Below are 65,946 nucleotides of genomic sequence, written 5' to 3'. Positions count from 1 at the left end.
TTTAAAGAATTTTTCATCCCAAAGTAACAAAATGCACATTCTTTCAAGTGCACATGGAACATTCTCAAGAATAGAAAATATGTTAGACACAAAGAAGTCTTAATAAGTTTAAGAAGATCGAGATCATATCAAGTATCTTCTGACCACAAAGGTGTGAAACTATAAATCAACTACAAGAAGAAAACTAAAAAAAAATTACAAATATGTGGAGATTAAACAACATATTACCCAGCAATTATTGGGTCAATGAAGAAACAAAATAAGTCAAGAGACCAATGAAAATGAAAATATAACATACCAAAGTCTTTGTAATGTAGCAAAAGTGATACTAAGAGGGAAGTTTACAGACCTATCTCAAGAAACAATAAAAAACTTAAATAAACAATCTATTATTACACATTAAGGAACTATAAAAAGAACAAAGGAAGCCCGACATCGTTATAAGGAAAGAACATATAAAAATCAGAGCGAAAATTAATAAAATACAGAATAAAAAGACAATCGATATAAATTATTAAAATTTTAGAAGAAAATATTGGAAAAAATCTTCATGACCTTGGACTAAGTAAAGAGTTCTTAAATACAACACCAAAAACCCCCACAATCCATAAAAAATGATAAATTGAACTTTATAAAAATTTAAAACCTTTGCCCTTTAAAAGATACTATTAAGAAAATTAAAAGACAAGCCATAGACTGGAAGAAAATATTTGTAAATCATATATCTGATAAAAGTCTAGTATCCAGAAGAACTCTTACAACTCAAAAGCAAAAAGACAATTCAAATTAAAAATGAGCAAATGGCATGAGTAGATATTTCTCCAAATCAGATATACAAATGACCAAACAGAACATAAAAATATGCTCATCTTCATTAGTTTTTAAGGAAATGAAAATCAAAACCACAATGAGTTTCCACTTCACACCCATTAGGATGGCTATAATTTTTAAAAAGAAAACCAAAAATAGAAAATAACAAGTATTGGTGAAGATGTGGAGAAATTTGAATTTTCACATATTGCTGGAAGGAATGTAAAATGGTGCAGCACTGTGAAAAATAATTTAGCAGTTACTCAACAAGTTCAACATAGAGTTACCACATGACCCAAAAATTCAATATCTAAGTACATACTCAAATGAACTGAAAATGAGTGTTCAAACAAAAGCTTGCATACACATGTTCATAGCAGTACTATTCGCAGTAGTAAAAAAGATGGTAACAATCAACTAATGAATGGATAAACAAAATGTGATATATACATATGACTGCACATTCTTCAGCCATCAAGAGTAATATACATACTACAATATGGCTGAACCTTAAAAATATCATGATGAGGCCCAGCTAGCATGGCTCAGTGGTTGAGCATCGACCTATGAACCAGTAGGTCATGGTTTTTGTTTGTTTGTTTGTTTTTCATAGATGGCTAAAATATTTTATTAAGGGCATTTAATTTTAAAAACACAAGAAAAGGGATCGTGATTTTTAGAAAGATTTACAACAAAAATAGTTACAATTCTTTCCCTTATTTTATGAGTTGCTTTTCACACTTTAAAGGTGTCCTTTGATGAATAATGTATTAATCTTTTTGTTCTTGGTTAGTGCTTTTCCATTCTGTTTAAAAAATAGTTCCATATTTTAAGGTTATGAAAATATTCTTATATTATCTTCTGAAAGCTCTACTCTTTTGATTTTGACACTTAGGTCAAGAATCCACTGGGAACTGATTTTTCCATTATGTACATTCATTTGTCCCAGAGCTTTTTATTGAGAAGACAGTCCTTTTTCCACAAACTCTTCAGGGTCACTTTTGCTATATAGTAAGTTTCTGGCTGTATCTGCTGTAGTTCCAGTTAGCCTTGATATCTGGTAGAATAAGTCTGCATTTCTCTTCCTCCCACTGTCCCCCCCACCCCCTTCTTCTTGTTCTACTTCTTCAAAAATATCTTGGCTATCTATGTTTTTTTTAAAAAAAATTTATTAAGTTATTACATATGTGTCCTTATCCCCACATTACCCCCTATCCCCCCCATTCATGCCCTCACCCCCCTGTTGTCTGATCCATTGGTTAGGCCTATATGCTAGCATATAAGTCCTTTGGTTGATCTCTCCCCCTTACCCCCGCCCTCACCTACCTTCCCTCTGAGGTTTCACGGTCTGATTGATGCTTCTCTGTCTCTGGATCTGTTTTTGTTCATCAGTTTATGTTGTTCATTATATTCCATAAATGAGTGAGATCGTGTGATATTTATCTTTCTCTGACTGGCTTATTTCACTTAGCATAATGCTCTCCAGTTCCATCCATGCTGTTAGAAATGGTAAGAACTCCTTCTTTTTTACTGCAGCGTAGTATTCCATTGTGTATATGTACCACAGTTTTTTAATCCACTCATCCATTGATGAGCACTTAGGCTGTTTCCAAATCTTAGCTATGGTGAATTGTGCTGCTATGAACATAGGGGTGCACATATCTTTTCTAATTGGTGTTTCTAGTTTCTTGGGATATATTCCTAGAAGTGGGATCACTGGGTCAAGTTCCATTTTTAGTTTTTTGACAAAACTCCACACTGTTCTCCACAGTGGCTGCACCAGTCTGCATTCCCACCAGCAGTGCACGAGGGTTCCTTTTTTTCCGCATCCTCGCCAGCACTTGACGTTTGTTGATTTGTTGATGATCACTATTCTGACAGGTGTGAGATGGTAGGAGGTCATGGTTTGATTCCCGGTCAGGGCACATGCCCAGGTTGTGGGTTGGATCCCCAGTGTGGGGGAGTGAAGGAGGCAGCCGATCAATGATTCTCTCTCATCATTGATATTTCTGTCTTTCTTTCCCTCTCCCTTCCTTTCTGAAATCAATAAAAAATATATATTTTAAAGAAAATATCATGATGACTAAAAGAAGAAAGTCACAAAAGACCACGTACTGTATGACTGCATGTATAACATGTTCAGAATAGGCAAATCCGTAGGCACAGAAAGCAGATTAATGGTTGCTAGGGGCTGGGGGTGGTAACAGGGATTAAGTGCGAATGGGTAAGAGAGAGATGTCACTGAGGTGATGAAAATGTCTAAAACTGGACTGTGGTCGTGGTTGCACCACTCAACAAATTTACTAAGAATCCTTAAAGGCCAAACCGGTTTGGCTCAATGGATAGAGCGTCGGCCTGCGGACTCAAGGGTCCCGGGTTCGATTCCGGTCAAGGGCATGTACATTGGTCTGGGGATGTGCAGGAGGCAGCTGATCAATCTCTCTCATCAATGTTTCTGACTTTCTATCCCTCTCCCTTCTTCTCTGTAAAAAATCAATAAAATATATTTTAAAAAAAGAATCCTTAAAGGTGTACACTTAAAATGAGTCAATTTTATGGTGTGTAAATTATATCTCCAAATGAGATTTTTTTAAATATCCTGAAAAGCAGAGGAAAAAGATTCAGAAGCAGCCAAGTGTCCATCAGTAGATGAATGAATAAAACAGCTGTGGTACATTTACACAATGGAATACTACTCGGCCTTAAAAAGGTTGAAAATTTTCCCCTTTGCAACAGCCTGGATGGATCTGGAAAATATTATGCTAAGTGAAATAAGCCAGTCAGAGAAAGACAAGTATCATATGATTTCACTCATATGTGGAATTTAATGAACAAACTGAACTAAGAAACAAAATAGAGACTGACTCATAGATAGAGAGCAGGCAGACAGCTCTAGCGGGAGGGAGTGTTGGGGGGTTAGAGGGATTGAGAAAAAGAAGAGAAAGAATTTATGGTATTGTGACTGTCAGGGGAGGGGTCTGGAAGTGGAAGAGGTATATGGGGGGATAAATGGTGATGGGAAAAACAAAATAAAATAAAATAAAGAAAAAATAGTTCATCACTTTGACAGTTTATTAGACATCATACAGAGCTCCTTGGGCTGTTGTATGTTGTTGGTGCTGCTGCTGCTGTGGTGATGGTGGGAGTGGTGCTTTTCCCATGAGGACTGAGGGCCTAGCAATGATTTGGATCTTCTAAAATAAATTTTTTTTTTAATCACCAAAAAAGAATGATTCTGGCTTGAAATCTGGAGTAGCAGTGGCAGGCAAACAGAAGTGGGTGGGATTTAAAAATACCCAGGAGGCAGCAGTGACAAGATTTTGCACTGATTGGATTCAGGGAATGGGGAAGAGTGAGGATGCCTCCCACTCAGCATGCTTCAAGTTGAATTCCTGTTGTCCTCCCGAACTTACTGTCCCCTGTGCTGCCAATCGCAGCGAGTGGATCAGCATCCTGGCACAAAGTAAGCATTTATTGATTGACTTTGGAATAAAAGAATGAATGAACAGAGTAAAAATATGACCAAAGCATCCCCCAGGTCCTGCCAAACAGCCAGTCCTAGACTCGCCCTCAAGGATGACTCAGCAGACGTCTACCACCACTTCCCTCTCATTTATCAGCCGTTTGGGAAACCATCAGGTCCCGTGCCCTGAAGGACACCCACCTCATCTCAGCCACTCCTGACATGGAACCTGCCGGTGTGCACAGATGGGTTTTGTCAAGAGCCCCTTCTGTAAAATCTTACATGAGGTCCATGGCAGGTGCATGTACAGCCTATATGAGCAGGGGAAATACTTCTTGTTGTAGAAAGAGGGTCACGAAGGTGTCCAACTGGTGGATCTATGTTCACTTTGGCTCTAATCAGAGATTCTTCCTACCAGAAAGGTGCATTAATCCAGCACCACCACCCCCGCCCCCCTTCCTGGCAGGCAGAAAACACAGCTTCTAGAAGCACTGCAGTTGCTGAGTGATGTTTGGATATTTTACTGCTGTTCCCAGGGTTGCCAAGCAGAGATACACAACTGCTTGTGGTTCCTAACACAGATGCCAAAGCAAGGAATGATCCGTCCCAGTCCACACTTCCCAGATAAAGAATGAGGTGGGACATTCAGAAGATGTCCCCCAGACTTAACCTCCCCAGCAAACATTCCCTGGGTAAGAAGAGAGAAGTGAAATTTGCAACCCAGAAGGGAAATCTCACAGTGGAAGCAGTAGAATCGGGGGTGGGGGACATTTGATGAAGTACATACACTTTTATAACCCCCTTTTAGTCAGTATTGTTAGATAAACATCCTTTTCAATGATAAAACCCAAGTCACTTCTGGTCCTTTTCCTGGAAGAGCATTCTGTTGCTGTCAGGTTACAGGAACAGTAATAAGAGGCCATATTCTGGGCATAGAGCCCAGGACTCAAAGGGAGGCTCGAGAGAACATCTGGTGTACTTGATATATAGAAGCCAGAACTGCATGTGTGTGTTTGTGTGTGTTTGTTTCTCCTCTGCTGACTCATGGCGTTGAAACATCGGTGGGAACACCCTCATCTTGCTAGCTAGCCAGTTTAAACACACCCCTTTGGCTCCTCCTTGATTCAAATGATAGGTCAAGAGGAAGAAGGAAAACAAATTCAAGAGGTGCTCTCAAGCATCTAGAATTCTCGGCCTCCCACCTCTTGAGAAGAAAATTTGGCCCCAGCTCTGACTCACTCCATTAAAAACTGGGCTCTTCTCTTAAAGCACCAACTGTATTTGAGCCTTTGGGTGAAACTGGAAGAAAGAAGTTCACAAGTGCTGTGGTCTGTGCAGGAGTCAGGGGCTGCCAACTAGCAGTGAAAACAGAAAGATGGCAGGCCTGAGGCCCAACATTCAAGCAGATCCTGAGATTGAGCTTTTCGTGAAGGTAAGTTTTCTAGCTATAACAACAGAATATTTTCTTTCTTGACCCTGGGCCTCAGCTTCATCTTAAAAGGGCATCATTTGAGCTAGAGATAGGAAAGAATTTTATAATTGTAGTTCTATTCTGAGTCCCAGAAGGATGCCTGGGTGTGTGGTTGTTCTTAGATAACAACAGGAAAACATCTCACCTGGAAAAGGCACGGAGACATAGTGGAAGGAACACTAGACTGCTTGGTAGTCAGAGCAACTAAATTGTATTCTTAGTAGTTTCCTATGTAACCTTGGCCAAACCCCTTCCTCCCTCTCCACTCTCTCCATCTATGCCATGCAGGAGGCTGACAAAATGATCTGTAAGAGTTTTCCAGCTCTCACACTGTGTTTTATGCGATAGGTTTTAGAAGGCCTGAATGGGGGGAGAAGAGGTGCAAGAATAGCCGGAGAGCCCCATTCCCACGCATGGCCCAGACAGAGCTTTCTAAAATGCTCCCACCATGGACAAACATCACAGCAGGCCCACATGGACACTATAGGAGGACAAAGCCAAGGGTCTGTGTGCCTGTTATGTGAGAAGGAGGCATTTCAGCATGCTACGTTACCTTTATGGTCTGCCTTGGTGGTGCTTTTTTTTTTTTTTTGGCCTTAACTTTTCAGAAAAGCCCTTTGGAAAACCCCTAAAGCAGGAGAAAGGAACATGTGTTTCTAAATTAACTCATCAAGAGAAAAAGAGAAATAATTGTGCGTGGGTTATTCCAAGTAGAAATTACATAATTTCCTAAATCCTTGCTTATATTAACTATTTGTTCTCTATACTTTCATTGACTATTGGAGGTATTCGGGATGCTAATGGTAACAAACTCTTATATCATGCTTGATGCTTTTTAACAACTTACATATATTGTCTCATTTAGTGCTACCAAAAACTTAGGAGCTATAGTATTAGTAGTGATAGTAGATCAGTAATAATAGTGGTAACAGTATTCATCATTGTAGCAATAGTGTCACCATTTCTAGATTAGTAAGCTCAGGTAATAAAGTATAAGTAACTTACCTCTAAAACTATATAGCCCCTCGATGGCATACAAAGACATAAAATAACGTATGCTTACCAAATGTTAGCTTAAACTTCAGTTAGCCAAAGTAATATTTTTCCAATCATTTAAAAATTTTTAACAACTGGTTGTATATATACACCAAAGAAATAATCAACCTTCCTTTTCAAAATTGTGGTAGAGAAACCCTTGAATTCTTGCATTGCAAAGCAATCCAAACAAATGATCGCTGGACCATGGAGCATAAGAACTACTTGTCCTATCTCTGGATTCTAGCAAAACATGTGACTGCTCAGAAATGATATAAATAAGCCTTAATTTTCTAACTGGCCTTTCACATATACCAATTCCAAACCAGAGGTAATGTCTTTTCATAGGATAACAAAAGTGCTTCTTTTATCTAAACAGTGTATTCAATCTAATCACACCATAACCAGTGGTTGCCATTGATCTGTGTGTTTATCTTCATAGTTTGCCCATATTTGGATGGTAGTCTGGACAGGAGAAGTTAGGAAAGCATATTTTGGATGAACAAATGCTGAGTTAAATAATAACTTTCAGGTTAAAATAACTAAGCACTTATTTACTATATGGCAGGCACTGTGCTAAGTGGTTTATTAGTAACCATATTTTATGGATACAGAAATTAAAGCAAAGAGAAACTAACTTCATGCAAAGTCACATGGCCAGTGTGACAGGATTCCAATTCCTTAGCATACATAGCTATGTCTGTGGACAGGATTCCAATTCCTTAGCATAGCTATGTCTGTGGACAACAGTGTGGTGATTACGGGATGAAGGAGGTTGAGGGGAGGTGGTAGAGGGCATAAAGGGGATAAAAGGTGATGGGTAAATTTAAATTTAATTTAAAAAATAAAATAGCTATGTCTAATCTTATTTGATTGTTTTCAATTTGGCAAGTTTTTCAAAAATTTTCCAGAATTTCATCAGATGGAATCCTTTAGGTATATGCTTATCTAATGACACTGATACAGACGAAAGGTTTCCTGGTAGAATCTTGAGTATCATCTGGTCCAGGTTTTTGTTTTGCTTTGCTTTAAGATGTGATCCTCAGACATCTAGAAGTTTAATAGAAGATGGTGGAAGGGGACACAGAAATTGAGAGGGATGAAAAATATTGATGAGTAACTTTTAAAAGCACTGCTCTTCACCAGTGGTATCTCATTTATAGATAATGAGGTATCGTTCTAAAGATTAAGTGAGTCTGTGATTTCCCCAGATACCTTTGGTTGTAGCTTAAAAACCCTACCACAACTTCTTCCCCAGGCCCTGATGAGATTCCTGTAAGAGATTAAGCACTTCCCTATCATAATTAAGAATTTATATCACATCACCTATGTGTTCCATATAGTCAATGAAACATTGCCTTGCAGCTCTGTATGATTTGGGCAAGATTTATATCCAGATACTAAAAACAAAAGGTTTTCTAACACATTTTATTTTATCTAACTGCAGCATTTATCTTACTGGTTTGTTGTTCATTGTTAAATGAAGTTTTTGTGTTTTCTACCAAACAGTCTAAAATTAACTTTTAGTAGGTCTGTACATAACATGATAGCATCTAACATTTGGCAAAAATTCTATATGTAATGTTTGTCTAAAACATGTTGTCTATGTGGGAAAGAAGAAAGAGATGATACTCTACTCTGAATGTTCAGACCATTTTCAAACTCTCTTAGAACTAACATAACAACCAATTAATTTTTTTAAATCCAACAAAACTATTAGATGAGAGAAAGCTGCATTAAAGAATATAAGTTCTGGAGTAGATAGTCCTGGATTTGCTACATGAAAAGAGTACATATGTCACCCAGCTGGTGTGGCTCAGTAGTTGAGTGTTGACCTATGAATCAGAAGGTCAGGGTACATGCCCAGATTGCGGGCTCGATCCCCAGTGTGGGGAGTGCAGGAGGCAGCTGATAAATAATTCTCTCTCATCATTGATGTTTCTATCCCTATCTCCCTCGCTCTAAAATCAATAAAAACATATTTTTATAAAAAAGAATACATATGTCATCAACTCTTGTCTAAATGAGGGTACTTAAACAAGTCAGCTTCTCTGAGTTTCAATTTCCTCATCTGTAAAACATGAGTAACAACAGAACCTACCACACAGGATCATCTTCAATGTGAGGATTAAATAAAACAGTTATGTAAAACAGAGGAGTTGTTAACATAGTTAACACTTAATAAATGTCAGGTATTGTGGCTATTATTATATTTTATGTTTAGAAACTTAGATCACAAAGAAATAAGTTGTTTCAGTAAATGACCATGTCCTGGCTTTGCCAGCTAACGACACTTAAGAGGTAGATAATTCATCAATCAGGCTAGGAAATTTACATCCTAAAATTTTATGTGATGGCACTTTAAATCAGCATATTATAAACAAGAAAAAAAACTACAGTTTTCCTGTAAAACTTTGCTGCATTCCCCCCCCCCACTTCACTGTTTTTGCCTTTCCTTTTGCCAAAGGCGGTCCACCCTTCCTGCTGTATCTATTATCAGAGGCCATTTTTCTTCCTGCTTCCCACCCCTAATCATGTTTCCACTCACTAACACTAGTTGTGACTGCATCCTCAGTCTGACTTCTGTTACAAAAGAAACCAGCTGCCAAGGTTGGTGGCTATTTCCCATACCTCTTCGTGACATCACAAAGAGCAACAATAAACATGATTTTCTGTGTCGCACCCACTGCCAGGGAAAGGAAAATTTACCTAAAAACTAGAATTATGCTCATGGCTTCTCAGGCCTTAATAGTACTAGTAGAAATGACAGATCAGAGCTGCTGTAAGATGAAGTCGCTTTTATTTCCTTCTACAGACTGAGGCAAAAGAGGAAATATAGATTCAAGAGATGAAGAGAGGCTGATGGGTTGGGCTTGGAAAGCTAGCGTTGGACATAGTAAGCATCAAATAAACATTGAATGAATGAATGAATGAATGAATGAATGAATGACATAATAGCCATGGAAAATGTGAGAACTGCACTTATTTGGAAATATTTATAGGTAAAAACTGACAAGAATTAGTAAATATTCAGAGTGAAACAAAAGGATTATTACCGAGTTTCTAGTTTGGTCTCCTGGGTGGATAATGTCTTGTCTGCTCAGGCCGCCATAACAAAATACCATAAACTGGGTGGCTACAACAGCAGACATTTATTTCTCACAGTTATAGAGGCTGTATGTCCCAGATCCAGATGCCAGCATGGTTGGTTTCTGGTGAGAACTTTTTTCCTGGCTTATAGGTAGCTGCCTTCTTGAATTGGAGGGGAGAGAGAAAGAGAGAGAGAGAGTGTGTGTTTTGGTCTCTTCTTATTCAGGCATAATACCAACATAAGAACCATCCTCAGAAATTAAGCATACACTGACTGAAATAAAGAATATTATACAGACTCCCGACAGCAGAACAGAGGAGCGCAAGAATCAAGTCAATGATTTGAAATGCGAGGAAGCAAAAAACACCCAACCGGAAAAGCAAAATGAAAAAAGAATCCAAAAATGCGAGGATAGTGTAAGGAGCCTCTGGGACAGCTTCAGGCGTACCAACATCAGAATTATAGGGGTGCCAGAAGATGAGAGAGAGCAAGATATTGAAAACCTATTTGAAGAAATAATGACAGAAAACTTCCCTCACCTGGTGAAAGAAATGGACTTACAGGTCCAAGAAGCGCGGAGAACCCCAAACAAAAGGAATCCAAAGAGGACCACACCAAGACACATCATAATTAAAATGCCAAGAGCAAAAGATAAAGAGAGAATCTTAAAAACAGCAAGAGAAAGAAACTCAGTTACCTACAAGGGAATACCCATACGACTGTCAGCTGATTTCTCAACAGAAACTTTGCAGGCCAGAAGGGAGTGGCAAGAAATATTCAAAGTGATGAATACCAAGAACCTACAACCAAGATTACTTTATCCAGCAAAGCTATCATTCAGAATTGAAGGTCAGATAAAGAGCTTCACAGATAAGGAAAAGCTGAAGGAGTTCATCACCACCAAACCAGGATTATATGAAATGCTGAAAGGTATCCTTTAAGAAGAGGAAGAGGAAGAAAAGGGTAAAGATACAAATTATGAACAACAAATATGCATCTATCAACAAGTGAATCTAAGAATCAAGTGAATAAATAATCCGATGAACAGAATGAACTGTTGATTATAATAGAATCAGGGACATAGAAAGGGAATGGACTGACTATTCTTGGGGGGGAAAGGGGTGTGGGAGATGCGGGAAGAGACTGGACAAAAATCGTGCACCTATGGATGAGGACAGTGGGTGGGGAGTGAGGGCGGAGGGTGGGGCGGGAACTGGGAGGAGGGGAGTTATGGGGGGAAAAAAGAGGAACAAATGTAATAATCTGAACAATAAAGATTTAATTAAAAAAAAAATAAAAAAAAAAATAAAAATTTTAATATATTTAAAAAAAAAAAAAAAAAAAAAAAAAAAAAAAAAAGAACCATCCTCAATAGATACAGAGGCAGAGCAGCATCGAACAGACTGTGAAACTACAGCAGGAAGGCTGTGGAGGGTTGGGAGGTGAGGGGCGGGGTAAGAGATCAACCGAAGGACTTGTATGCATGCATATAAGCATAACCAATGGACATAAGACACTGGGAGATAGGGGAGGCCGGGGGAATGTCAAGGGGGGGAGAGACATATGTTATACTCTTTGTAATACTTTAAGCAATAAATAAAAATAAAAAAGAACCATCCTCATGCCCTCATGTAAACCTAATTACTTCCCGAAGACCTCACCTCCAAATATGATCACACTGAATGTTAGAGTTTCAACATATGAATGGGGGCGGAGGGCGGACACAATTCAGTCCATACCAAATGATAGTGACTTTCACTGAATTAGGAGCCTTAAAGAAAAAGTAGGTCAGTGTATGGAGTAAAGAACAGGGAAAGAATTTAGTTTGGGACATTGTTTATTTTATTTTTTGAATATAATTTTATTGATTTCAGAGAAGAAGAGAGATAAAAACATCATTGATGAGAGAGAATCATTGGTCAGCTGCCTCCTACACATCCCCCACTGGGGATTGAGCTTGCATCCTGGGCATGTGACCTGACCAGGAATCGAACCATGACCTCCTGGTTCATAGGTCAACACTCACCACTGAGCTATGGCAAGTTTGCTGGCCAGGCAAGATTGAGGTGTTTAAAACCTGGATCTCCCATGAGAACGCTACATCAGCTATAATCCTCTCAAGAAAGTGGCTGCCTTTTCTTCCTCATTCCTCTTGCCACTGTGCCTGGAGATGGGATGGGTGTTCTTTAGGTATCCTTGCTCCTCATTCCTGTTTTCAGACCATTCTGGCACCTCCATCCAGAGAAATACCTAGGTTGACTCTCAGAAAATCAGACTACACCACTCATTACCCCTCCTTGTTATAGTAATCATCCAAACCCCTGGTCATTATCCCTTATTTCTCGAAGATTTTAGCTCCTGGATCATTGTCACTCTCTTCAACACTATTCCTAATTCTTGGTGACTTTAATATCTACACAAATAACCCTTCCAATACTATGGTCTCTCAGATCCTTGACTTCCTCCCCTCCAGTGATCTCATTCTTCACCATCTCTCAGGCACCTCCTTCCATGTCCATACCCTTACCTTTGTCATTGCAATGTCTGCAAACCCTTCATAATTATTTATTTGAGGGGTTTTTTTCCTCTTTTTGAACATCTCTATTTTAATACATTTTATTGAGGTATAATTTGCATAAAATAGAAACTGTCATTTGACCCAGAAATCCTACTTCTGGGAATATATCCTAGGAATCCTGAAACACCAACCAGAAAGAATATATGCACCCCTATGTTCATAGCAGCACAACTTACCAATAGCTAAGATCTGGGAACAGCCCAAGTGCCCATCAGTAGATTACTGGGTAAAAAAGCTGTGGTACATCTACACAATGGAATACTATGCAGATGGAAAAAGGATCTCTTATCTTTTGCAACAGCATGGAGGGGCCTAGAAATTATTATGCTAAGTGAAATAGCCCAGTCAGAGAAAGACAAATATCACATGATCTCACTTACATGTGGAATCTAATGAACAAAATAAACTGACAAAAAAAAAATAAGACCATCAATGTGGAAGCTTGGAACAGACTGACAGATCTCAGAGGGCAGGTGGGAGGGAGGGTTGGATGAGATAAATCAAAAAAACTCATATGTATATATGCACAATACTTGGTATGGCCAGTCTTTTTAATTTCAGCTATTCTAATGTGTGTGTAATGGCAATCCATTGTGGGTTTCATTTTTCCCAATGACCAATGATGCTGAATATCTTTTCATGCCCTTATTTACTATCTATATAGCTTCTATAAAGTGTTTAAAAAATAAAATGCCACTTCCTCAGAAAACGCCTCCCTGACAAACCCCATATAAACTATATTTCTCTCTTACACATTCTCATAACATGCATGTCCTTCCTTCAAAGACTTTTCAAAGGCTTTATCTCAGTTTAAACCAGTGTGATTTTGGGAGACTATTTTTTATTTTAATATCTGTTTTTGCATATATAATGTCTATTCTATGTTAAAAACATAATTATTTCTTCAGTAAATATTTATTGGGAAAACGAATGAATGAATGAAAAATAGAGTCCACAGATAAACGCAAGTGTATATAAAATTTCAAAGCTGAAAGTGTGTTGTTTTCAATCAGTGGGAGAAGGATGGGGTTTATTATTATTATTATATATTTCAGGTGTACAGCATAATGGTTAGACAATTATACAGCTTACAAAGTGGGTTTTTTTATAAATATATTTTTATTGATTTCAGAGAGAAAGGGAGAGAGAGATAGAAACATCAACGATGAGATAGAACACACACCGGCTGCCTCCTGGACGCCCCACACTAGGGATTAAGCATGTGCCCTGACCGAGAATTTAACCATGACCTCCTGGTTCATAAGTTGACACTCAACCACTGCACCACACCACTGGGCAATGAAGTGGTTTTAACAACTGGTGTTAAGACAACTATTAATTATTTGTAAAAATAATAAAGCTGGAGTCCCTCTACACTTCTTTTACCAAAATGAGTTCCAAATAGATTAAACAAATGCAAATATTAAACTGTAAAGGTACTAGAAAAAAACACAAGAGAACATCTTTATTTAAAAAATAACAAAGTAAATTTTGTAATCTTGAAAAAAATTATATATATATATATATATATATATATATATATATATTTTATAAACATATCAGAAAAACCAGACTGCATAGAGGAAAAGAATGATGGATTTTATGTAAAATTTAAATTTTACATGAGACATGCATTTGTAAAATTACCTGTAATGTGTACTAAAACAGTTACTATCTCTAGTATACAAATAATTTTTCCAAATTGATAAGCAAAAAGTCATCACCTTAATAGAAAAATGTAAGATTTTCATGAACACTTCATAAAATAAGGAAATCAAATAGCCAATGAACACATGGAATACCTTTCAGGAAAGAAATTTGGCAAGATCTATCAAAATTGGAAAATATACATACTTTTTACTCAGCACTCCCATTTTAAAGATTAACTCTAAAGATATAATCTCAGAGGTACAATAAGTTATATGACAAAAAATATTTGTTGCTGAAGTAGAGTAGCAAAAATTTTGGAATATTTAAAATGTCTGTTGTAGGAAATGGTTATAAAAATCTTGGTACTATATATACTTTATGATGATGATGATGATGTCATCACACTTGTAATTTTACATACAATGAGATTATTTGATTCATTGTTTCTCTCTGCCCACTAATGATAGAATCCATAAGATTAAGTATTTTTAACTTTGTCTCTAGCAACTAGCTCATTTCCCAGTAGGCACTCAATACATACTTGTTGAGCAAATGAATGAATGAGGCCTTTCTTTATCTTAATAGGCTGGAAGTGATGGGGAGAGTATTGGAAACTGTCCTTTTTGCCAACGCCTTTTCATGATCCTCTGGCTTAAAGGAGTTAAATTCAATGTGACTACTGTTGACATGACCAGGTAAGAGAAATCAGGACAGGTTTCATTCGAAAGATTGAAATCAGCAGGTAGCCATACAGTGTTAGTGTGTGTATGCTGTGTGCCTGATCTACAGGCCTAACTCTGCTTATTTTTAATAATCACAGAAAGCCGGAAGAGCTGAAGGACTTAGCTCCGGGTGCCAATCCTCCCTTCCTGCTGTATAACAAGGAGTTGAAAACAGACTTCATTAAGATTGAGGAGTTTCTAGAGCAGACACTGGCTCCTCCAAGGTACAGCATTTTACAGGGTATTATTGTTCTTGAGACCATTTGTTTTATTGGCCTATTTATTGCAGATTGAGCATTCTTAGTTCTAGACAGCTCACTCTTGTTTAATGTCAGACCTGTCTTTTGTTATATTTCTATAAGACTTGCAAAAGTCCCCCTTGATCACTCCACACATGATTAGAAAACTTTACTGCAGAATTATTTATTTAATGTACGTAAAACCATTAATACTTGATGGATGCAGGTAGTATATTAGGAAAGGGCAAAGAACAGACTTGGAAACCTGGGAACGGCAGGTAAATGTGGGCCACATTTAATTTCAGCCTCCTTATCTAGTCCATAATGAAGCTTGGGAGCATTTGTACTGATAAAAATCAGACTTTTTTGTTGGAGAGCCCTCGGAAGATCTTCAATGAATGATCTTCTTTCATTATTCAGTCTGATCTCTTAGCTCTACAGGTTGAAAAAGATTATGCCTCAATTTCCCCCTTCAACTTTAAATACACAAACACTATAGATAGAACATTTCAAATTATTTTTAAATACATAGCATACTTAAAATAAGAAAGCAAATTCTCTTTGGTCTAGAAATAGAGAAATAGCCCAAGGTTGGGGAAGAGTAAGAGCATGGAGTAATAACACTGTGTTATTACTGATCATGACTAGGCTTTCACATCACTGATGGCATGAGGTAGAACATGCCCAACACAAGGGCTGGAGGTCAGGAAACAGCTCTCACAGTTAGCCAGAGGCCAGAACTGCACTGTCTACACTTGAATGGAAGTTATATATATCTGCCTACACAGGATAGTGCCTGGAAACAGGAAGTCTGCTGTATTTATTTTTTTATTGCTGTACAACCAATTACTGCAAACTCAGTATTTTAAAACAACACTCATTTATTATCTCAGTTTCCACTGGCAAGGAGTCTGGCTGTGAATTTAAAACTGCTCTAAAAAATGAAGTCTCAGATAGATAGATAGATAGATAGATAGATAGATAGATAGATAGATATAGATATAGATATAGATATAGATATAGATATAGATATAGATATGGTAAACAAAAGGTTCTATCAGTCCATTATTCTACTTATATAAGAAACTAAGACCACTATTCTAGATTCTCCTCTGTGTGACTATATTAGGTCTCTTTCATCAATTATTGATGGCTTCTTAGATTTAAGCACCTGCTCCAAGTTTGTCCTGTACCTATTGAGTCTTATTTTGTTCTTTACTCCTCTGCCATCTTCCTCTACTACTTCTTCCCTAACATTCTCTGCTCCCTAATTTTTTCTTGCTCCCAAAGGTAACTAGTGGAAAAAAACAACAACAAAAGAACAATTGTGTATCTTTCCATACCTTTTTCTAGGTTCGCATAAGCATAATAATAATAATAAGCATAATTTCTAAATATTGCATCTTGCTCATCTCACTTCAAAGAACATTGTAACATCCTTCAACTCTACTGGTTTAGATTTCATTCATTTTAATGTCTGCATAATAGTCCATGTCACAGATGTGCTACAAGTTGCTAAACTATTCCTTTACTGATGGACATTCCTTTTCCTTCCAGTTTTTTTTTACCACTACAAACAGTGGTATAAATAACATCCTTGTGTATATGTCCTTATGTGCTAGTGTTTTTATTCCTATGTAATAGATTCCCTGCAGCAAAATTCAAATGGTATATAACCCATGAACACAGACAATACTGCAGGGGAGGCTGGGGGGGGGGGGAGTTGGATGGAGGGGGGAAGGGGACATAAATAGTACTTTCAACAATAAAGAAAAATTTTTTAAATGTTTGATTTGTATTTAGCCACCTTAACAAAATAGCTCATTAATTCTAGTGATTTTTTTCCTATACTTTCTTGGATTTTTCTAGGCATGCAATTATGTTGTTGCTTCTCTTCTAGTTTTTATAGTGATTGCTTTAAAATAGTGTTTTCCACCACTTGCTAGAATGTCAAAAACAATATCAGCTATTGCCCTGCCTGGGTGGCTCTGTTGGTTGGGGCATCGAACACCAAAAAGGTTGCAGGTTCAATTCCGGTCAGGGCACATACCTAGGTTGTGGGTTCGATCCCTGTCAGGGCAGTAAGGGAGGCAACCAATCGATGTTTCTCTCTCTCTCTCTCTCTCTCTCTCTCACACACACACACACACACACACACACACAAAATAAAAATAAGCATATCCTCAGGGGAGGATCAAAACACAGTATCAGCTGTAATAGCAATTTTAGGTGTTTCTGTTTGTTCTTAAATTTAATATGAATGGTTTTAGAGTCACCATGTAGAGTGATTTTTTTCTTGTCTTAGTGGTTAGTACATTCAGCACAATGTTGAAAGAGCAGTAGTGATAATGATTATCCTTGTTCTTGGCTGGTTTTAAAAAATTAGTTCTAACGTTTCATCTTTTTTTCTTTTTTAAATTTAAGTATAGTTGGTATTGAACCTTATATTTATATATCAGTTTAAGATATGTAATATAGTCATTCAACATTTTTATACCTTACAATGTGATCACATTGCTAATTCTAGTAATCATCTCTCACTGTAAACATATCGCAATATTATTGACTATATTTCCCTTCCTTTTTTTCATCCATACCTCCATCCCATCCTTTCTAGTAACCCTTTTGTCTGTTTCTACAGATATGTTTTTGTTTTGTTTGTTTGTTTTTATTTTTATATTTCATATATAAGTGAAGCCATACAGGACTTGTTTTTCTCTACCTGACTTATTTCACTTAACACAATACTTTCTAGATCCACTCATGTTGTCACAAATGGTAAAACACTAATTCATAAAGACATACAACGTGTGGTAAAAGTAGGTTTACAGTTGTGAATACATGAAACACAGTTTATTCATGTATTGTTTATTTATTAATGATTGCATTATTTTCCTTATGAACAACTGTACACCTACGTTTGCCCCACCTTGTATGCACCCCTATGTTCATTGCAGCATTATTTACAATTGTCAAAATATAGAACCAATCTAGATGTCCAAAGATAGATAAATGGATAAAGAAGATGTGATATGTATACAATGAAATATTATGCAGCAATAAAAAATGATATCTTGCTATGTGCAACAACATGAATATATCACCTTTTTAAAAATATTTGTTATTTTTTGAGGTAATACTGGCTAATAACATTATACAAGTTTCAGGTGTACAACATTGTAATTCAATATCTGTATACACTATAGTGTACTCACCACCCAAGTCTAGTTTCCATCCACCACCATATATTTGACCCCCTTATCCATTTTGCCCTACCCACACTCTTTCCCCTCTGGTAATCTCCAATCTGTTGTCCATATTTATGAGTTTGTTTTTGTTGTCTTTGGTTTGTTCGTTTCTTTTTCTTTTTTGTTATATATCCCATGAATGAAATCATATGAGTTTGTCCTTTTCCTTCTGACGTTTCACTTAGCATAATACCCTCAAAGTCCACCAATGTTGCACATGGCAGTATTTCATCTTTTATGGCTGAGTATTATTCCACTGTATATACAGGGTGGGGCAAAAGTAGGTTTACAGTTATATGTGAATCACAGAGTTTATTCTTGTATCATTATTTATTAATTATTGTATTATTTTCATACAAACAACTGTAAACCTACTTTGCCCTACCCAGTATGTAACATAGGCTTTTCATCAATTATCTATAAAAGGACACTTAGGTTGTTTTCATGTTTTGGCTATTGGGAATAATGCTGCAATGAACATAGGAGTACATATATCTTTACAAATAAATGTCTTCAAATCTGGAGGGGGGGGGCGGTAAATACCCAGAAGAGGGATTGCTGTGTCATATGTAAGTTATATTTTTAATTTTTTGAGGAACCTCCATACTGTTTCCCATAGTGGCTGCACCAGTCTGCATTCCCACCAGCAGTGCACAAGGGTTCCCTTTCCTCCACATCCTCTTCCACCAGCAGTGTGTGAGGGTTCCCTTTCCTCCTATCCTCTCCAAAGCTTGTTATTTCTTGTCTTGTTGATAATAGCCATTCTAACAGGCGTGAGGTAATAATCTCATTATGGCTTTGATTTGCACTTCCCCAAAACATTTTACCATTTTATATGAAGCTTGCTGAAAGGTTTTGATGCATTCCTTTTATCAAGTTAACAACATTAATGAATTCATGTAATCATTCAACAAATAGTTACTGAATACTTATTAAGGAGTGGGTACTATTCAAGGCACTTGGGACACATTTGTGAATAAAACAGGCAAAAACTCTCTGGCCTGGTAGACCTTACATTCTAGTTGGAGAAGACAGTAAATAATCAAGATAAAAAACAGATATAAATTGCGTTAGATGATGATAAATATTAAGAAAAAATGAGGCAAGGGAGGGAAACAGTGAGTGTTTGGGACAGGGGAGAGGTTGCAGTCTTAGCTAGGGTGGCCAGAGAAAGGCTCACACAAGAGAGCTAGTAGAAAAAAAGACCTGAAAGAAGAGAGGATGCAGATCATGTGCATATATGAGGGAAGGCACTCCATTTAAGTGCAAACCAAGTGAAAATGCCCTGGGTTGGAAGCCTCTCAGGCCTATTTGAAAAACAGCAAATGATCCAGTATTGAGTGAAATACACTAAGTGGCCAGATTATGATGACCACCCCATCAGTACTTCATTGACACTTCCAAAAATACTGAATATTGAAAACTTCCTAAGCAAATACTCTCAAGGTTTTATTATTATTATTATTGTTATTATTTGAATAACTAATTCACTTCACTGTACTGATGGGGTGGTCATAATAATCTGGCCAGTTATAATAATCTGGCCACTCAGTGTATGTAAGGAAGAAAAGAAGAGATGAGAACAGAGGGGTAAAGTGGCACAAGATCCCACCAGTCCCTGTAGACCTCTGTGAAGACTTGAGCTCTGAGTCTGAGTGAGATGGGCACATTGCAGGGTATTGTGTAGGGGAGACACACATGACATATTTTAACATGACTGCTCTCACAGCAGTTAGAGAATAGTCTGTTGTGTGGGAGACAAGCATAGGAATAGAGAGAATAGTTACCAGGCGGTTGCAGTAATATAGGCTTTGGACCAAGAAGTGGGCAGTGGAGGTGGTGAGAAGTGCACAGATTCTGGGTACATTTGGAAAAGTAAACTGGCTGGAGTTGCTAATGGATCCGGTGGGGATGGAGATTAAGGGAGGAATCAAGGAAGATGAATATTTGGCCTGGCCACTTCTAGTTGCTAGGAGGTGTTTTATTATTAGGAATTGATTTTCATTGAATACTTTTTCTGCATCTATTCGTGATCATATGCTTTTCCTTATTTAATTTGTAAATGTAATGAAATTATCACTTAATTTTTTTTATTATCCTAAATGATCTTTGTATTACTTAGAAGAGGACATCTTGCCTACTGTTTTCCATCATCTCCATCCCCTTTATTCCTTCATTTGTTTTATAAGTTACAATATTTGAAGCTATATTTTTTCCTACTACTTACCATGTCTTTGAAAATGTATTACCACCATATCTAATGCCAAAGAGACTTACAGGAGCAAGTGTGGGAACCTAATTACCATTTGAAACATTGTTTCTATAGGTAAATGAACTTTGACTTTCAGACAACTGGTTTCCAAGTGAACTTTATAAACTAAATTATTCTGAGATTGGGAAAATATGTATTTCCAATGAGAGAATTCTCAGGACCTTCAGTTTCCAACACAATTTCCAAAACCTTCATTCTCAGTAGCATGCAAGCTAGGACACCTTGTCTCTGTCCCCTTATGTGTGAATGATACTGCAGTGATGTTTCTTTTTAAGGTACCCTTGCTTGAGTCCCAAGAACAAGGAGTCCTTTGATGTGGGCAGTAACATCTTTGCCAAGTTTTCTGCATATATTAAGAATACACAAAAGGAGGCAAATAAGAGTAAGATAACTTTTCTTTAAATCTCTGTTTTTCTCACTCACTTGCTCATTCTCACTCAGCTAAAATAGGATTTTTTAAAATATATAGTATATGTTGGAGAATACCCTTCCTCTCAGTCCCTGCTCTCTTTTCTGAAATTCCTTTGCATGAAGTTTTATTAGATTTAGAGCCCAAGATTCAATATAGAAATTACCAATGTAGCTCATCTAGAGCATTGGCATGCCAGGTGTAAACTAACTGCAGGACTCGATTTGTTAGATGCCCCCCTCCGAACTTTCCCAGTCCTGCATACTTTTACTAAGGTTTCTTAAACCATAGCACATAACATTCTCTGTTTTTTTCTTTTTTTGTTAATCCTCACCCAAGGATATTTTTTCCCATTGATTTTTTTAGAGAGAGTGGAAGGGAAAGACAGAGAGAGAGTGACATCGATGTGAGAGACACACATCAATTGGTTGCCTCCTGCACGTGCCTTGACCACCAGGGATCGAGCCTGCAACTGAGGTACGTGACCTTGACCGGAACTGATCCCGGGGCCCTTCAGTCTGCAGGCCAACACTCTGTCCACTGAGCCACGTAGGCTAGGGCTCCCAAACATTCTTGAAGTTTACTATCCTCTGAGTCATGAGAGCTATTAGTCTCTGATTCCACTTTCTTACTCTTCTGGGCTGAAGGATAACATATCACTTGCTTTTTCCCTCTCTGCCTCTCCTCCCAATGCACCTCTTCAAGAAAAATCCAGAAATATTTCCACTCATCATTTGATTAAACATCGTACTCGGTCTTATCAGTGGCTAGTTGAGCATTCTAGTTAACTATTTAGATTTTTAAGAGCCAGTGTATGGAGCCTGTATAGCTAGAGATGTTTAAATGTGTGAAAAGCATATTGAGAATGTATTTAGTCATGAAGACAATACATTTATAAGTAACCCTATGACTTCATTGCCTCAGATTTTGAAAGAGCACTGCTCAGAGAATTTAAGCGTCTGGATGACTACTTAAACACCCCACTTCTGGATGAAATTGATCCAGACAGTACTGAGGAACTCTCAGTTTCCAGAAGATTGTTCTTGGATGGGGATGATCTGACACTGGCTGACTGCAGCTTGTTACCCAAGCTGAACGTTATTAAAGTAAGTATTCATAAGGTAGCCTAAATGGTTTGAGCTGGGTTTGGGAGTTGCCAGCATGAATCACATGACCATTCTGTGTGAGGTTGTTATATGATGGCTTTGGCATCATCATTATGCATAGTGTGTACATCTTTTCTCTCCTCAAAGGTAAAATCCATGATCTCCCCTGTAAAGCATAAAAAAGTATTATTTCTCCCTATATCAGGGGTTTTCCACTGTCTTGGCTATAAGACAAGAATAATATTACCCAGCCCTAGCCGGTTTGAATCAGTGGATAGAGCGTCAGTGTTCAGACTTAAGGGTCTCAAGTTCGATTCTGGTCAAGGGCACATGCCCGAAGTTGCAGGCTGATCCCCAGTGTGGGGCATGCAGGAAGCAACCGATCAATGATTCTCTCTCATCATTGATGTTTCTATCTCTTTCTCCCTCTCTCTTCCTCTCTGAAATAAATTTTAAAATATTTTTTAAAAGAATAATATTACCTATTTCACAGAATTGTTGAGTAAATTAAATAAATTAGGACATGTTAAATGCTTAGAATGGTGTCTGGATCATAACAAGTGATAAATAATGTGGGCTATTGATATTATTATGATAATTTACTCACCATCAAATTTTTATTGAACAGAATTTATTCTATCTCATGTCCTATGCCAGATACATAGAATTCATAAAGTAATGACATAGTTGGGACCCTAAACAACCTCTTAGTTTAATGGGGAGATATGTGCTCTTTTTCTTTGCTCCCTTCTTCTAAACATTAAATACAACGTAATATAAATATGATTGTAGGCATATAGCTTTGTCTACATTTGTACGCTAAACACTAAAGTAGTAATTTCAAGATTCTTTCATTTTATTTAGCAGTACTTTTTGTGCAGATAGCATGTCCACAGTGATCTTGACTTTTGAAATATGTTTCTGCACACTGGGCATGTTACTGATGCCTTTAACTGCCAACTGCTTTTTCCAAAACCCTAGATTGCTGCCAAGAAATACCGTGACTTTGACATTCCAGCAGAATTCTCGGGAGTCTGGCGCTATCTCCACAATGCTTATGCCCGTGAAGAATTTGCCCACACATGTCCTGAAGACAAAGAAATTGAACATACCTATGCAAGTGTGGCTAAACAGTAGTTAGGGAAGCTCTTCCAACAGAAAAAGCACTCTATATAACTCTCTTATGAAAAAAAAAAAAAACACAATACCACACCATGCTGTATTTTCTGTATCTGGCCACTGTGTGTTTTAAAGGTCTTCATATTTTTGCTTAATTTTCTTTATTTCCATGGCATGACCACTGCGATTCCTGTATAACTACTGAAATCCTGAATGATATGGAAAGCACCAAGATCTTTTGCTATTTGACTGAATTCCTAGAATGCATCATATGTAAGATCAACAGATGGCTGAAGTTACAAATGACATAAGTAGAGGCACAATCTCAAACTGCTGCTTAGAAAAAAATCCATCTAAACCATTAAAACAGTTTTCTATTTTTGTTACTTTAATATATGCATGAGTTTATCTGATATGAATAATAAAATCAGAGAGTGGGCATATCAGAGAGGAAAATCCTAAAAGAATGATTTTTTAAATCAGCTCTAGGCAAGACCAACTGGTCTTAGAAGGCATTCAACACCTAGAAACATTACTGCCTCATAGAGATGAGACTAAACCTTTCAGACTAGATGATATTGCTGTTAAATGAACAAGCATTCATTAGATAAAACATAATTTTTAAAAGATTGGAAGCAAATATATGGCAAAGGTGCAAAATAAATCTGATTTTTTATTCATTAGCAATAAAAAGGAAACCAAGAAATCTGATTTACCAAAGGTCTTGTTGCTGACCTTAAAAGGATAAGGCACCACTTTCTTAGAGGATAATCACACAGCTTTCTACAAAATTGAAAAGGTTCCATTGCTATATATACTCATTTACATGTTAAAATACAATCAAATCTCTCAAATCTGAAAACAAAAGCTGAGCTTAACTCTTATTCCTTCACAGGAGAAACAAAGTTCAGCCTCAAAAAAAAAAGAAAGGCACAGTCTTATTACAGGCTTTTGGGGAAGGGGGGAGTTTAGGTAAAATTTAAATGAGGCAATGTTTTAATAGGTTCAAAGAAAAGTACGGCAATAAGTAAAAGCTTAACAGTCCTCAACATAGGAAGGGCTCCTGTCCTTGGAAACCACAGAGTTAAGATGAATGTATAATGTGGTATCTCCTCTTTGCTGGAAGATCCCTGATGTGAGAAATTGCACCTGAACTAGATGGTGTGGTTGTGGCTTCTCTGAATAGCTCAGAGCATTCTATTCTCACCGATATGATTTCAAAGAGTAAGGTTTTTTAATATCTATGATTTTTTTTAATTAACTCTGACCCTGAAGTTCCATTTTATTGTCCATACCATGGCTTTGATCTTTGCATTAAAATATCTTTTTTATTAAATTTGTTGGGGTGACATTGGTTAATAAGATTTTATAGGTTTCAAGTGTACATTCCTTTGATACATGTTCTGTATATTGCATTGTGTACCCACCAGCCAAAGTCAAATCATCTTCCATCACCATATATTTGGCCCCCTTTACCCTTTACTGCCCCCCATTCACCTTCCCTCTGGTAGCCACCATATTGGTGTCTGTGTATATGAGGTTTGGTTTTAACATCCTACATATGAGTGAAATCATATGGTTCTTAGCTTTTTCTGACTGACTTATTTTGCTCAGGGTCCATTCATGTTGTCACAAATGGCAGTATTTCATCTCTTCTTACGACTTTATGACTGAGTAGTATTCCATAGTATATATGTAGCACATCTTTCTTATCCAATCATCTACCAAAGGATACTTTGGTTGTCTCCATGCCTTGGCCATCATGAATAATGCTACAATGACCATAAGGGTGCATATATCTTGCAGATAAAAGAATTCATGCAACACAACACCAAACAAACAATCCAATTAAAAAATGGGCCGAGACCTGAGCAGACACTTCTCTCAAGAAGAAATACAAATGGCTAACAGATATATGAAAAGATGCTCAACTTCACTAGCTATTAAAGAAATGCAAATCAAAACTACAATGAGATACCAGGTCATGCCTGTTAGAATGGCCATTATCAACAAGACAAGTAATAATAGCTGTTTGAGAGGTTGTGGAGAAAAAGCAGCTCTCATTCACTGCTTGTGACAATGTAAACTGGTACAGATACTATGGAAAACAGTATGGCGGTTCCTCAAAAAACTAAGAATAGAGTTACCATATGACCCAGCAACCTCTCCTCTGGGAGTCTACCTGAAATTTTTGAAAGATCCATGATTTTAAAGAACAAGGCTTCTTTAAAGGCTCCTTGCCCTAAAATTCATCAATAGACGTTTTTATGGGTTACACCATACTTAAAGTGTATTCACGTCACCACAAGTTCCAGCACATAACAAGATGGGTAGCTATGACAATTGTTATCTAACTCCATAGGTACCGATATAGCTCAGAATTATCCTCTTAGACAAAAGGATTATTACCTTCTTAGATATCTCAATACAATTCCATTCAGTAATTTCTTGACTACTTACGATGTTTAAATTACTACTTAGTTATTTAATCCTCCCAACAACCCTATGAAGTATGTGAAAACACAATTCAGCCTCATGCCAAAGGAATAGTATCTGTTTTCACAAAACACACAGTTCAATAATGGTGACAGGTACTTAGACATGCAATTACAATGCAGGTATATTACGAAAAGAGTAAGCACAAGGTTATATAACAGAAATGCATTCTTACATGGTCCCCCGCCTGACCTCAAACAAGTTCCATTTGGTCATATAGCTTTTGCATAGCACAATCTCTGTGAAAATTGAGATGGATGTGTTTTTATGAGCAGGTAAATATACATGTGTTTTTCCAACTTGGTCAGACACAGGACTCCAAGATGGGGTTCTAGATGAGTCCAGTACCAGCAACCTCTTCTCTGACTGATGCAAATTACTTAATATGGGAAGGGAAATTTTTACTCATTGGGATCATATTTTTTTTAATAGAAAAGGAATTTTTTTCTTATTAGGAAAGCATTACATGTTGGTGCAAAAACAGATAGTAGTGGAAGAGAGATTTGTGAATCTCAGAGGGAGGGGGGTGGGAAAAAGAGATTAACCAGGGAACTTATATGCATATATGCATAGCCCAGGGACACAGACAATAATGTGGTGAAGGCCTGGAAGGGGTAGGGGCAGGATGGAGGGGGTCAATGAGGGAAAAAAGGGGGGGGGATATCTGTAATGCCCTCAACAATAAAGATAAATTTAAAAAAGAGAAATGTATGAAAACTTATCTGATAAGGTGGCATTTATGATCAGTGGTGAAACACTAGAACACAATTCAGCCAAGTTCCTTGCCACTTTATAACAAGAATGTCCTTTTTTCCATTAACACATTTCTCATTTCCAACTGAGTTCTCACCAGAACAGCCTTTAACATTCACATTTCTAGGAACATTCAGTCTATTATTATTTTTGTGTTCTCTCAGAAGATGGAAGTTTTCTCTCTAACACTCCTCTTTTCTCTCTGAGCCTTCATTAGAATTGCCTCTAACAGTGATATTTCTAGCATGTACCGTAAAACTATTCCAGCCTCTATCCATTACTCACTTAAAAAGTATCTTCCACATGTTTAGGTATTTGTTATGGTAGCATCCCATTTCTCAGTAGCAAAATCTGTCTTAGTGTGCTCAGGCTGCCATAACAAAATACCATGAATTGGGTGGTTTAAATAACAGACATTTATTTCTCATAGTTATGGAGGCCAGGAATCTGAGATCAGAATACCAGCATGGTCAGGTTTCACCAAGAACTCTCTTTCTGGCATAAAGACAGCTGCCTTTTGCTGTGCACTCACATGAAAAAGAGAAAGAGAAATCCAGAGCTCTCTGTTGCCTCTTCTTATAAGGGTATTAATCCCATCGTCGGAGCTCCACCCTTATGACCCCATTAACCTCAATTATCTCCCAAAGGCCCCACCTCGATAAACATTCACACTGGAGGCTATGATTTCAACACATGAATTTGGGGGTAGGGCCACACAATTCAGTTCATGGTAGTTAAACATTAGGATGTCCTGCAATGTGCACATGTCCCACATCCTATAGATCACCTCTACTCTTCCTAGGACTCATTTTACTCTGGATTCTGCCAACTATACCACATTGTGGTGGGAAGAAGCCCCACAGAATCATAATTTTTAAAAACAAGACATATTTCTTTTTTTTAAAAAAAGAAGGTAAGTGTGTACCAGTTAGTATCTGGGGATAGGCCCTCTTATATACAAGTTATGAGATCTGCTTTATGATCAACAAGGGTTAGAAGGACATTGAGACATTCAGGTAAAGAAAATGGTAAGTTGTGAACTCAGCAGAGTAAGGAATGGTGGATCTGGTGTTTATAAGTTAGGAAATGTAAAAAAAAAAAAAAAAAAAAAAGACTATTTAATAAGACTTACAGGCCAGCCAGCGTGGCTCAGTGGTTGAGTGTTGACCTAGGAGCCAGGGGGTCACGGTTTGATTCCCGGTTGGGGTGCATGCCTGGGTTGCAGGCTCGATCCCCAGTGTGTGGTGTGCAGGAGGCAGCCCATGATCCTCTCTCATTGTGGATGCTTCTATCTCTCTCTCCCACTCTCTCCCCTCCTCTCTAAAATCAATTAAGAAAATTTCTAAAGACTTCCTGATTACTGAAGACAATGGTCGCTGCCTCGGTCTGTGTCTCCCAATATTTCCTCCCAAAATAATCCTATATAATAAAAGGCTAGCATGCAAATTGTCTCCTCGACTGGGAGTTTGACCGGGGGGCGGGGCCAGCCAGCCAACTGCCTGCGACCCCTCGCCTCAGCCAGCTGGACCCCACCCATGCATGAATTCGTGCACCGGGCCTCTAGTACATAATACCAACAAATTTAAAAGCCATGAAAACCACATAGTAAACATAACTTGAAGGCACAAAAATCCCCAAACCTAAAATAATTCTAAGTTTATATAAAAAAAAACCAAAACTAAATCCCAGCAAGTAGTCTCTCACATTCATGCTACATCATAAACTTTTGTAGTGAGCAAGGGCAGGCTGGGGAGGGGGGGGCGGGGAAGGGGGGGAGGAAACACTGTAGGGAATAAGAGAGCTAGTCATGGGTCTAATGTTGATCTAAAATCATTGAAAGAAAGAATAAGTTCTCCTCAAATATGAAAATATTTTAAGTGCCCTTGTAGACCAGAGCACAGAGTACAGGGAAGTAACTTAAAAGTATGCATAATTTGAAGTACCAATCTTCAAAAGGCATGGCTTCTACGGAAGAAATAAAAGGCCAAGGAGAAGTGAGAAACAGCTTTTGGTAACTGGGTGCTGAAGGGAAAATGAAAGAAAAAGAGAACATTTAGGGTCCTATAAGAAAAAAAGAGAATAGAAAAAAATCAGAGAAACACAACCCCTCCCTTCACCGCCAAAATAAAAAATAAAGACTCTGGACTTTGATACAATAGCAGAAGATGGTGTGCCTTTAAACTAGAAATATTAGAAACCATCACGCATACACAAAAATTCTAGAGGACTGCTCAGTAAATCTATACAGAGTTATTACCAAAACATCAGAGAACAAGGTTCGACACACCTCAACTGATAAAACATTCCATTTCAGAAAACAACTATGAAGCATAAAAAAACTGCAAGACAACATTCCAAACTAAATTAAACACATGCAAACAAATATTTGGAGGTATGAAAAAAAATCACCTCGATTCAGACTTTCAAAGAATCAAGAGAAAACAGAGAAGATTGAACTGTGAAAATAAATGGAAGAAAAAGGCAAAATTATAAGTGAACATAAATTAAAAGGTTCCCAAGGGAAAGTAGACTCAAGAAAATTTAATAACATGCATTTAAAAATGCAGAAAAATAAAACAAAGAAGGAAGTTAAAGGGATCAGAAAGAAATTGGTGAATTGAAAGAGAAGCAAAGAAAGAATGGCAGTTGTATAATTGCAATCACTGGAAAGGAAAAAAAATGGAACAAAAATAATTTAAAATTTTAAACTATAATCCCCCCCCCCAAATTTCAAAATTAAAGACCTCAGTCTACATATTGAAAGATTACACTGCATTCCTGGGGAAATTAATCAAAATTATCAAATCCTAGACATAGCCTAATAATCTATTAAATATCAAAGAAGACAAAATTATAGTCTCAAGGCCTCTAGGCAAAAAGATTAAATAACTTATGTAGACAAATGAACTAATCTGGAATTAGGCTTTCCAAAAAACAACACACAAAGCAAGGCAACAATAAAACAGCATTTTTTTTTTAATATTTTGATTTTGTACAGAGAGGAAGGGAGAGGGACAGAGAGCTAGAAACATCAATGAGAGAGAAACATCGATCAGCTGCCTCCTGCACACTCCCCACTGGGTATGTGCCCGCAACCAAGGTACATGCCCTTGACCGGAATCGAACCCAGAACCCCTGAGTCCACAGGCCGACGCTCTATCCACTGAGCCAAACCGGTTAAGGCTAAAACAGCATTTTTAAGAAAGTCAAGGAAAGAGTGTGAACCAACGATTTTTTATCCAGTGAAGCTAGTCTTCAAAATCAAGGTAATAGAAAAAAAGTTTTAAACAAAATAGAACTTAAAATTTCCTGGCCCGGCCAGCATGACTTAGTGGTTGAGCATCAACCTATGAACCAGGAGGTTATGGTTCCATTCCTGGTCAGGGCACATGCCCAGGTTGTGAGCTTGATCCCCAGTGTGGGGTGTGCAGGAGGCAGCTGATCAATGATTCTCTCTCATCATTGATGCTTCTCTCTCTCTTCCTCCCCCTTCCTCTCTGAAATCAATAAAATATTTTTTAAAAGATGCAAATCAAAACAGCAATGAGGAACCATCTCACACCTTTCAGAATCACTATTATCAACAAATCAACAAACAACAAGTGCTGGCAAGGATGTGGAAAAAAGGAACCCTCGTGCACTGCTGGTGGGAATGCAGACTGGTGCAGCCACTGTGGTAAACAGTATAGAGTTTCCTTAAAAATTAAAAATGGAACTCCCATTGGACCCAGTAATCCCATTTCTAGGAATATATCCCAAGAAATCAGAAACATCAATCAGAAAGAGTATATGCACCCTTATGTTCATAGCAGCACAATTTATAATAGCTAAGATTTGGAAATAGCCTAAGTGCCCATCAACAGATGAGTGGATTAAAAAGCTGTGGTACATTGCCCTAACTTGTTTGGCTCAGTGGATAGAGCGTCAGCCTGTGGACTCAAGGGTCCCAGGTTCTATTCCAGTCAAGGGCATGTACCTGGGTTGCGGGCACATCCCCAGTGGGGGGTGTGCAGGAGGCGGCTGGTTGATGTTTCTCCCTCGTCGATGTTTCTAACTCTCTATCCCTCCCCCTTCCTCTCTGTAAAAAATCAATAAAATATATATATTTTTTTTAAAAGCTGTGGTACATCTACGCAATGGAATACTATGCTGCTGTACAAAAAGAAAGAAAGAATTACCATTTGCAACAGCATGGATAGAACTGAAGAGCATTATGCTAAGCGAAATAAGCCAGTCAGAGAAGGATAAGTATCACATGATCTCACTCATTTGTGGAGGGGGTAATATATCAACCAAAGGACTTATATGCATGCATAGGAGCATAACCAATGGACACAGACATTAGGGTGGTAAGGGCATGTGCTGGGGGGTGGGAGCGACTGAGGAGAGGTCAATAGGGGGAAGGAGACATATGCAGTACTTTCAACAATATAGAATTTAAATTAAAGAAATTTCTGTACCAATGTACCCATAAGCAATTTTACAAAGGTGTAAGTACAATAGTTATGCAAACATTATTGCTGAGGGAAGCTCTGTGATGGGTAAAAGGGGCCTCTGTGTACCATTTTTGAAACTTCTTTTTTTAAAATACATTTTTATTGATTTCAGAGAGGAAGGGAGAGGGAAAGAGAGATAGAAACATCAATGATGAGAGGGAATCATTGATTGGCTGCCCCCTGCACATCCCCTACTGGGGATTGAGCCTGCAGCCCACGCATGTGCTCTTGACCAGAATCGAACCCAGGACTCTTCAGTCTGCAGGCTGACGCTCTATTCACTGAGCCAAACCAGCTAGGTGCAGTGGTTCTCAACTTTGGCTGCACATTAGAATCACCTGGGAAGCTTTTTAAAATCCTGATTTCTGGGCCTCATCCTCCGGAAATTCTGTTTCTTTGTTATTAATGTTGTGGCCCCACACTATAACAAAGAAATAGAATTTCCGGAGGATGAGGCCCAGAAATCAGGATTTTAAAAAGATTCCCAGGTGATTCTAATGTGCAGCCAAGGTTGAGAACCACTGAGCTAGGGTTTAAAACTTCTTTTAATTCTGTAGTTACTTCAACAAAAGTTTCAAAAAAGTTTAAGTACAAAAGGTAACCACTAGAAAAAATATAAACCTTTCTGAGTATAAAAATAAATAAATAAGCAAGCAAGTGATTATAAAAAGCACATCTTGTAGTCAAGGAATCATAAAATATCACAGAAGATACTATGACTAAACATGTCAGTTATATCAATAAATATGAATGGGTTTAATTTGTCTATTAAAATATTTCCAATTTCACTCACAAAACAAGACCTAATCATATGCTACATGCAAGAGGCCATAGAAAACAAAGTGATTCAGAAAAGCCAAAAATAAAAGAAGGGATAAAGATATACTGAGAAATAGAAACAATATGAAATCGGGGTAGTGATTCTTATATCAGACAAAATAGAATTCAAGTCAAAAGCACTGAATGTGATCTTATTTATTACAAAATACTTCTTCTCAGGTATCAATAAAACAATCAGAAGAATTGATTATACGTTAGTTCACCAAAAAAGGCTAGTAACTTACAAGAAGAGAACCAAGATGGCGGGATGTAATTGTGGGAGACGCCTGTACTCACTGCCTCCCACAATTACATCAAAATTACAACTAAAATACAGAACAACCAAGAAATGGATCTTAACTCCCCAGCTCTAGAGTGTGGGCTGTGTTTAGTGATTTGTTTCCAAAGAATATGAAAGGGGGAAGAGTAGGAGTAACTTTACAGTGGAGAAAACTAACAAACAGTACCTCAAAACAAGTGTATTTGTCAGGGTTCTTCGGAAAAACAGAACCAATAGGAGACACACACACACACACACACACACACACACACACACACATTATAGAAATTGGCTCCCACAGCTATGGAGGCTGAGAACTTCCACAAAGTGCCATCTGCAAGCTGGAGACCCAGGAAAGCTGGTGGTATAATTCAGTCTGAGACTAAAGGCCTGGGAACTGGGGTGGGAGGGAGGAGTGGGCACAGGTGTAAGTCCCAGAGTCTGAAGACCCAAGAACCAGGAGCTCCAATGTCTGAAGAAAAAAGAAGATAGATGCCCCAACTCAACAAGAGAAAAGGAATTAGCCCTTCTTTTGCCCTTTTGTTCTATTTGGGCCCTCAACGGATTAGATGATGCCTATCCACAATGGTAAAAGTGAATCTTCTTTACCCAGTCTACCAATTCCAATGCTAATCTCTTCTGGAAAGACCCTCACAGACACACTGAGAGATCATGTTTACCAGCTATTTTGACATCCTTACTCAATTTGACACATAAAATGAACCATCACAAGTCCACCATTTGTCAACTTGGCACTTATACAGATCTCTTTACATCATATTTAATCTCCAAATAAAGACAATGAACAAGGTCATAATTCCACCTAACATGATACAATTGTCCTTCATATAACCTAAAACACACTAACCCCTTCCCCAGAAGAGAAGGTAAAGTCCTCGAGTGAGGTTTACTCTTCCCCCGATGGCCTGTAACTTGAATAGTATGATGTAAACTTAACAATACTTAAATACTAAGATATCAACCCAATACACCATATGTTACATGATAAAGGAATAAGAGAGAAATGAAAACAAACATATTTGCTCAATATGTGTATATGTATGGAAACAAAATAAGGAAGAAATAGTCACGATTACCAGTACAGTCCTCATTTCTGTAACTGGTCACATGTCCCATTTATAACTACCTTCTTCTACTACCCATTCTGTATTCTTTTTGGCCCTCAGTAAGCACCTCAGCCAGTTGTGATTCTTTACATGATGAGTTGACCTAAACCTTCATTCCTGAAAGGTCTGGGCCATTAGTAGTCCTGTCTGGATTGGGTTGTTGCAGTTTTCCACCGATCATAATCACAAGGCATGGTAGTGCTAAGACACACCCTAAGGGCTCTCCTGTATTCCAGACACACTCTTCCTTACCTTCAGTGGGCAGCATTAGTCCAATTTCCCCTTGGTGGTCAGGATCAATCACCCCAACCAACAAAATAACTCTCTTCTTTGCCTGCTGATTCGTAGGCACGAGAAGCCCAAAGTGACCAGGTGGCAAATCAAAGGAATCATTGCTGTATCTCCTGATGGAAGCTTTCCTCTCTCTGGATCTAAGACTGCCGCAGGCTAGGGTTCAGGATCTGAAGGAGGGGTCGCACAAATGAAAACACTAGACAAGAAATATGAACTTAGAAGGCATGGGGGGCCAGGTGGAGACCTCTCTTTTGGAGAGGCACACTGAAACCTGGCCTTATCCACTTTTTATTCAGTTTTAGATACACATCTTGCCCTCAGTAAAGCACGGCAAACAGATAGCAGACAGACCGTCTCTAAGGTCAATAAAGATCAGTAAAGATCAGTAAGGTTCAGTAAACATGTACTTTGAGGTTATTAGGTCAGGAAATTGCATTGAGCCACCGCTATCTCAACACAGCCCTGCTAACGCCCAAGGTCCATCAGCCTTCCACGTTCCTTGGTGCACTCTTATGACAGTATTGGGAAAATGGTGGCTTCCCGAATAAGACCTCCAGGCCAGAAGAGCATAAAGTTGCAGGGACAGGAAGCAAAAATTTTGCTGGTGGCTCACTAGGAGCAATAGTGAGTGGTCCACTCCCACTTCCTCCCCTTGATTCCTGGACCCATGAACCCTGGCTATGCGAGAGAGAGAACCATAGATTGGACACCGGCTCAGAGCATATACATCCTTCTGGAGAACCTTGCTCCAACCATGCAATGCATTGCCACCTAGCTAGCACTGTAATTAAGTCTTCAGAAGGCCATCCCACCTTTCCATCAAGCCAGTGGCTACCATCACATGCTCAGACAACTCAGCCAGAACCTCCGCATCGTCCTCATTTCCTCTTTTGCCCTCACATGTCACTTCTCTGTCCTTAGTTTCAGGAAAGGGGTGGAGACAAGTCACAACATAGAGAAATGTGGAACAAAAAGGGGGACATGAAACTATTCTGCTGACTCTGGGCCAACTTTGGTGAATTTCTCACGGACTGGTCAAGAGGTCAGGGTTTTCACATTGTTAACGTCCAGACACTACTGCCACCACCAATCTGGGTCCAGGCCCCACCTTGCCACCTCCTCAGGATCCCAGGTACATGTGACTGCACCATGAATGTCAGTCATGCTGCCCAGTGCCTCCGTGCCTGTGGGCCTGGACCCGCATATCTACATGCTGGCACCAGCCTATCTGCTTTGCTCACACACATGCTCCATTTTCAAATCTGACTTCACGTATATAACAAAAGCTCAAATACAAAACTATTAAGAATTTCAGTCCTAGCTGGTTTGTCTCTGTGGATAGAGCGTCAGCCTGCGGACCAAAAGGTCCCAGGTTCGATTCTGGTCAAGGGTACAAACTTTGGTTGCAGGCTCCTCCAACTAATCGATGTGTTTCTCTCACATTGATGTTTCTCTCTGTCTTTCCCTCTCTCTTCCACTCTCCCGAAAAATCAGTGGGAAAATATCCTCAAGTGAGGATTAAAAAACAAAAAAGAGAGAAAAGAATTTCAGACAGCAACAGCAGAGCATTAAAGCAAGCATGAGGCAGGGGGCTTCTGACTCCAGGGCCCTATGCAAAGGTTGCACACCACGTGCAGGAGGCCAGCTCTGGTCACATTTAATGACACCTATTTACAGAAATTTGATTCATTGATACAGAGAACTTGTTTTTATTTAGGTTATCTGTCTTTCTCTTAATAATCCTGCTTGATTTTCATTAGCTTGAATGCTTTGTCAGAGCTGAAAAGCAGATTCTTTCTACTTTTTCCCCATACAGGAAAAATAGCTTCGTAATTTTTTTTTTTTAAAGAATTTTTAAATTGCCCAGCTGGCATGGCTCAGTGGTTGAGTGACAACCTATGAACCAGGCGGTCACGGTTAGATTCCCAGTCAGGGCACATGCCTGGGTTGTGGGCTCAATTCCCAGTGTGGGGTGTGCAGGAAGCAGCCGATCAATGATTCTCTCTCATCATTGATATTTCTATCTCTCTCTCCTTCCTCTCTGAAATCAATTTAAAAAAGAGATAAATTTCTTTTAAAAATTTTAAAAAATTGATTTAAACTAATTTCCAGAAGGGGAATGTACAGCTTACAGATTATTGGGGTAACAGGATAGTCTTCCATAGAAAATCAAAGTATAATTAACTAGGATGAGGCCATACGACATCCATGAAACAAAAATAGGTTGGCATTGAAAAAAAATAACTTGAAAATTAAACTTAAAAATATTATAGTTAAAATTGTAAAATATTTAAATTAGGTAAATAGCTAACTGGATGTATCTGGCACATAATTTAATGAACAAATGGTCAAATTATGGGATTTTCCCAGCAGGCTATACAAAGGAATAAATGAACAGAAAAGATGTGCGAAATGTTGAAACATTTAAGATCGATTCAAAAGTGCCAGCATCTATCGTTTAATAGTCATTGGAGAGAAAAGGCAAGAAATGACAACTTTAAAACATTACAGAATCGCCGAAACCGGTTTGGCTCAGTGGATGGAGCGTCGGCCTGGGGACTGAAGGGTCCCAGGTTCGATTCCGGTCAGGGGCATGTGCCTTGGTTGCGGGCACATCCCCAGTGGGGAGTGTGCGGGAGGCAGCTGGTCGATGTTTCTCTCTCATCGATGTTTCTGACTCTCTGTCTCTCTCCTTTCCTCTCTGTTAAAAAAAAAAAAAAAAAACATTACAGAATCGAATAAAAAAAAATAGCAGACCCAGTTCCAGCAGAGTGAATGAGGATGTTCACAGAGTAAGTTAGAGACGTTTCTGTCGTTTCTCTGGACTCTAAAACAGTGTAAAACCCATAGAGGCTCAGATTCCTCATTTTTAAAAGTATTTATAACCAAAGGACTTGTATGCATGCATATAAGCATAACCAATGGACATAAGACACTGGGGGAGAAGGGAAGCTGGGGGAATGTCAAGAAGGGGGGAAAAAAGGAGACATATATAATACTCTTTGTAATACTTCAAGCAATAAAACAAATTTTTTTAAAAAAAAAGTATAATAGTACATTTATCTCCAGCTATAATGTAGAGTAAATATATTCATGTGGAAAATCCTTTAAGAAATTACTGGCATACAGTCAGAGAAAGATAAATACCACATGATCTCACTGATTTGTGGACTATAGAGAACAACATAGACTGATGAACGGACAGATCCAAAGACAGAGAAACAGCTATCAGACTATCAATCCCCAGAGGGAAAGTAGGGGAGGGTTGGGGTAAGGGGAAGAGATCAACCAAAGGACTTGTATGCATGCATAGAAGCCAAACCAATGGACATGGACAATAGGGGGATGAGAGCATGAGTGGGTGGGGGGGAGGTTGGGGGTTAATGGGGGGATGAGGACACATTTGTAATACCTTAACAATAAAGAAATTAAAGATAAAAAAAGAAATTACTGGCATAGAATAAGAGCAATGAAACGTGCTAGTCAAATAAAATAACCAGTTGGGCAAATTATTGCCCTTCCTATCAAATGAGAATATATAAGGGAACTTAAGTATTGACGGGATTTTTTAAAATATATATTTTATTGATTTTTTTACAGAGAGGAAGGGAGAGGGATAGAGAGTTAGAAACATCGATGAGAGAGAAATATCGATCAGCTGCCTCCTGCACACCCCCTACTGGGGACGTGCCCACAACCATGGTACATGCCCTTGACCGGAATCGAACCTGGGACCCTTCAGTCCGCAGGCCGATGCTCTATCCACTGAGCCAAACCGGTCAGGGCTTGACTGGATGTTTTATGTTGGACACTATCAATTCTGCCATAGACAGGATTTGGGGCATGTCAGGACCCAAGTGAAGGCCCTTTGGATGATTTTCCCTGAGTGATACAGAGAAAAGTATTTGTCCCAAGTACTTCCTGGAGCTTCAGAGCCTCAATCGTGTTTGTCCCTAAATAACCACATGTATTAACTAATAACTTTCTCATGTTTTCTAGAAGCAGGAGCTTCTAACAAATGTCCTTGTTTGCCCTGCAAAAGGAAGGTTTTCTGAGTAAGCTGTATCTAAGGCACCTTAGCCTGTAATCTGATGCTCAGCTCAAAATTACTCTATGCCTGGCCAGTTTTCTCAATGGTTAGAGTTTCAGCCCGCAGACTAAAGGGTCAAAAGTTGGATTCTTGTTCAAGGGCAGAGTTCGGTTGAGGTTTGATCCCTGACCCCAGTCAGGGTGCATGCGGGAGGCAACCAATTGATGTGTCTCTCTCTCCCTCTCCTCCCTCTCTTCCACTCTCTCGCTAAAAATCAATGGAAAAAATACCCTCAGGTGAGGATTTAAAAACATTACTCTCTCTGGTTGATAATATTTTTGAACTCAACTTTCTGGAAATGTAGTGTTTAACTTCAGGAGCACTGTGCTATAAAATTACTTTCAAGCACACAAGCCATCATGGTCAAGGCAATTTGGCTCCGAGCATTCCTAAGTGTGTTCAAGGCAAAAGCATTCCAGAAAGTGGTACAAGATAACCATCATAAATACCATTTGTTGATTTCTCACTATATGCCAGTCATTGTGTCTAATTTAATTATCCTAAAAGTTCTGTGATGTTAACATTATTTGCTTTTGATAAATGTGGAAATGCATTCTCACATACCATAAATTGAGCGATTTTCTTAAGGCAACAGGTAGGAAGATTCAGAGCTGGGTTTGAATCCAGACCAATGTTTCTTCATTTTTTTTTGTAATTGTATTTTTTTATTCATATTTGAGCATTTATTCCAATAATGCCGGCAGTATGGGGAAGCAGCAGGCCATCCACGAAAGTCTGCTGTGCACCTCCCCATAAACCAGCTACTTATATGGGATAGAAGAACAAAGATTACATGGGGGAGTATGCAAATGGAATAAGAATGGGTACCATATAATGGTTACAGATTATAGGCAATGTGGGCTGGGGGTTTGCAAAGGGCAGGGGCAACTGGGACTCCATTGTTTCCTTTCTGAGACCAAGTTGTTAATCTTTCCATGACAATGGGCAGTTCTTGGATACTCCCCTGTCCCAGGGCCTTCCAACTCTCAGCCAGGTTAGAATGTGCTTTCTAATCAGAACAGAACAATCACGGTTAACAGAGCGTTAATATTTCTGGCCCTAACATTCCCCACTGGTATTTTTATCATCTCATATCTATGATACTAGTTTTAGGTAGAAAGTTTCACCCTGCATCCCCTCGAACTGCTTTCAAGGCACAAGTAACTCTATTTTTAGCTTTCTCCCTAATAATAAAGTGTACATTTATTAGCAAAGCCCTGGGAGACCTCACCTTTGTTGTTCTCTCCAGTTTCAGTTGTTTATCTCCATTCTGCCCCTTCTCACTGTGCTCTAGGAACATTGGTCTTTTTGCTGTTCATATTTTTTGCCGGTCTTACCTCATGACATTGCTACTTGATGTTCCTTCTTCCTAAAATACACTTCTTCAAAATCTGCACACTACCCTCATCTCATCATTCCGGTCTCAAGTCAAATGTCAACTCCTCAAAGATTTCTCCACAACCCCTAGCTATAGCCCAGAGCATACAAGTATGTCTGACACATACGAGGCACCAAATAAATATTTACTTTCTAAAATTCTGGTATCTTGCCCTGCTGGAGTAGCTCAGTGGCTGAGCATCAACCAGTGAACCAGAAGGTCACAGTTTGATTCCTGATCAGGGAATATGCCCGGGTTATGGACTCATCCCCAGTAGGGGGTGTGCAGGAGGCAGCCGATTGATGACTCTCTCTTATCATTGATGTTTCTCTCTCTCTCCCTCCCTTTCTGAAATCAATAAAAATATATTTAAATAAATAAAATACTGGTATCTTAAAGTACCATTACACACACACACACACACACACACACACACACACAGCATTAATTAAGCTTCTATGAAGTATGTGAGCCTATTGCAGTCACCCCATAGAGAATCAATAGTTTATTAACTCACATAATGAGGCTTTCTGGGGAGAGCAGGACCAAGATTCATTTGAGAGAGCTGGGAAAAGAGACTGATTTAGGGCTTTATGGTGGTTAAGAGCTGGCCCTGGGGTGAGGGTTCCTGTGAACTGGGGCTACTGCGGTTCAACGTTCTGTCAGAGTTCTTTATCCACTTGCCCAGATGTGGGGCAGAAGATAGGAAAAGAGTAAGGCTTCAAAACTGTCAATGGTCAAACAACAACAAAAATGGAGTCCAACTTGTTATTACACACTACCCCACTCTCCTTCACATCAGATATCTCCCCATCTGAGTTCTGGTCATCTAAACCCTGATGTCACCCTTCTTTTTTTCTTCCAATACCCCCTTCCACAGAAACAACAAGGTTTTTGCTTCCTTGCCTATGTGTTAAAGTGTCAAGAAGGGAAATCTTTCTTCAGTGCTTAGTCATGACCCAGTCCTTGTACCCAATGTTTGTGTAACTGTCGACCTGCCAGTCTGATCCACAGCTCTGCTGGACTCTACCTTCCTCTCTTCTCACAAACCTGCCTCTTCCTCTTCTACCTTCCTCCCTACCATCAGAGAATCCACAAGAACACGAACGAACACAAACACACGAACACACACACACACACACACACACACACGCAGATCATTTTCAAAACTTGTTGATTTTATTGTCACCATCAATGTACCCTTTTGGGGGTGTGATTTAGTCTCTATGGGTTGGCTGTTTCTGCAGAGCCTCCACTAGAGACATGAGGATAGTTGCAGCTCTCTGCACTCTACTACACACAGGGCACTACACAGGCAGAATCTGAGTCCCTACGAATCAGGAGAGCTGCTGGTGTAACTCCCAATCCAAAGGCAGAAGATGAGATGAGATGCTCCAGGTCCAATAGTGAGGCAGGGAAGGGGATGAATTTCTCTTTCTTCATTTTGTCCTATCTAGTCTCTCATCAGTTTTTATAATAGCCACTCACAATGAGGAGGGCAATGTACTTCACTGAGTCTACAGATCCAAATGCTCATTTCATCTGGAAACACCCTCACAGACATACCCAGATAGCATGTTTAGTCTGGACACCCCATGGCCAGTCCAGCTGACACAGAGTTAACCATCACAAGTTGAGTTACACATCACAAGGGGTCACAACAAGTTGACCTCTTATCAACTTGACACACATACACATCTCCTTAAATGATACTTAATCTCAAATGGAGATAATAACAAGGTCATTATTTCACCTAACATGATACAACTATCATGGATCAAGTTGAAAATGAACTAACCCTTTCCCCAGAAGAGGAGTTAAAGTCCTTGAGAAATATTACAGAAATAAAAATTAAAACAAAACTGAGATACCATTTCTCACCATCTCTCATATGTTGCTGGCAGAACTGCAAACTAAGACTTGCAGAGGGTCATTTAGCAGTATCTTTACATGTGTACTTACATTTTGACCCAGCAATCCCATTTTTCTGAATTTACCTCAAAATATACTTCTAACAAAATAAAAACATACATATTTGATTATTAATTGCAGCATTGTTTATAATTGCAAAGTATTATAAACAATTTAAATGCCAACACATAGGCGAGTTGTTGAGCAAACTTGGTACATCCACATAATGGAGTACTAGACAGCTATGAAAATGAATAAGGAAAATCTCTATGAACCAAACTGTGATTTCTAGAATGTTTATCATTAAGTTAAAAAGATAAGTCTAGAGAAGTTTATTCTACTCTAATTTTTATGTAACAAATGAAGGGAAATAAAAGAACATTTATAGATGAAACACAAAAAGGAAACCAGAAACAAATAACATTGGCTACGTACAAGGAGTAAAAAGGGTGGGGAAGAGAGGAAGTTTTATCATTTCTATGTATATAGTTTTGAATAGTGTAGACATTTTATAATTATGTTAATGTTCTACATATTAAAAAGATAAAATAAAATCAACAAGGATAGGAGAACAATAATCCAAAAACTAAATGAAAACATACAAAGGATTCCAACTACAGCTTTCCCCTTTATCCACAGGGGATATGTATCAAGACCCCTCAGGGGATCCCCCTAAAATCATGGATAGTGTCAAACCCTATATATATTGTACTATGTTTTTTTCCTATACATATATACACACACACATACTATGATAAAGTTTAATTGATAAATTAGGCAAAGTTAAGAGATTAACATCAATAACTGATAATAAAATAAAACAATATATGACCTTTCTTTGGCATACCTGAACTGCTGGCATCACAACTCTTGCACGTTGGGGCCATTATTAAGTAAAATTAGAGTTACTTGAACACAAGCACTGCAGTACCATGACAGTCAATCTGATAACTGAGACAGCTACAGGTATTGTGTACAGCATGGATACACTAGACAAAGGGATGATTTACATCCCAGGCAGGACAGAACAGGGTGGCACAAGATTTCATCATACTACTCAGAATGGTGCACAATTTAAAACGTATGATTGTTTCTTTCTGGAAATTTCTATTTCATATCTTTAGACCACAGTTCACCCTGGGAAAGTGTAACTGTAGATTAAGGGGAATTACTGTATACTTCAACGAACTAACAAGCACACTCAAGGGACAAAATGGAGAAATTCCTACCAAGATACAAACTACTGAAACTAATTCAAGAAGAAATAGACAATCTATGGCAAATGAAGAGATTAAATTAGTAATCAAGGAACTACCCACAAAGAAAAGTCCAGGCCCATATGACTTCACTGCTGAATTTTAGCAAACATTTTAAAAAAACAGTTATCATTGTTCACAAACTCTTCCAAGAAACATAAGGGAAAAGAACACTTCCCAACTCATTTTATGAGGCCAATATTACCCTGATATTAAAACCAGACAAGGACTACAGCTGCCGTGGATACTGATTCCCCTAATGGATTTGAGCAAAGTAAATTGAAAACCTTCTGGAAAGGATTCGCCATTCAGAACATTTGTGAATCACAGGAAGAGGTCAAAATATCAACATTAACAAGAGTTTGAAAGAAGCTGATTCCAACCCTCATGGGTGACTTTGAAGGGTACAAGACCTCAGTGGAGGAAGTAACTGCAGATGTAGTGGAAGCAGCAGGAGAACTAGAGTTAGGAGTGGAGCCTGGAGATGGAACTAAATCACTGCAATCTCATGATACAACTTGAACAGATGAGGAGTTTCTTCTGTGGATGAGCAAAGAAACTGGTTTCTTGAAATGGATTTACTCCCGGTGAAGATAATTTACTCCTCGTGAAAATGCCTAGAAACCTAATTGCAAAATAACATTTTCACTAAAAAAACACAGGGCTCCTTGCAGAAACAGCTGATTCCAGGTCTGGGACAGAAAGGGTGCCTGGTGAAGCTGTAACATCATTTCATACCACCAGCAAGGAAGCTAGAAACGAACAGGGTCCTGTCCAAGGGACTCAGGAGCCAAAGATGGGACAATTTGAACATTACTAAGGTGGAAACACACTGAATACATTTCAATGCATAAATTCATAATGATCCTTTTGAGAAAACCTTATTGGTCACATTTGGAAGACTAGAGAAATAGTTCATTATATTGAAAACTGGTGAATAGAGGGAAAGAATCAAGCACAATTCTTGTTTGTTTTATGTATAATCATATCTCAGACTATAATAATCATCTTTATACAGAGAAGTTTCTCTTTCTAGAAATAGCCCAGCTAATAAGTAAAGAATGATACAATATAAATATAACCGTTTTGTAAACCCTCATGAAATAATGGATCTGAGAAAAGATTATTAATAGCTGAGCTGCTAACATCACAAAAAAAGGGACATTATTGTGTCCAGATGGAAGTACCCAAGACCACATGCCAAATAATCAAACATAAATCTCTCAAACCCTATAGTTAAATACCAGGTTACAGAAATGCAAGGAAGAGCAGAATATGTTAAACAGTACCTTAGGGATTCAAAGGAGCAAATTTCAGACCTCAGACCATAGATAATTCTACAGGACAAAAAAGACCGAGTTTCTTGAACAAATAAATTGCAAAGGAAACAAAGGGGAGGTGGAGCAATTATATATTAAAAGAGACTTTAGAGTCATGCCACCTAATAGCAGTGTATGGACTTTGAGTAGTGATTCAAACAAACTAAAAAAATCTGAGCCTCTGACCACCCTCCAATCTCTTTTCCTTCGGAACCATCCTCAGCCTCTGAAACCAGTCAACACCGTTTTTGATCTTAACGCCTTATTGCCGAACAGCCATGAGCTCCCAAATTCGTCAGAATCTTTCCACTGAGTGGAGGCTGCCATCAACCGCCTGGCCAACCCACATCTGCGGGCCTCCCACACCTACCTCTCTCTGGGCCTCTATTTCCATAGTGACCATGTGGCTCTGGAGGGCGTGGGCCATTTCTTCCGAGAGTTAGCTGGGAAACTCAGCATGGTGGCCGCATTCTCTCCAGAACGTGCTGAAGCCTCCCCAAGAGTGGGCAAAACTCAGGATGCCATGGAAGCCACCATGGCCTTGGAGGGGAACCTGAACCAGGCCCTTTTGGACCTGCAGCCCTGATTCTACCCGCACAGACCCTCAGCTTTGTAACTTCCTGCAGAACCACTTCCTGGGTGAGCAGGTGAAACTCATCAAGAAGATGGGCTACACTTGATTCACCTCCACAGCCTGGCCACCCCAAGCTGGGTTGGGTGAGTATCTCTTCCAAAGGCTCGCCCTCAAGCACAACTAGGACCCTTTGGAGCCCAGAGGCCTTTCAGGGCCCCTCTGCATCCCATGGTATCTGGCTCTTGCCTGAGCCTCTCCCTGAAACCCCTAGCCATCCTTTTAACCACCCTGTAGCCCTCTCCCATGCACTGGACCAATGGAAACAATAAAGCTTTTTATAAAAAGCTTTAAAAGAGCTTTAACAACAACAACAACAACAAAAACACACCAAAAAACAGACAAGGACATTACAATAAAAGAAAACTATAGACCAATAAATATTATGAATATGAATGTAGAACTCTTCAAAACTACTAGCAAACCAAATTCAAAAACATATTTTAAAAATTATACATCATGATCAAGTAGGATTTACACCAGGGATGCAAGGTTAATTCAACATTCAAAAATCAATTGATGTAATATATCATGTCAAGAGAATAAAAACAAAAATCATATGATCATCTGAACAAACAAAGAAGAAGCATTTGACTAAATCATTAGGACTACACTAAAAAGCTATTAGGACTAATAAATGAGTTTAGCAAGTTGAAAAATATAAATCAATATAAAATCAATTGTATTTTATACATTTGCAATGAACAATCCAAAAATAAAATTAAGAAAACAATTCCAAAAATTTTAAATGCTTTAATATTAGAAAAAATAATCATATTCACAATAGCATAAAAAGAATAAAATACTTCTTAAGAATAACTTAGACAGGGAGAAACCAAGATGGCGGCATAGGTAAACACCAGAAATTGCTGCCTTGCACAACCACTTCAAAACTACATCTAAAAGACGGACATCATCCAGAACCACAGGAAGTCTGGCTGAGTGGAAATTCTACAACTAGAAGGAAAGAGAAAAGCACACTGAGACTGAGAGGAGGTGCGGAAGTAAAGTGCTGAGGTGGGAGGCGCACGCAGAAAGGGCTGGCAACTGAGGACACAGTTGTCTTTTTCAATTGGGAGGGAGTCTCAAGCTCCTGACTGCTCTGAACTCCAGTTCTGGGCGAGTCTCTGGGGACCCAGACTCATACGGGGAGAAACTGGACTGTAGGGCATCGGGCAGAACTTGAGGGTGGCTTTCTCTCAAAGGAGCTTGCAGCAATTATCGCAGGACACTGAGACCTGGTGCCTCTTAGGGCAGGGCTGAGGATCAGCCATTGCTGTTTGCTCCACCCTGTTGATTCCCTAAGATCCCCCCCCACCCAAGCTGTGCACAGAGGCGATTGTATATGAATGGCCTGGCCCTTTGCAATCTAAAATTACCTAACAAACTGAAGCTGGGTCAGAGAGACCCAGAACATCCAAAAGAAAGCCCAAGGCCCCACAGCAGCTTACATTGCTTCACAGCTGGGCCTCACCTGGGAACCTCCAAACCCCAAACAAAGAAGAGGAATCTGCAGATCTCTCCATGGCTCCTGCTGGGTAGCCTCAGGCAGAAGCTAAATTAGCACCTCCTTGGAGATCCAAGAGCCAGTGTACCCAGTGGTCAGAGTGGCACCATCCAGATTACAACTCCTCAGATCCATAAGGGACACACTCAAGGGGCAGACTCAGTGAACACCAAAGCCCCACTGAAGCAAATCTTGCCCCATAAGTGTGTCTCCAGCACAGAAGTTCTTCCACTATAGACACAGCTGGTTCTCACAGCCAAATGGCCTGGAGGTCAATTCCTCCCAGTGATAACTACAACAATCAAGGCTTAACTACAACAAGACTGTGCACACAGCCTACAAAGGGGTGCACCAAGAGTTTCCACCTCAGGTACTTGGGGAGGTTGAGCCAATGGACCCTATAGGACACCTAGCACACAAAGCCACTCTATCAACACAGGGAAGCAGCCAAAATGTGGAGACAAAGAAACAGGTCACAAATGACAGAAATGGAGGAAAGCAAATGACTGGATATAAAGTTCAAAACCACGGTTATAAGGTTTTTCAAGAATTTTCTAGAACCCACCGATAAATTTAGTGAGGTCCTCAATAAATCTAGTGAGACCCTCAAGATATGAAAAAGGACCAAGTAGAAATTAAGCATACACTGACTGAAATAAAGAATAATATACAGAGATCCAACAGCAGACCAGAGGATCGCAAGAATCAAGTCAAAGATTTGAAATACGAAGAAGTAAAAAACACCCATCCTGAAAAGCAAAAAGAATCCAAAAATATGAAGATAGTATAAGGAGCCTCTGGGACAACTTCAAGCATACCAACATCTGAATTATGGGGGTGCCAGAAGAAGAGAGAGAGCAAGATATTGAAAACCTATTGGAAGAAATAATGACAGAAAACTTCCCCTACCTCATGAAAGAAATAGACTTACAAGTCCAGGAAGCACAGAGAACCCCAAACAAAAGGAATCCAAAGAGGACCAACCAAGACACATCATAATTAAAATGCCAAGAGCAAAAGACAAAGAGAGAATCTTAAAAGCAGCAAGAGAAAAACAGTTAGTTACCTACAAGGGAGTACCCATACGATTGTCAGCTGATTTCTCAACAGAAACTTTGCAGGCCAGAAGGGAGTGGCAAGAAATATTCAAAGTGATGAATACCAAGAACCTACAACCAAGATTACTTTACCCAGCAAAGCTATCATTCAGAATTGAAGGTCAGATAAAGAGCTTCACTGATAAGAAAAAGCTAAAGGAGTTCATCACCACCAAACCAGTATTATATGAAATGCTGAAAGGTATCCTTTAAGAAGAGGAAGAAGAAGTAAAAGGTAAAGATAAAAATTATGAACAACAAATACATATCTATCAACAAGTGAATCTAAAAATCAAGTGAATAAAAAATCTGATGAACAGAATAAACTGGTGAATAGAAGAGAATCAGGAGCATAGAAAGGGAGTGGACTGACAATTCTCGGGGGGAAAAGGGTGTGGGGGGTGCGGGAAGAGACTGGGCAAAAATAGTACACCTTTGGATGAGGACAGTGGGGGGGGTAAGGACAGAGGGTGGGGTGGGAACCGGGTGGAGGGGAGCTATGGGGGTGGGGGGGAGAGGAACAACTGTAATAATCTGAACAATAAAGATTTAATAAAAAAGAAAAGAACAACTTAGCCAAAGGAGTATAAAACTTGTAAATTAAAAACTACAAAACATTATTGAAAGAAATTTTAAAAGAAGACCTAAATACATGGAAAGATTTCCTATGTTCAAGGATTGGAAAACTTAATTTTATTAAGATGGCAATAGTCCCCAAATTGATCTACAGATTCAATGAAATCCCAATTGATATCCCAGCTTCTTTAGTTACAGAAATTGACAAGTTGGTTTTTAAATTCATATGAAATTGGAAGGGTCCCAAATAGCCAAAACCATCTTGGAAAGTAACACTATAGGAGGACTCATATTTGTTCATTTCAAAACTTACTACAAAGCTACAACAATCAAGATAATGTGGTACTAGCATGAGACTGCACATATAGACCAATAAAATTAAAACTGAGAGTCCAGATATAAACCCATAGTCCATGATCAGTTGATTTGCAACAAGAGTGCCAAAATCATTCAATGAGAAAAGACTAATCTCTCCAACAAATGCTGCTTTGACAACTAGATAGCCACATTAAAAAGAATAAAACTGTAACTCTACCTCACAGCATATATAAAAATTAATAGAGATATATGCACCCCTATGTTTATTGCAGCATTATTCATGGTGGCAAAGACATGCAAACAACCAAAGTGTCCTTAAATAGATGATTGGATCAAGAAGATGTGGTACATGTAGACAATGGACTTAGCCATAAGAAAGATGAAATAGGTGGAAGGGAGGGACGGAGGGAGAGAGGAGAAAAAAAGATGAAATACTGCCATTTGGGACAACATGGAGAGATCTTGAAAATATCATGCTAGCCCTAGCTGATTTGACTCAGTGAATAGAGCATCAGCCTGTGGACCAAAGGATCCCAGGTTCGATTCCAGTCAAGGGTACATAACTTAGTTGCAGGCTCCTCCCCAGCCCAGGCCCTGGTTGGGGCTCTTACAGGAGGCAATCAATCAATATGTTTCTCTCACATTGATGTTTCCCTCTGTCTTTCCCTCTCTCTTCCACTCTCCCTAAAAATCAATGGAAAAATATCCTCAGGTGAGGATTAACAAAGACAAAACTAAACAAAACAAAACAAAAATATATCACGCTAAGTGAAACAAGTCAGACAGAAAAAGTCAAGAACTATATGATTTCACTCATATGTGGGATATAAAACTGAAAGCAACAGATGAGCCAACAAGAAAAACAAACAAACAATAACTTGTGGACACAGACAACAGTATGATGGTTACCAACTGGAAGGGGGATGGAGGGAGGTAGTAAAGGCTAAAGGGGTCAAATATATGGTGATGGAAGATTTGACTTTCATGTATCATAGAAATGTTCACTTGAGACCTATATAATTTTATTAACCACTGTCACTCCAATAAATTTAATTTTAAAAATAGTCCATAGAAATTCTTACCATTTGCAACAGCATGGATGGAACTGGAGAGCATTATGCGGACTGAAATAAGCCAGTCAGAGAAAGATAAATATCACATGATCTCACTCATATGTGGAATATAATGAACAACATAAACTGATGAACAAAAATAGAACCAGAGTCATAGAAACATCAAACAGACTGTCCAACCTATGAGGGAAGGTGGGGGTGAGGGGGTAAGAGATCAGCCAAAGGACTTGTATGCATACATATGAGCATGACCAATGGACACAGACGGGGCGGGGAGTGAGGGCATGTGCTGGGGGATGGGGGTGGCAGGAGAGAGGTAAATGGGGGAGAAAGGAGATTTATATAATACTTGAAAGTCAATAAAGAATTTAAATTATATATATATGTATATATATGTGTATTATATATATGTATTATATATGTATATATATAACATATGTATACATATATAATATATGTATTATATATATGTATTATATATATATATACATATATATATATAATGTGAGCCTCAAATGTTAACCTCAGGTATAATTTCAGATTTTCTAGTAGTCACATTGTGAAAAAAAAGTAAAAACAAGAGGATTTAATTGAATAATATTTATGTAACATCATATATGTAAAACATTATAATTTCAACACAATATAAAAATTATTAGACATTTTTAAATAGGCCATAGACCTAAATGTATAAGCTAAAACTGAAAAACTCATAGAAGAAAGCATAGGCATAAATCTTCATGATCTTGGATTTGGCAAAGCATTCTTAAACGTAACACCAGAACCATAAGCAACAAAAGAAAAAAATAAAGTAGATAATTGTTACTTCATCAATATTTAAAACTTTGTACTTCAAAGGATACCCTCAATAAAGTGCAAAAAAACACACAGAATGGGAAAAACTATTTACAAATCATATATCTCATAAGGGACATATACCTAAAATATATGAAGAACTCGTACAACTCTATAATAAAAAGACAAGTAATACAGTTAAAATGGGCAAATGACCTGAGCGTACATTTCTCCAAGGAAGATATCCAAATGGTCAATAAGAATGTGAAAATAAAAAATAAAAAAAATAAAAAAAAAGAATGTGAAAATATTCACATTATCCTTCGTCATGAGCGAAATTCAAATCAAAACCACAATGAGATACCACTTCACATCCACTAGGATTTTCAGAATCAAAGAGTCAGAAAATAAAAAGTGTTAGAGAAGATATGGAGAAATCAAAACCCTCATACACTGCTTATAGGAATGTAAATGGTGCAGCCACTGTGAAAAGCAGTCTGACATTTCCTCAAAGGATTCAACATAGAGTTACCATAGGACTAAGGAATTCCACTCCTAGGTTTCAACTCAAAAGAGTTCAAAGAAGCGCATGTTCAAACAAAAACTTGTACACAAATATTCATAACAGCACTATTCAGAATAGCCAAAAGTTAGAAACAACCCAAATGTCCAGAATCCTGATGACTGGATAAAGAAAATGTTTATCCACACAATAGAATATTACTCAACCATGAAAAGGAATAAAGTCCTGATTCATGCTACCAGGTGGAGAAACTCTGAAAACATCACCATAAGTGAGAGAAGCCAGACACGAAAGGCCACATATTGTATGATTCCAATTTTATCAAATGTCCAGAATGGGGAAATGTATAGAGACAGAAAGCAGATTAGTGGTTGCCTAGAAGGGAAAGAGGAGGTTGGCTAAAAGGTAGGAGCTTCTTTTTGAGTGATTACAATATTTTAGATTTGTGGTGATGGCTGCACAACTCTATGACTGTACTACAATTATTAAATTGACCCTAGCCAGTTTGGCTCAGTGGATAGAGCGTCGGCCTGCGGATTGAAGGATCCTGGGTTCGATTCCACCCAAGGGCATATGCCCAGGTTTCGGGCTCAATCCCCAGTAGGGGGTGTGCAGGAGCCAGCCAATCAATGATTCACTCTCATCATTGATGTTTCTATCTCTCTCTCCCTCTCTCTTCCTCTCTGAAATCAATAAAGATATATTTTTAAAGTTAAATTAATAAATTGTACACTTTTAGTGAGGAATTATATGACATGTGAATTATATATCAATAAAACTGTGGGGGGTTTTTAAACAAAAAATGAGTAAAGCAATTATAAAAGATTATATAGAAAAAATACACGTGATATGAAGAGGCAATTCCCAGAATAGGAAATACAAATGGCCAATGCACAAGATATGGTGTTGACCTCATTAGTAGGCAGAGAAATGTAAAATAAAGCAGAGACACTTTTTTATTTAACTACAGCAGATTGGCAAGAATCATGAGAGAATATAACATACCATGCTTGAAGTGATGCAAACAAATGGTCTTTTCACAAATTGCTAGCTAGAATTTAAATTGGTCAATATTTCTGCAAACTACATGTAATGCCCATATCCACTACATTTAAAATACTCATCTCCTTCGACTTCCTAAGCCATGTTGTAAGACTCGCTCTAATGGAAATAATGTATGTGTGACTGTATTTAGGAGCATCTGTAATGGCAAAATGAAGATTAGTTGGGAATGGAAAGATGTCTGTGATTTTTTTTTGTTAATTTCAAAAAGCGAGTGTCAGGTCTATTTTAATCCAATTTTTGTAAAATCAAAAAGCAATAAATGTACTAGTATATGTGTATACACATATTTGGGGGTTTTAATATATTTTTATTGATTTCAGAGAGGAAGGCAGAGGGAGAGGGAGAGAGAAACATCAATGATGAGAGAGAATCATTGATCGGCTGCTTCCTGCACGCCCCACACTGGGGATCGAGCCTGCAACCCGCGCATGTGCCTTTGGCCACAATCGAACCCAGGACCCTTCAGTCCGCAGACTGATGCTCTATCCATTGAGCCATATCAGCTAGGGCCACATGTTTTATTATATATGTATACATGTGCTTATGTATACATATATATTTTCAAGGAAATCCATGTGGAAGAATATATATGTCAAGCTGTTAATAGCTTGGGGAGGGAGGGGCGCAGATAATTACACACTTTTATTCTTGTGTACATTTTTGTATTGCTTCCTAGTTTTAAGAAAAGGCACAAATTTTGCAGTTTGACAGGTAACATTTTAAATTAAGAACGGAGCGGGGGGGGGGGGGCGGGGGCAGGGAGGGTAGAGAAACTAGAGAAGGGTACCAGCGGTGTGGGGCCATTTCTGTGTGCGCTCCTTTTACAGACAGTGCGGCGGCTCCAGGCGTCGCGTCTATGCGGGGGATTACAGTAACCCGGTTGTCAGTGATGAGTCAGAGTGCGTGGTGCTGATGCTGCTGCCATTTCATCACCTCTGCGAGCGCAGCATCCATCCCTCCGCTCTCCCAGCGCCTGGGCCTACCTCGCCTCGGGCTCCCAGTCAAGCGATGTGCTCGCAGCCGATCTAGATCCGGACCGAGCCGCACTCTCCGAAGGGGGGGCCTCGGCGGGACGCCCCCTCTCGCCGCTCAGGGCCAGGGATACGGAGACCTGCCGAGCCCAGCCATGGAGGCCATCTGGCTGTACCAGTTCCGGCTCATTGTCATCGGGGATTCCACAGTGGGCAAGTCCTGTCTGATCCGCCGCTTCACCGAGGGCCGCTTTGCCCAGGTTTCGGACCCCACCGTGGGCGTGGATTTCTTCTCCCGTCTGGTGGAGATCGAGCCCGGAAAACGCATCAAGCTCCAGATCTGGGATACCGCGGGTCAAGAGAGGTTCAGGTGGGAGCGCAGCCGGGGCCCGCGAGCAGTGGGAGGGTCTTCGGAGCTTGCAAAGCCCCTGGGGATAGAGGACTTCCTGGTCCTGGTCGCGCCCGCCCGCCCGTAGAGAGATCCGGAAGGTCTGGGGGCTTCTGATGAAGCCCACCTCCAGATAGCTGGGAGCGCCCTGCAGGGACAGAAGCGCCCTGGCAGGGAAGGCCGGTCAATAATACGTATTGCTGGCACAGCAACTCTCCCAACCTGCCCCTGGGTGGCTAACAAATCAGTTGGAATCGATCACTGTCATTCATCAATCTCAGTCCCTATGCTACATACTTTTTAAAATGTTCCCAGGTCATCCCAACATGGATAGGCAGGTATAGACAGATGGTCCTGAGACAGGCATAGGTACAGATATCGATGTATTGTGTTCCATATATAGATACAGATATATACATCTATGCCTTATATATACGTACATATGACCGATGCTAAATGATTGATTCCCTCTTGCAACCAGCACACATTCAGTGATTATCCACTCCATGCCAGATTCAGGCTTGTTTCTGAGGAAACTTACACAAGGGGATGCCATGTAAACAAAACAGACACAGGCCCTTCCCTCTCAGAACCTCTGTGCTGACATGGGGGAGGGGAGGGGGACAGACAATCAGCAATTACACAACAGAGAATCTTGTTGATATTTGTATGCTCGCTCCCTACTGGAACTCGTAGCACGTAGTGAGCAATCAATGAACAGGTTGGATTTTCTCCTACAACCCTTTGTTTTTCCTTTGGAGTGTGTCTCATTTGCAATTACAGAGGGAGGGAAGGCTACCTGGGGGCGATGAGGCTTGATGAGTAGGACAGAAAAAAAGCCCAGGGAGAGGAAACAGCGCGTATAATTATAGACAGAAGTGGCAAAGAGCAATGTACACAGAAAACTTTGAGAGAGCAACTTGGGCTAAAGTCACATAGAGCATCACCCATGTTTCTGAGCATTTATTCATTTATCTATTGAACACCAGTTCAGCATAGAACGTACTGGTTAGGTAGTTGAAGAGCGGATAGGGAGAAGAGATAACTACAAACTTAAGTTGTCTCCAACTCCCCACTTCCACAAACAACACTGGCAAACACCCTGTACAGGTTCACTTTGAACTTGAGAATGCATTTCTCATACTGTAAGTGAAGGAAGATGTCTTCTTATATTTATGGGAACATCTGTATGAAGAGCCTTTTTCTCCCCACTGCTTATTGGTATTGGGTGATACTGATTTGTAAAGGTTCTTTTTTAGATTAGGAATATGTATTCTTTTCTATCACGGACATAGTAAAATATTTGCCCAGTTTGTCATTTGCCTCCGAACTTTGTTCAAGAAAATGTTTTGATGTACAGGTTTTAATTTTTATGCAGCCTTATGTTGTGCTTAGATAAGGCTTTGTTACTTTCTAAGTACTAGTGTAATGATGGATTTTAGAGTTTTGAAGGGATCTACAGCTTGCTTATTGATTTCTTGAGCCAAGCTGTTCACAAATCAAAACCTTTGATCATTGCATCCATGAGTCTTCATACACAAGGGAATTAGAACTGTTTTCATTCCCTAGGGCTGATTTGCCTGGTGCTAGAGACTTGATCTCATTTGTAAGGTTGGCTCTTGCCATCATCTAGTTTAGACTTTAATCCTCTGGACAATGTGCTGTTACCATTGGGCCATTTGTCCTAAGCCTAGTGGCAAAAATGAATCGCTCATGTTTGTCTTCTTCACCCAAGAAGACAGAAAACCTAAAAATAGACGTAGATCAAAAAGCACAATAGTCTAAAGCAAGGGTGGGGAATGTCTGGCCCACGGGCCGTATAAGGCCCACGAAATCATTTGGTCTGGGCCTGCCAAGGCATTAGGGATGAGTTAATTAAATATTTGACCAAATACAGCAGGCTAATTTTGAAGTTGATAATTTTGTATGGCCCGCCAATGATGTTATAAATATCCAAATGGCCCTTGGCAGAAAAAAGGTTCCCCACCCCTGATCTAAAGCAAGTCATAGAAGCAAATAATCTATAGCCTCTAATAAGCTCTAAAATGCTCTAAGCAAAGTAGTATAATGTATATTGATAATGAAGCTCCTCTAATCAAGAAGTTTAAAAGATGAGGTTTCTTCTGTTTAAGAAGTACAGCAAATGTATTCTAATTGCAATGCTTTAAATAAATCATGTCATTTTAAAGGGAAGCTTTGGCTATTTAGGTGGTTTTTCCCAACTGGTGCCTCCTTATTCAGCCTCTGAAATGTGCCAGGAAACATGGCTGATAGGCACTTTGCTTGAGCCCTCTACAGACGGTCTCTCTCTTTCCTATTCCCAACGGCCTGGAAAATAAAAACAAAGTTGTGTTTTTCCTCACAGAAGAGACTGAAGATCCCTGTTAGATTGAAATAATAATAATAATAACAATAATAATAATAATAAAAACAATAATAGAAGGGCCCTAGCCCTTCAGTGGATAGAGCGTCGGCCTGCGGACTGAAAAGTCCCAGGTTTGATTCTGGTCAAGGGCACATGCCTAGATTGCGGGCTCGATTCCCAGTGGGGGGCGTGCAGGAGGCAGCCAATCAATGATTCTCTCTCATCATTGATGTTTCTATCTCTCTCTCCCTCTCCCTTCCTCTCTGAAATCAATAAAATTATATTTAAATAATAATAATAATAATAATAATAATAGAAAGACAAATGTGGTCATGATAAATGGGGAGAGAATTGCAATATACCTATATACTTATGAGCATTTTTCTGTCAACTACCATAAATTTATTTTTTTAAACCCTCACCCAAGGATATTTTTCAATTAATTTTTTTATAGAGACAGGAGGGGAGGGAGGGGGGAGAGAGAGAGAGAGAGAGAGAGAGAGAGAGAGAGAGAGAGAGAGAGAGACATTGATGTGAGTGAGACACCGTGATGGGTTGCCTCTCACAAGTGTTCCAACTGGGGCTGGCCCTTGCAACTCAGGTTGCATCAGCCCGTGGACTGAAGCGTTCTGGATTTGATTCTGGTCAAGGGCATGTACCTCAGTTGCAGGCTCAGTAGCCATCCCTGATCTATACAGGTATGGGAGGCAACCAATCGATGCATCACTCTCACATCGATGTTTCTCTCTGTGTGTCTCTCCCCCTCACTTCCACTCTCTCTAAAAATCAATGGGAAAATATCGTCAGGTGAGGATTATCAACAACAAAAATATAAAAGAAATACAGGATTTGGGGCGTGGCCTTTATTCTTTACTGTTTTCTTTTGTTTTAGATCCATCACTCGAGCCTACTACAGGAACTCAGTAGGTGGTCTTCTCTTATTTGACATTACCAACCGCAGGTCCTTCCAGAATGTCCATGAGTGGTTAGAAGAGACCAAAGTACACGTTCAGCCCTACCAAATTGTGTTTGTTCTGGTGGGTCACAAGTGTGACCTGGATACACAGAGGCAAGTGACTCGCCATGAAGCAGAGAAACTGGCTGCTGCGTACGGCATGAAGTACATTGAAACGTCAGCCCGAGATGCCATTAATGTGGAGAAAGCCTTCACAGACCTGACGAAAGACATATATGAGCTGGTTAAAAGGGGGGATATCTCAATCCAGGAGGGCTGGGAAGGGGTCAAGAGTGGATTTGTACCAAATGTGGTTCACTCTTCAGAAGAGGTTGTCAAATCAGAGAGGAGATGTTTGTGCTAGTCAGGCCTTTTTATTTCCAAAACATGCTCTCCCATCTGAACTTGAAAGTGGCTGAAATGAATAGAATCCTTGTGTGACTGAAGAGAACTCAACCTTCCTTTTGGATACCAAGTGAGCCTCCTTCCCAAGGGGCACTCTGACAGGTTGTAGGCAGGGGGGTGGGGGAGCCTGGGTGCTGTGACTGGGGGACTAAATTACTGCCATGGGCCAGGCACTGTTTTGTGGCCCATGCTGGGCAGTGGCTGCTCCATGTGCCCTTTGTGGACCACATGTCAAGAGCCTGAGGTTTGGGGAGCTAGGCCCCAGAAAAATACACCCACAGACAACTCTTTCTTGGTATTTCAGCTCATTCATAGGTCATGAACAAAAAGACATTATGTAAGGGGAGGGAATATATCATTGGGAACAATTAGCAAATTTTTTTAAAAGACTGAGATCATCTTATTCCATGAGATTATCCTATACCAAGTGTGTGTGCTGGGTTTGGTTTGGTTAAAAAGTACTGATTATTCATTCCCGGGTTTCGACACCAAAAAAAAAAAGGACCGATTAGCTTCTCAAGAGCTCATCTGTAAAATGAGGGGTGTGGACCAGCTATTTACTAAGACACTTTCAAGACCTGGTGTTCTGATAACAATGGTGTCAATATGAAAAGGGAGGCTGTTTACACACTTATTATCACATTGGGGGAAATGTACTCCCTTGTGGTAGAATAGCCAGCCGTGTGAAAGAAATTGTCCCATGCAAAATACCCTGTAAGTAGAAGAAACACTAACCCGAACGCCATGCCCTTTTCCCTCTGACCATGCCTGGGGTTTCACTGCATTGGCGACTGCAATCTAGAAGTAAACAATGTGCCTGTCTTTTCAGGTCATGGCAACGATGTAGGGATTGCCTCCGAAAAGAGAGGCAAACCCTCACTCATCAATCCTGTCTTGAGTACCTGCTCAACAGGAGGCGCTATAACCCTTACAAAACCCATTACACTCACTTATTACTTATTTGATCATCATAACAGGCCTGTGAGATTTCTTCCCCATTTTACGAAGGTAAACTAAGAGGCGGGTGATTCACTTGGCCAAGGTGAAAGTCTCTTGAATCCTAGTTCTTGTTTCACTGCATCATCCTGCTGTCAGATGAACGAACGGTTGTTAATTTGTTCACTTTGGAAGAGATATGACTGTAAATAAATGCTCTCTACATGTTAGGATATGTTTCCTTATTGATTACAACTCAGCTATAATCCTGAGAATCAAAGGTAAAGCCCATTCAGGTGTTACTGATAGAGGGCTTTCACCAAGTGAATAATTGTACAACTGAAAACACATTAGAACTGTGTATGCTAGAAGTGTTCTTATCACTGAAACACAGTGAACATATTACTGAAAGGAACCAAATACAGCAGTGGGAAGTGGGATGGGGACAAAATACTCACCTCACCATGACCTTGGCCATCTGTTTGCCATATACCTATACCAGATTCTTGTCTCCCCTAGAAAGTCAGCTCAATTCTCAGGTGAACAGACAGATAACTGCATCAGAAAGTTGGACTGGTTGGCTTGGGATTTAATTATCTTCTTGAAGAGATGTGATGCTTTAAATTATTTTTTGTATTGTAGCCAGTTCAGCTGGGCAAAAGCCATACTTTTCACAGTCAGAAAACAAGTCTGATGGGAGTCAGATCTCTCATCTTCATTGTGATAGGAAAGCCTGAGAATGGTTAAATTGCTTTGAGATATAGTGTTAAACTTCAGTGTGAATGTGATTGAATTTGAAAGTTGGGGGATTTACTTCAGCCAGAATAAAGAAGCCAAATAATGAAAAGGATGGAAACAAACCACATTGGACCAACCTGCAGCATCAACTACAAGTGAACCAATCATGATTTTTACATTCCTTTAACATGACCAGGCTTGGGTGGAGTGATTAAGTGGCCAGTTTTGTGATTATAGACGACAAATAAAAGATGGTGAATTGGGTTAACACAAAGTTTATCAACTACTATACTTAATTGTGTTTAAAAGATTCCGAAAGCAAGATTATCCACTGGATAAATGAGAGTTGACTGGATTCTGTCAGTTCAAAACAAAATATAGAAACAAAACTTCTCTCCAGTTTTCTTGACTAAAATACATTATATGTATACTTTTCCCATTCCTTGCATTTTTAGGCAGGTTTTAAATACTCAGCATAGATCCAGCAAAGGTGGCTGAGCTTAATTGCTTAAACAAGTTCTAGAAACTTTAACAATCATTTTAGTAGACTTCAGTGCTGTTGTCACTGCAGTAAGTGGGTTTTAGAAAATAAGTGTGAAAAAATCAGGTGTTAATACAATACTAAGGATAAAGCTTTAGAAGCTATTTTACTACATAGGCAAAGAAAAGATTAACTTGTAACAAAGACCACAACTGCATGTTGGAATAGATCGTATCATATTCCAGAATAAAATGTACTGTATACTTTTCCTCACTTTGTTGTGCACTGTAATGAAATGTGAAAAAATGTTTTCTTTAGCTGTATGTGAATGAAAATATGCTTGTATTTAGTAAAATGGTTGATTATGTGACTGTGAGATTCCAAGTGTGTGTTGTAGCTATTTTCAGAATCTGTCTCTACAGCGTAGCAACCACTACCAAGGATATCAACTAGATATGACATATACTATGCAGCACAGTATTTACCAGTATCTCAAAGCCAGAAAGAGAATATGATTTTTGAATGTTGTATGATCAACATGTTGAAAGTCACAGGGAACTCACTACTGCCTGGGAATCTCATACCATTTTTGGAAAAGTTGTTTCTGTCAAGCCTATATCTGAATCATTGCGATTTTTAGTCAAGGATTTAAATTCTGACACCAGGTAGCTGATTATAACTATTGTTTCCCCTGGAAAGTCTTCTTTTCTCCAGGATAAATTGCCTGAGCTTTTTAAGTCCTTCTATGGTATGCTTTTTGCGTCAGGATCACGCAGTGTGGCGCCCAGTTTGGGACATAATAGTTCAGAACATTGTTTAGGGTTTACAGTACATATTTTTAAAAATACTTTTATTGATTTCATCGAGGAAGGGAGAGGGAGATAGAAACACCAATGATGAGATATAATTATTGATTGGCTGCCTCCTGCATTCCCCACACTGGGAATTGAGCCCGAAAGCTGGGCATGTGCCCTGACCAGGAATCAAACCGGTGACCTCTTGGTTCCTGGGTCAATGCTCAGTCGCTGAGCTACACCCGGGCAGGCTATAGTACATATTTAGATGAGAGTAAAAGAAGAAAAGATATCTAATTCTGAGTCTGGGCATAAGTAGGTTGAGTTCGGCACAGCTTTATCATGTTTATAGTCATGAGTGAATGAGGGAAGAAGAAAGGAAACACTAATGATGCAACAGCATTTAATATAGTTTATGACTCCATTCTCCTTAAAACACTCCCTAGGGCTTGATCATCTTTTCTTCAGTTATATTAATTCTCTTGGTGACTTTATTCAGCCCCATCCCTGTAAATACCATCATTAAGCCAATGAGTCCAACTAGTCTCCTTGGACTCCAGACCTTTATAACCAACTGCTCTACTTGACATTTCTATTTGAATGTCTATTAGGCATCAAAAATTTAACAGCTTCTAATCATCCTCCCAAATTCCTTCCTCCCATAGTCTTCCCCTTCTCAGTAAATGGCAACTTTGTCCTCCCATGTACTCTTGCCAAAAACCTTGGAGTCATCCTATACTCCTCTCTTTCACAGTTCACATTTTATCTATCTCGAAGTTAAGCTTGCTCTATCTTAAAAGTATAACCAGAATCTGACAGCTTTTCAATTTTCACTGCTAACACACTAGTCCTGGCAAGTATCATTTGTTGCCTGTGTTGTGATAGCTAGTCTCCCTGTTTCCACTCTAGTCCTCCTTAGTCCATTTTCCACACAACAGCCAGAGGAAGCCTGATAAGACATTAGTTATAGGCCTAGCCGGTTTTGCTCAGTGGATAGAGCATTTCCCTGCAGACTGAAGGGTCCCAGGTTTGATTTCAGTCAAGGGCATATGCCTGGGTTGCAGGCTCAATCCCCAATAGGCAAGAGGCAGCCAATCAATGATTCTCTCTCATCATTGATGTTTCTATCTCTCTCTCCCTCTCCTTTCCTCTCTGAAATCAATAAAAATACATTTTTTTAAAAAGACATTAGTTATAAGCAATCATCTATTCATAATTCCCCAGTGGTTATCCATTTTACTTAGTTTAGAACCGAAAATCCTCCCAATGGCCTTCAGAAGAACCCTTAGAAATGAATTCCATCTCCATCCCATAGCATCTGTAACCTTGTTTCTTAGCACTATTCTCTTTATCATTCTGCTCCAGCTACACAGGTTTCTTTCCTGTTCTTTAAACACATCAAGCATATTCACATCTCAAGGCCTTTGTACTTGCTTTTCACTCCATCTGGAATCCTCTCTCGCCTCCATCAAGTTCTAGAACAAAGAGCTTCCAAAATTTGCAAGCAGCTTTCTGATCCTAGAAAAGATGTGGCTCCAAAAGTCCTTTAGTCTTCCCTGGAGAGCAACAGAGTTTAGGGTATACAAAAAAAAGGTGAAGGAGCCCGACCAGGCATGGCTCAGAGGTTGAGCATTGACCTATAAACCAGGAGGTCACAGTTCGATTCTCCATGGAGGCGGGGCATGCAGGAGGCAGCCAATCAGTGATTCTCTCTCATCATTGATGTTTCTCTCTTCCTCTTTCCCTTCCTCTCTGAAATCAATAAAAAGAAGTATATCTTTTTTTAAAAGGTGAAGGAAACTTATAGGGAGGAATGGAAAACCCGGAAGTACAGTTCCACAGGAAGGAGTGGACAATAGTATCACAATGCAGCAGTGGGTTCATAAAGACAAGGACTAAAATATAAGGTGTCCCCACAAAACGTGTACACACCCTTTGAATAATTATAAAGGCACTGCTTACTAAAGTACATTTCATTTTTAAAATCCAGCTACTAACTGTTAAAGAGTGTATACAGTTTTGGGGGGAACACACTGTATATCCATAGGATTTGAGGGAGCATGCAGCCATGAGTGACCTTGGCCAGCATAGTGTTGGTAGAATGATTTCTTCCTACTCCAAGCCTCTCAGGAGTCAGTGTTTTCATTTCTGTTGGAGGCCCGATTCTTTTCTCGCTCTCCATCCTCTCCTCTCCCTAGGCAATCTCACATACTCTCATGACTTAAGTTACTGTCTTTGCATTGATGACTCCCAAATGAAGGGCTCCAGCACTCTTCTGAGCATTATAGCTATACAGCCAACTTGCCTACTAAACACATCCACAAATTCCTCAAACTCAACATATCCAATATGAATTCAGAATCTATCAAAATGTGCTCCTTCCACCCAGTCTTTCTCATCTCCATGAATAACACCCCCACCCAAACCTCATTTCCCATATCAAATCCATTATTAAACACAATCAGCTCTATTTTCAAAATATATACAAGTCTTCCCTGGCCGGATGGTTCAATTGGTTGGAACATCGTCCTGTATACTAAAAGGTTGAAGACTCAATTCCTGGTCAGGGCACATACCTAGGTTGCAGGTTTAATCCCTGGTTGGGGGGGGGGCATATACGGAGGTAACAGATCAATGTTTCTCTCTCACTTCTCTCTAAAATCAATTTTTAAAAAACATATCCTCAGGTGAGGATTTTAAAAATAGCCATTTTTCTTTATCTCCATTGCCATCACGTTTGTCCAAGCCTTTCCTGAACTATTTCAGTATCTTCCTAACTGGTCTTCCACTTCTACTTTTATTCCCATGATACATTTTCAACATAACAGCCAGAATAATCTTTTCAAAACAGAAATAAGATTAAGTCATTCCTCTGCATAAAACCCACCAATGGTTTCTCATCACATTTAGAACAAAATCGAAATAAACCTTGCATTTCTTTTTATTTTTTATTCTTTTTATTTTTTGGTTAATCCTCACTGGAGGATATTTTTCCATTGATTTTTAGAGGGGGGGGGGGAGAGAGATAGAGAGAAATAGCAACATGAGAGCGAGACACATCCATTAGTTATCTCCCGCATGCACCGGGGCAGGGATCAAGCCTGCAACTTAGGTACATGCCCTTGACCAGAATCGAATCCGAGACCCTTCAGTCTGTGGGCCGATGCTCTATCCACTAAGCAACACTGGTTAGGACTAAACCTTACATTTCTTAACATGAGAACAAGGCCATGTATAATCTGGCTTCTGCCTATTTCTCCAGTGGTAAGGTACATCAAAGCAAGAATTTTATTAATCTTATTAATCTTATTGTTCACCAGTATTTCTGCAACTTATAATATAGATATATGCTTGAATAATCAAATATTTGAATGAGTGATTGTGTTCTTGCCCTGCTTTAATCCAATGACCCTGTTCCTTCACTTCAAATGTAAAATACACACATGGTCCTATCCTGAAGCATTACCAAATGTTATATAGCCTTTAAAATTCCATTCTGACTACAAGCTCTGTTTTTCTGCTCTAACCCATGAACCATGTTTTAAACTTCCTTAAGAGCACCAGAACTGGATGGCTCAGTGGTTCAGCATTGATCTAGGAACCAGGAGGTCACGGTTTGATTCTCAGTCAGAGCACATGCCCGGGTTGTGGGCTTGATCCCCAGTGTGGGGCATGCAGGAGGCAACGGATCAGTGATTCTTTCTCATCATTGATGTTTCTATCTCTCTCTCTCTCCCTCTCCCTCTCCTTTCCTCTCTGAAATCAATAAAAGTATATTTTTTAAAAGAAACTTCCTTAAGATCTTCAGGCAACCACTACTGGTGCCAGTCTACCATTGCAGCCCTTGACTTTGTTTCCCTCCCTCTTTCTTCTGGCTCTTGTGGTCAACTGCATTCAAGCTATCAGTTCCTAAAGAAAATGATTGTTTAAAGTTTGGTCTGCTTCCTTCCAGATTTCTTTTTTTTTTTCAAATGGTTATTTAACATAGTGGTTAAGAGTATGGATTTTGGAGTAAGACAAACATGGTTTCAAATTCTGACTCTACCAGTTAATGTATGTGTGATTCAATCTCTGAGTCTTGGTTTACACATATATTTAAGTTAGATAATAAGAGAATTTTAAATTCTGTCAAGAACATTATTTTGGTTTCAGCTGACAATTTATCTGAGTGGGTTCAGGTCACATGTTCCAACGTGGCCTCTGTGGACTGTTGTTCCTCTGCTGGTTGTTTTCAAAGCTTTTGTCTCTGATCTTTCCTGTGTTCATGCACCACCCAGTGGCCAGTCGGAAAACTGGGCGGTGGTCTACCCTTTTGTTCAGTTCTGGAAGTCTTTAGTATGCTAGTTAGGAGCACATAGGGAACCCAGGAGTTGGTAATCAACATTATGGGGTTGCTTTCCAGAGCTCCTCCCTCTCTGTGTCACACCCCAATACTCTCCAGTTCCCCTGGGCTTCCCTTTTCTGTGCTCCGGCCAGAAATCCCAACCAAGTTGGGACACTATTAAAGCAGAAGGGGCCGCCCTAGCCGGTTTGGCTCAGTGGATAGAGTGTCAGCCTGCAAACTGAAGGGTCCCAGGTTCGATTCCAGTTAAGGGCACATGCCCGGGTTGTGGGCTCGATCCCCAGTGGGGGACTTGCAGGAGGCAGCCGATCCATGATTCTCATCATGGATGTTCTATCTCTCTCTCCCTCTTCCTTCCTCTCTGAAATCAATAAAGATATATTTTAAAAAAACAACCACAAATGTATTATTTTAAAAAAAGAGAAAGTAGAAGGGGCCACTAAATAATCAATAGGTGTTTAACTGCAGGTAAAAATCAGAACTACCCCTGCCTGGCCAGTGTGGCTCAATAGTTGAGCATCAATCTATGAACCAGGAGGTCAAGGTTCGATTCCTGGTAGGAACATATGCCTGGGTTGTAGGCTCGATCCCCAGTGGGAGATGTGCAGGAGACAGCTGATCAATGATTGTCTCTTATTATTGATGTTTCTGTCTATCCTTCTCTCGCCCTGAAATCAATATATATTTTTAAAAAATCAGAACTTCCCCTGGCAAACCATGGCACACAGTTCACTGTTAAGGAGTAACTAAAGCAAGGATGTTGAATAAGAATATGCATTTGTGTGGGGGAAGGGTAATAATTGCAAATGGTCATATGATGCTTATTTCTTCTTTTTTATTTATATTTTTATTGATTTCAGAGAGGGAGGGAGGGAGAGAGAGAGAGAGAGAGAGAGAGAGAGAGAGAGAGAGAGAAAACATCAGTTATGAGTGAGAATCACTGATCGGCTGCCTCCTGCTCGCCCCCTACTGGGGATGGAGCCTGCAACCTTGGGCATGTGCCCTTGACCAGAATCAAACCCGGGACCCTTCAGTCCGGAGTCCCATGCTCTATCCACTGAGCCAAACCAGCGAGGGCTGAAGCTTATTTATGAAGTTGCATTTGAGTGGCAACCTCACAACGTCGTTGAGGAGTGAGCCGTGTAGCTATCCGTAGATTCCTAGGATGCACTTTCCAGAAAAAGAGAACAAGTGGAAAAGTCCTGAGATAGGAGCAAAACAAGTGCATTCCAGGAAGAGCAGAGAGACAGTTGTGCTGGAGCCGAATGCACAAGGGGAAGGATGTTAGGGGGTAAATGAAGAGATTGGAAGACATCTTATGCAAATGAATTTAGAAACGGAGTGGGGGACTCAGATTGGGTAGCATTTTATAGACCATTTTAAGGACTGTGACTTGCTCTAAGTGAGATGGGAGGCACTAGGAAGTTTTGAGCAAGAGACACCTGGCTCTGACTTACATTGTACCAAGATCCCCCTCCTCTGACTTCTTTTTTTTTTTTAAATATATTTTATTGATTTTTTACAGAGAGGAAGGGAGAGAGATAGAGAGTTAGAAACATCGATCAGCTGCCTCCTACACATCTCCTACTGGGCATGTGCCCACAACCCAGGTACATGCCCTTGACCGGAATCGAACCTGGGACCTTTCAGTCTGCAGGCCGACGCTCTATCCACTGAGCCAAACCGGTTTCGGCTCTCCTCTGACTTCTTTAGAGCAGTGGTCGCCAACCTTTCGGACCTCACGGACCACCAGTTGGCGATCACTGCTTTAGAGTATGAACCGAAGGCCCTGGCCAGTTTGGCTCAGTGGATAGAGTGTTGGCCTGCGAACTGAAGAGTCCCAGGTTCCATTCCCGTCCAGGGCATGAACCTGGGTTGCAGGCTCAAACCCCAACCCTGGTCCGGGCGAGTGTAGGAGGCAACCAATCGATGTGTCTCTCTCACATTGATGTTTCTCTCTGTCTCTCCCCCTACCTTCCACTCTCTAAAAATCAATGGAAAAATATCCTCGGGTGAGGATTTAAAAAAAAAAAGTTAAAATAGAGTATGGACTGAAGGAGGGCAAAGGTGGAAGCAGGGAGCAGTCAGGAGGTGATGCCATGATCCACGGGAGACATGTTGGTGACTTGGACCAGGGTGGTAGCTGAGTGCATGGCAACTATTAAGGGTTGAATTGTGTTCCCCAAGAAGCTATGTTGAAGTCTTAACCCTTAGTACCTGTGAATGTGACTTTATTTGGAAATAGAGTCCTTGCATATGGAATTAGTTGAGATCATACTAGAGTCAGGTACATCCCTAATCCAAATGACTGGTGTCCTTATAAAAAGGAGACATTTGCCAGTGTGGCTCAGTGGTTGCGTGTCAACCTATGAACCAGGAGGTCACAATTCAATTCCCAGTCAGGGCACATGTCCGAGTTGTGGGCTCGATTCCCAGTGTGGGGCATGTAGGAGGCAGCCAATCCATGATTCTCTCTCATCATTGATGTTTCTCTCTCTCTCTCCCCTTCTCCCTTCCTCTCTGAAATAAAAAAAAAAAATGTATTTTTTTAAAA

The 65,946-nt window shown here is 39.4% G+C and overlaps 2 protein-coding genes and 1 pseudogene across 3 annotated transcripts; all 3 read left to right on the top strand.

Moving 5' to 3' along the window:
• The first annotated feature begins 5,394 nt into the window (after positions 1 to 5,394).
• CLIC2 (chloride intracellular channel 2) lies at positions 5,395 to 24,580 on the top strand. The gene is made up of 6 exons (XM_081115001.1): positions 5,395 to 5,705; positions 14,684 to 14,793; positions 14,919 to 15,044; positions 20,855 to 20,961; positions 21,913 to 22,094; positions 23,076 to 24,580. The coding sequence occupies exons 1-6, from the start codon at positions 5,649 to 5,651 to the stop codon at positions 23,229 to 23,231; spliced, it is 738 nt and encodes a 245-aa protein (XP_080971127.1). The 5' UTR covers positions 5,395 to 5,648; the 3' UTR covers positions 23,232 to 24,580.
• Positions 24,581 to 43,710: 19,130 nt separating this feature from the next.
• Positions 43,711 to 44,190, top strand: LOC308511933 (ferritin light chain-like; annotated as a pseudogene). Its single transcript has one exon. The product of its transcript is annotated as a ferritin light chain-like (transcript).
• Positions 44,191 to 51,916: 7,726 nt separating this feature from the next.
• Positions 51,917 to 58,627, top strand: RAB39B (RAB39B, member RAS oncogene family). The gene is made up of 2 exons (XM_081081413.1): positions 51,917 to 52,358; positions 55,634 to 58,627. Exons 1-2 carry the CDS (start codon positions 52,144 to 52,146, stop codon positions 56,058 to 56,060), a joined length of 642 nt encoding a protein of 213 aa, XP_080937539.1. The 5' UTR covers positions 51,917 to 52,143; the 3' UTR covers positions 56,061 to 58,627.
• Positions 58,628 to 65,946: the final 7,319 nt, after the last annotated feature.

This window comes from Myotis nattereri (assembly GCF_964212035.1).
Source record: "Myotis nattereri genome assembly, chromosome: X".
Taxonomy (NCBI): domain Eukaryota; kingdom Metazoa; phylum Chordata; class Mammalia; order Chiroptera; family Vespertilionidae; genus Myotis; species Myotis nattereri.
This window is presented reverse-complemented; position numbering and strand designations above follow the sequence as displayed.

Excerpts from the sequence above, each read along its gene's own strand:
- CLIC2 (XM_081115001.1), top strand. The coding sequence starts at position 5,649 with ATGGCAGGCCTGAGGCCCAACATTCAAGCAGATCCTGAGATTGAGCTT. Across the intron at positions 15,045-20,854 it reads CAGACACTGGCTCCTCCAAG|GTACCCTTGCTTGAGTCCCA; the intron begins GTACAGCATTTT and ends TTTCTTTTTAAG. Across the intron at positions 22,095-23,075 it reads CCAAGCTGAACGTTATTAAA|ATTGCTGCCAAGAAATACCG; the intron begins GTAAGTATTCAT and ends CCAAAACCCTAG.
- RAB39B (XM_081081413.1), top strand. The coding sequence starts at position 52,144 with ATGGAGGCCATCTGGCTGTACCAGTTCCGGCTCATTGTCATCGGGGAT. Across the intron at positions 52,359-55,633 it reads GCGGGTCAAGAGAGGTTCAG|ATCCATCACTCGAGCCTACT; the intron begins GTGGGAGCGCAG and ends CTTTTGTTTTAG.